The sequence below is a fragment of the Sminthopsis crassicaudata genome, chromosome 5 (assembly GCF_048593235.1).
Source record: "Sminthopsis crassicaudata isolate SCR6 chromosome 5, ASM4859323v1, whole genome shotgun sequence".
Taxonomy (NCBI): Eukaryota; Metazoa; Chordata; class Mammalia; order Dasyuromorphia; family Dasyuridae; genus Sminthopsis; species Sminthopsis crassicaudata.
The window spans coordinates 299445589-299512938 of NC_133621.1; the positions used below are offsets into that span (position 1 = coordinate 299445589).

A 67350-nucleotide genomic window follows, 5' to 3' on the forward strand; every position below is an offset into this window, starting at 1 on the left:
GGAAGGAATGGGGGGGGGGGAGAGAGAGAGAGAGAGAGAGAGAGAGAGAGAGAGAGAGAGAGAGAGAGAGAGAGAGAGAGAGAGAGAGAGAGAGAAAGAAAGAAAGAAAGAAAGAAAGAAAGAAAGAAAGAAAGAAAGAAAGAAAGAAAGAAAGAAAGAAAGAAAGAAAGAAAGAAAGAAAGAAAGAAAGAAAGAAAAGAAAGGAAGGAAGGAAGGAAGGAAGGAAGGAAGGAAGGAAAGAAAGAAAGAGGAAAAAGAAAATCAAGGAAGATGTGTTCTGTATTGGAGTTCAGAACAAACACTGACTACTGAATTCAGAATTTCTTGTCTTTCAATGTTGGTATTATTGTAAAATGGGTCAGAAACTGACATGATTTTTATTGGTGGCAAGGACTTGAAAGGAAGAGCCCGAACCGTTTGTTTTGCCACCACCCCCAAGGACCATGATATGTGTTGGTCAGACTTGCCAGCTGAAACGGCTGAAAGTTCCTTCGGTGTGCTTTCCCCTATTAGAATATAAGCTCCTCCAGAGCAGGGACTGATTTTTTCTATTTATGCATAGTGCTTTGCACCCAGTAAGTGCTTATTAAATGTTTTATTTATTCATTCATTTCTAACCTTATGTAAGCTGTTTTTATAAAAATTTCCCATCCTCCCTTTGCATCGGTTTATACGTGTCTTCCAGCCTTGTCCAGGGTCCCGTAGCTACTAACTATCTGAGTTTGGAATGGCAAACTAATACGCTTTGCCCTCTCAGAATATAATAAATTATATTCAGAAGCTGTAATCCTGTTCCCCAATCTTGCGATGCATCTTATTTTTGTTATCACCAATAATGCTGCGGTGAACATTTTTATCCCCGTGGGTCTTAACTTGCAGTCAACAATCTCCTGGCATATTGTCCCAGTAGCGGGGTGGAATGGCATGACTAATTTAGTCACGGGTTGTACAGAATTCCAAATTGTTTTGCATCAAATTCCCACATACTTACTGAATACCCTGATGACCCTAGACTAGAGGGGTAGGGAAGGAGGGGGGGCTAGCTAATAGATTAAATTACAGGATCCCACAATGCTTGACTGGCATTTAATAAATGCCCATTGACTTGACTCAGAAAAATCTGTTGCCCACTGACAATTTGATGGGAATAAATGTCAAGTTTTAGTTGGGTTCAAAAAGTCAGCAAGATGAGTAGAAGATAAGGTCATATGGTCTAGATGTATGAAAAACGAGACTTGGTTTTAGTTGACAGTGGGCTTGATCATGGTAATAATAGTATTGGTTCCCTTTATCTATTTATGTTTTCCCTTGTATCCACCCTCTGGCAGCCCTGTGAGGTGGGTAGTATGGACAACTATTACCCTCATTTTATAGATCGGGATAATAAACTCTAGAGAAGAGACTTGAGGGTCATTCTTCTCCCCTTCCATTTTCTAGAGCCTCCAAATCATCTCTTATTTACTTAGTAGATATTTCTTTTTGCTTTCATGGGCTATCATTGTTTCCCCCAGTAGAATACAAACAGGCGGGGACTTTTATGTTGGTCACACAACTACCAAGTAGCATGGCTGGAATTTGAACTCATGTCTCCCCGAGCCAAAATCCATTACCTGTCCACCACATCGAACCGTCATTGGTTCATGGGCTTTGTACTTCTCTTACCGCTGCCCAGACTGGCCAGTTCTTGCCGGTCCGGATCACAAACTCTTCCTTTTGTGGCCTTTTTGTGCTTTTCCATAAATTCACCATCGACTATTCACCCAACGGGTTGGGGGCCTTCCCCTGGGTCTTTCATTGTCTTGTGTACACCAGTCTCCCATCCACTACAGCATGGAGCAAAGGAGAATTTGGGGGCCATGACCAAATACCTTCAAGTATTTGAAGGAGTATCTTGTGAAAGCAGAGCCGGATTCACCGACTTGACCCTCCTTGACCCCCCTTGACCCCAAAGAGCAGAACTAGAAGCTTGGTATGAAGAACCACCAGAAATTAGATCTCCCGGCTACGGAGCAGGCCGCCTTTGAGGTAGTGAGCTCCTCATCAGGGGAAGGATCCGGGGAGATACGTCTGGGTTTTAGCTAAAGGAATTCCTGCCCTGATGCGAGGTTGGCCCCAAAGATTCTAACCGACATTTCTGTGCCATCTACTACGTTCCAGGGGCTGTGCAGTGAAATGTCAAAGTCCACTCCAAACCAGTGATCCAAAGGCGGGGTGTCTCAGGCTCGCTTTGCTCACCTGGGAGATGAGGCGGAGGTGGAGTCAATGACTGAGGGTCCCTTGGAGCTCTGAGACTGTTCCCGGGATTCTAGGAGTCAGTTTGTGAATTGGGACATTTGTCCTCCAATCTTGGGTTTCCCATTCCTGTTAATAGCACTAACAATGGCTAGTAATCGCATCTTCTGTTTCCTCCATGACCTGAGGATGTCATTCATCCCGGCCAGGTGGTTTGTAGTCATGGCTGCCGGGTTTCGGAGGGCCTAGTCGGATGAATTCTACCCCAGGTCTCTGTGAATAGATTCGGAGACTTCCGGACCTTTTGAATCTCCAGCCCCTCGCCTCCCACATACCTCTGGTCCTGATAGGCCCTCCCACCTCGGGCTGTCTCTCCTAGGGTGTGGAAGTGGGAATGGGGTCCTCCCGACTCTGGGGTGGCATAAAGGGGGGGTGGGTGGAGTGGAGACCGTGGAACATCCCGTCTCCCATGGCAGGAGCCAATATGTGGGTTTGTGTGGGAGCGTGTGAGTCCTGTGTGGGCAAATGTGCACATGTGCAAGTCTGTGTGGGAGCGTGTGGGAGCGTACGTGTGCACCCACCCCATAGGAAAAGGAGCCCCACTTTGGTCCCCAAGCCCCTCCCTTGGGGCTCCGGGAAGACCTCCGAGCTCCCTTCGGAGCTGCCGTTCTGAGGGCCGCCTGGTATCCCACCCTCTTCCCAACAGACAGACTAAGGCCAGGCCCAGGAGGCCAGTAACTGAAACCTTTAATTTTATTATTCTGGATTGCTTAATGCAGAGTTAATAGGGAGTCTGGGCAAGGGGCTACTGAGATAAATAGGGGGAAAGGGGCAATAATGCGTTATATGTGGACTGCGGGGCTGGGGGCTGGGAAACGGGGGCAGACGCAGCTACATATTTTATTTAAACACCAGGGGTTGGGGTGGGGGCTGGGGGGTGGGTGGATAGGGCCGATGACCCGGGGCAGGACAATGTACACAGTGATATTTTGGTGTCTTCAGGGAGGCCCTTGCTCCCAGACAATGGGGTCTGACTGCCTTCCCCTGGGACTGGGAGCCCAAACTCTGGGGGCAGATTGACCTCTCCAGCCTTGGAGTCCAGGGGCCTGGGACACGGTCAGGGAAGTGGGGACTATTGTGGGGGAAAAGGGGGGAACGTGGGATGGGCGGCATGGTGGGAGGCAACACCTCCCCCCGTTAGCTGTTTCTAAATCCTCTCTCCACCTCCCTTCCCCATCACTGCCTGGGGTGAAGCCCCCAGTTCATTTAGCAAAGAAAACAGGAGGGAGGAGGATGGGAGTCTCTGGTCCTTGCAGAGCAGGCAGTGAGGGTGTCGGTACTGTCCTTGGGGGGGCCTTCTCTGCTGCCTCCTCCATGGATCCTCAGCTTGGGGGGGAGGCCCCACGAACCTTCCCTCCTTCCCCTTGCACACATGGCTGCCCCGCATGGTCCTTAGAAGGTCTCTGCCTCCCCCGTTGCTATGCCAGTCAGGGGGTCCCTTCTCAGGGCTTTAGCCGGCCCTGAAGACTGGGCCGGCACCTCAGGGCTGTGCAGGATCCAGGACAGGCGTCCTCCCTCCCTGACGGAGATAAACAAAGTCTGTAGGTAGGCCCAAAGGGAGGGCTGCCTTCAAGGAGTCGTACCAGACTGGGAGAAGAGCACCCCACTGAGGTCCCGAGTGGACAAGGCCTCCTCTAGCCCAGGGGAGGCGAGTGGGGGCAGAAGGCTGGGGAGAGCCTCCCTTAGAAGGAAGGAGACTTGGCAGTCCTTGGCCTCCACAGCCCCCGCCAGTTCTGTGGCAGAGAGGGGAGAGGGCTGAGGAGGGGGGCGCGGCCTCCTGAAGGGCCCCCCTCTAGGGTCTGGAGAGCGTCGTGTACACAGGCTGCTCCCAGTGGGTGGGGCTGTGGGACTGCGGCCCTGAGGGGCTGGGGTCAGAGATGGCCGTGTAGAGGGGCCGCTGAGAGGGCCCCATGTAGGAGAAGGCTGAGTAGAGGCCGGAGGCCTGGCCCGAGTGGCCGTAGTAGGGTCCGGAGGGCTGGTGGTCGGAGTAGTCGAACTGCGGGCGAGAGATGGATGGGAAAGCGGAGCCATAGTGGGGCAGGCTGAGGGAGGTGTAAGCGATCTGGGAGGTGGACGGCTGGTCGGCATAGTGGGGGGGCCCGGGAGGGCCCGAGGCCTCCGTTTTCACCTGGGCCTTGGCATCCACGCCGGGCGGCGAGGCAGCCGGCAGGGCCACGCCGGGTGGCTTGGAGATCCAGGCCGAGTGTCCGCTGGCCACGGCCAGGGCGCTGCCCAGCCCGTAGCCGGCCGCGGCGTAGCCCCCCACGTGGCCGGGGTGGCCGGCGTGTCCGTTGGGGGGCAGGTACTGGTCAAACTCGGCCACATCGAAGGTCTCCATGTTGGACATCACCTCGTGGCTGATCTCACCAATGTCCATGGTTCCGAAGTCGATGTGGGGCTTCCCGCTCTCCCCCAGCGAGCGCCCGTCCCGCTTTGACTCTGCCTTGCTTGATTGCAGCTCTGTCTTTGGGGTGGTGGGAGGGGTGGGGGGGCCATGGCTCTGGCCTAGGGATGGGCGGAGAGAGAAACAGGGACACTGAGTCACGGTGTTAGGGGTGACCCCGGGCAGACTCCTCAGAGCAGCAACAGAGCCCCCAGCTGCGCTCCTCACCACACATCCCTCCCTCTCCATGCACACGCACCGTGGGCCAGCAAACCTGCCTTCTTCCTCTTCTCATCTACCACTTCCGTGTCCTTGCCCTCGCTGTGCCCCGGGCCTGCAATGCCCTCCTTCCTCAGCTTGACTTCAGGGAAGCGGCTCTTCCCCCTCCCCCCCAAGCCTTGCCAGATCCTCCGCCTAAAGTCACCTTGTATTTATTTGGCTTCTGTTTTGTGTGGGATGATGTGCGCCATCTTCCTGGGCTAGCAGTAAGAGGGCAGGGATGTCTTTTTTGGGTCTTAGTCTCTGTGATACCAATGCCTGTCACACAGTAGGTGATTCATAAATGCTTACTGAAGGACTGGCGTCAGAAAGCATGTATTGGATACCTTCAGATTACTTTTCTGTGAGCCTCAGTTTCCTCATCAGTCAAATCCTTGACAGGATAGTCACTATGTCCTCTCCTAATGGGAGAAGACAGTGGCCTCTTCCCCTCCTGTCCCTCCACATTAAAAAGGTCACATCCTTGAATGAAGGGATTTTTGTCTGTGTAATACAGTAGGTATTTAATAAGTGCTTCTTGACTGACTAACTCCAGGAGCCACTCAGGGCTCTGTTTCTATTGCTGAATAGAATTCTTTCTGCTGAACTATGGAAGCTTCCATTTGTACTGAGACTTCTGAGACATCAGGACAAGGACTATATGATTTGTCTTCATGTCCTGGTGCTTGTGACTGCCTAATAAACAGTTGGTGTTTAATAAAAGCTTGTTTCATTCCACTGAATTAATTGAATCGAATTTAAATCTGATGGTTTATTTTCTTGGTAGGAAAAAGGACACTGCAATGAGTGTCAGGCACTTTTGCTCACTATAGGAACTTCCAGGGGATCTGGAGGGACTTGGAAGCCCTCTGTCTGGCCCCTCTCAATGTACAGATGGGGAAACTGAGACCTAGTGACTTGCCTCTAGTTGGTAACAGGCAGAGTCATGATTTGTTCACTTTCCAGTATAGTACACTGCTTACTCCCCGCCTGGGCTGTTTCCATCGCCTCTGGGCCTCAGTTTCCACACTTTAACTCTAAGCAGTGATTCCTTGGATTCAAGGACTGTTCTTATCTAAGTTTTGTTTGCTTTGAAGGTCCCAAACACAGCCTAGATGCTCAATAAATGCTTATTGATTATTCTAGGACCTTTCTAATCTAAGTTTTGTTTCCCCTGAGGGACCTGCACACAGTGGGTGCTTATAAAATGTTTATTGATTGGTCTGTAAAATAAGTTGAACTAAATAGCCTCAAAATCCCTCTATGGTCACTAGTGACTAGGTACTCACTATCAGGATTGGGCAGGAGTCAGTTTAAACTTCAAGCTGATTGTTAAATTTTTCAAAGGGAACGTTAACATCGGAAATCCACAAATGCTACAGATTAGGGCTCGATTTATTGCTCTGTGGATTGTCTTGTGATGGAGAAAATGTTAATTTTGCAGACTAAACTTAAATGTATGCCCTTGAGTTTATTTTCCCTGGAAGAGAGCTGGTTGTTAAACATTTACCAGAGTGGCTTGCTTGCCTGATTGTAACTTCCTTGTCCAGAGAGTGTGGTGTCTTTCTTCTGTTTTTCTAGAGCATTTTGTCTGGATCTCTCTTTTATTGCACCCTACCTCAAATTAGGTAGATTCGAGATCCACCTAGGAGATCAAGTAGATTGAAAACTTCCTGAGGGCCAGCGCCCTATTTATTTTGAATCCCTAGTAGGGAGCAAAGAGCCCTGCACACAGTCGGTGTTCAATAAATGCTTACTGAATTCTACCCACTGATTCCTTATGTCTTTCTAGTTTTAGTCCCCTAGCCTGACCCCTGTGCACTTGTTTTATCTCTTCTGAGATATTCTTCCACTCTCCAGGCCCTCCCTCCATTCAGGTGGCTCTGCTCCTGCCAGGCTACATCCTGGTACTTACCTTTGCTCAAATGCCCTCCCTCTCCTTTTCTGCCTCCCTCCTCCCTTGCTCTTTGCCCCAAGAGCTCTTGTCCTTCCAGTCGGAGCTTAAGTACTGCCTCCTCCAGGAAGTCTGCCGACCTCACAGAGTGCCTAAGGTACTTGGGAGAGTCTGCCCCCAAACAGCCAGATGTTTGCATGTAGACTGTCTCCAGCTGTTTCATGGGCTTGAAGGCTGGAAGCAGCCTCTTCTGTCCTCCCTGTCTCCTCTCTCTGTCTCTGTTTTACCTCTCTGTGTGTCTCTGTCTCTCTCAATCTTTCTTTCTCTTGCTCTCTGTCTCTCCTTTACTCCCTCTCCCTCTCCTTTTTTCCTTCTCCTTCTCCCTCTTCCTCTACTTCTCTCTCTGTTTTTTCTCATTCCCTCCCTTCTCTCTTTCTCTGTTTCTCTCTTTTTTTCTGTGTATTCCTCTCTGTTTCTCTATTTCTATCTCTCTCTTTCCTCTCTGTTTCTCTCTTTCCTCTCTGTTTCTCTCTGTCTCTCTGTCTCTGTCTCTGCCTTTCTCTGCAGCACAGACTGGGAAGGAAGGACACTGGCTAAACAAATTCACTGCTGTTTTTTCTCCTTGACCCCAGGTCTACCTTTTGTCAGCACAGCCTTTTTGACGCTCCTACAGCCGCCGTGACCCCCTCTCCTAATAGTGGTTAGGAATATTCCCAAGCCAGCTTCAGAGAAGATCCTTTTAAGGACCTTGAGTACATTGTTTCCCGGGTTTGGGGATCAGTTTTCTCATCTGTAAAATGGGTTGGAAGTCGGTGCCCCCCCCCCCCCCCCAAGGAACTAGCTCTCAGTTGCAGACACACGGGCGCGGGTGAATTCCAAGTGGCTCTTTAAAGCCGGGAGCATCCGGGCCTCCTTTACTGGGACGGGCTGTCCCCCGAGGCAGCCGGGGAACTCCCGGCGGGGCTCCCTCAGGGGCCACGCTGGCCGCCCTATTATAGGACTGCAGGGCTCCCCTCGTCTCGGGTCCCTCCCGCTCAGGAGGAGGGGCCGGCACACAGATGACTCCCTAAGGGGCAAGTTTCCCCTCAGATCCGGGGTTCCTCCGGCTCCGAGACGACGGCCTCCGGCCCCGTCCCAGCCTCGGGCCCCTCCAAGTCCGCGGGAGACTCGGGCGCCGCCGCGCTCCCCAAAGGGAAGCCGGGCTCTAGCTCCTCCTCCCCCTCCCCTCCCCCGGGCAAGGCCAATCAGGGCGCGTCCTCGGGCTCGTGGGCCGGCCCCCGCCCCCCGCTCTCACCCGAGGAGTGCTCCGGGTTGCCGTCGGACATGGGCGAGCCCTCGCCGGGGTGCCTGTGGTCCAGGTGCGAGTTCTTGTAGTGCGCCTGGATGGCGGCCGCCCCTCCGGGCTCTCCGTCGCCCGCAGCCTCCCCCTCCCCCGACGCCGCCTTCCCGTTCTTCCTGCGCCGGGGCTGGTACTTGTAGTCGGGGTGGTCCTTCTTGTGCTGCATCCGCAGGCGCTCGGCCTCCTCGATGAAGGGCCTCTTGTCGCTCTCGTTCAGCAGCCTGGGCGCCCCGAGGGGGAGGAGGAAGAGGAGGGGGGGAGGATGAAGGCAGGAGGAAGAGGAGGGGAGGACGGGATGAAGACAGGAGGAAGAGGAGGAGGGAGGAAGAAGAGGGGAGGAGGTGGGAGAATAATGTCAATGTCGCATCTCGGAGGCCCGGCCTCAAAGCGCTGTCGCGCGCCAGCAGAAACCTCGTGGCGGGAGCGCGGGTAACCGCTGAGACATCCCGCCCGGGCCCCGCGAGCTGTGGGGTCCCGGCAAGGCTCCGGGCCTCTTCCCTCGGTCTCCCCATCCTCAGGGCTGGGCAGGCTGCGGCCCGCGGAGATGCCCGTCCGCGCCCTAGTTTATTCTCACTACTCTCTCTGCCGCTGCGAAGGCCCGGCCCGTTCTGCGCTTTGGGATGGGGGGTGGGGGTGGGTCAGGCTTCCAGGTGTCACTGAGGCTGCCCCTTCCCCTCCCCCGCGCGCACCTGAGCATCCAGGACAGGGAGCTCGCCACCCGCCTCCCCGTGGGTTTCGCGGAGGAGACCCGACTTTCTGCACCTCCCCCTCCGTGGCTCCTTGCTCCGCCCCGACGGCAACCCCCTTCTCCCAGCCCGGCCCTCCCTCACAGATCATCCGTTATGGCCCCCAGGGCTTTTCTTCTCCCCCCCCAGCGGGGGACGTTGGGAGGATGGGACAGAGAGGACTGTGGGAAGCAGCGGCCCTGAGCCCTCAGCTCCCGGGAGGACCACGCGTCAGAGAGGGGAGCACCACGCGTCAGAGAGGGGAGCACCACGCGTCAGAGAGGGGAGCACCACTCGTCAGAGAGGGGAGCACCACTCGTCAGAGAGGGGAGCACCGGCTGCGTCGGGACAGAACGCGTCCCTTCCCGGCTCCCAGAGCCTGGGCTCAGTGTCTCCGAGGAAGCCCTAGCAGACAGAAGGGCATGCCCCGGGGACCAGGGCAGGGGTTCTCGGGGTCCCTGTCGCTCTCGATGACCCCCTTCTCCCAGCCGTTCTCAAGCCCGGGTCCTTCTCCCCACCCGCTCCCGTCCCGCTCTCCGGCGCGGAGGCTCTGGCTGCTAGTTCTAGACCGCAGCGTCTGGGCAGGGCCCCGCCCCCTTTCCCTCCGAGGACGCGTCTGAGGTTCCCAGAACCCCCCCACCTCCAGGGACCCCCAAGATCTTTCAGCTCCTCTCTCGCTGCCAGGAACGCACGAGGGCGGCCCGAGATTTTGTTCCATCCCCGAGAGACCCTGTCAGCGCCACCCAGTGTCTGGGGTGTTGGCCTCCACAATGGAGGCCAGTGTTTGCCCGCGCGGGACTCCCCCGGGTCTGGAGTCAAAAGACCCGGGTTCAAGGAGCTGGCTCTGCTACTTGATTACCCCGGCTCCGTCATTTCCTGCCTCAGTTTTCTCATCTGTGAAACGGGGACCTGACTAGATGATGTCTGAGCTCTCTCTAGCTCTAGGAAGGAGGGGAGGGGGAGACAGACTAGGGAGAGAAACTTGTCATGGGAGGGGACTGGGTGCAGAGAGCTGAAAACTGGGTTGTCCCAGACCATCCAGGGGAATAAGGAACAGTACCCTGGCGCTCCAACCACTGCACTACCCTGCCCCCAACCACTGTCCTACCCTGCCCCCCAACCACTGTCCTACCCTGCCCCCTAACCACTGTCCTACCCTGCCCCCAACCACTGTCCTACCCTGCCCCCAACCACTGTCCTACCCTGCCTCCCAACCACTGTCCTACCCTGCCCCCAACCACTGTCCTACCCTGCCCCCAACCACTGTCCTACCCTGCCCCCAACCACTGTCCTACCCTGCCTCCCAACCACTGTCCTACCCTGCCCCCAACCACTGTCCTACCCTGCCCCCAACCACTGTCCTACCCTGCCTCCCAACCACTGTCCTACCCTGCCCCCAACCACTGTCCTACCCTGCCTCCACTGTGACTGGGAGACAGAGAGAGCCAAAGGAAACTCACTAGAGTTTTCCTCTCTTTCCCAAAGCCTTCAGAGGAGGGGCAGGGAGGGGTCTTTATGTGGAAGTGACCCACTTCTAATTCTGTGGGCAGAGACGAGGGGCTGGGGGCACCCTAAGTATGGAGGATACTAGCTAGCAGAGAAAATGCCAGGCATGTTCATTGATGTGCCAGTGTCTCCGGGAAGAGACAGCTGTCCACCTACAGCTTTGTGCTTCCCCCTCCTCTACCAGCTTTGGGCCCCCCCCTCCCCCACTAACTTCGTGCTTCTTCTCCTCCCCCACTGGCTGGATGCCTCCCTCCCCCTCCCTGGGTGTGAGGGCGTGGCCTGCCAGGCGTCCCCGCCTGCCCAGCATTCCTAGGGCCAGCATTCCTGGGAGACTTTCATTCCTGAGCCTTAAACCTCTGAGCTGCCAGGCTCTGGCCCGGGCCCGCACACCAGCTGCTCCTCCCCTCTGCCAGCTTCTCCAGCCCTGCCCTTAGCCCAGTGGCTCAAGGCCTGGATTCGAGCCCCCTCGTGCCATTTGCTACTCGTGTGAGCCAGGATAAATCACCTCTCTCCCGGCCTCGGATTCCCCACCTCCATCCTCTCGCCCCCTATCCCTGGCCGCCCATAGGAGCTGGGGACTTTGCCACTCTCTTCTGGGCCCAGAGCTAGGTGCCGTTAGGGAGACAGAGTTTGAATCCTGCCTCAGACCCTCCCTGGCACTCTAGCTGCATGATCCTGGTCAAGCAACTTTACTGTTTGAGCCTCAGTTTCCCCATGTGTAAAATGGGAATGACCGAACTGTCAAGAGGAAACACGAGGTCGTGTGTGTAAAGCCCTTTGCAAATACTTGAAGTGTCCTGGAAAGTGAGGTATTCTTATTTTTACCCAAGAGTCTGTAACCTCCAGGGTCACGTTGTGACCCCGTACCATTACAGGGGAAGATAAAACAAGAACAACAGCAGCAACGATAATAATGGTGCTGACAGAGCATTTACATGACGCTGAGGTTTACATTAGCTCATTTGATCCTCACCCTGGGAAGTAGGGGCTGTTATTATCCATATTTTACAGATGGGGAAACTGAGGCAGACAGGGGTTAAAGGACTTTCTCAGTCACAGAGCTAGTCAGTGTCTAAGGCAGAATTTTAACTCAGATCTCCAGCACTGTATCCTCTACATCTCCCAGCTACAGAATTGGGGGGTGTTTGGTCTAGAATGTCCCAGTTCCGCATGGAGAGAAGAACCCACCTCTCACCAGAGAACTAAAGCTTGGATTCCTTGGGCAGGAATAAAGGGGGAAAGGAGGCCCCCTGACCCTTCCTTAGTTCTGGGATCTGAGTTCGAGGCCATGCGAATGGACTGGAGCTCAGGGATTGGGAGTGAAGAAATAATGGGAGCTTTGTGCTCACCCCCTGCTCCCTGACCCCAACTCTGCCCCTTAAACATACCCCGAAGCTCAGCCTCAGCACGAGCCAGCACAGGGTCTGCCCGGGGATTCCAGCCCCTGGCCCCCTTACAGCTGCAGAAGGGACTTGCCGGGATATTTAGTCTTAACTGTGCTCCCCTTGAGGGAGGACACTGGGACTCCTGGGCAGTGACTTGCCCAAGCTGGCCCAGTAGCCAGTACCAGGGCTGGGGATCTCTGGTCAGGACCAGGCTCCTGTGGACTGACCCACTCTGCCCTGGGCGGGGGGGGGGGCATACAGAAAAGGTCTGACTCTGTGCACTGTTCCTGAGTAGCTCACGGAAGGGACTCCGTTCATGAACACAGGGGACTGGGCTACGGTTCTCCCAGCCCTGGTTCCCTGGGCCCACGGCCTGGGCCCACTCCTCGGGCTGTCGGCCTCAGCTTCTGGGCAGCTGGGATCTCAGGGAACTTCAGATTGAGAGGCTACCGGGACCTTCAAGGCCACCCCAAGGAGGAACTAAACGCCCAGAGTCACACAGGTAGCAAGAGGCTGAGGCAGATTTGAGATGCCCTGGTGGGATCCTGGACCCTCCCCAGCTCCCGACGGTGGGCACCCAGAGCTCTCACCCTCTCCTGATCTCGTCCTTCGGAACAAGGACAGGAAGTGGCCTAGAGAAGGGCTTCGGGGGCCATCTGGGAGGTCGGGGACTCTCCCCTTCCTCCCACCCAACCCCCACTTCTGGAAAACTCCAGGAAGGAAGTCTGTGTGGGGCAATAGAGGCAACCCCGGCTGCTTCTTTCCCTCCCTGGGCACCTTCCGTCAGACTGAGGACTGCTCGCCCTTTCTGGGTATCTTTCCAGAAGGCCGCTCGCCCAGCAGTGGGAAAGGGGAGGAGTTCCTGGGGTCTCAGCCCTGTCTCTCTGGGGGTCCCGTTCCCCTGGGGTCCTGAGCCGGCAAGCGTCTCGGAAGACTCTAGGGGGCTCCCAAGAGCCTCTGGGGAGCTGGCCAGCTTGGCTTTCCGACCTCCCCCAAGCCCTGGACATTTGGGGGGGCCTCTGGCTCCCAGCCTAGTAATCTCGGGCACTGAATGTGTCTGCCAACTGAGTTGCCTGGCAGTTGCCCCCCCCCCCAGGCCCTGCCCCGGGGAACGCAGTCACACCTAGAACTCTCTCCTTCCTCATTCCCGTCCTCCATTACCACGGCCCAGGCAGGAGCACACCTTGTGACCAAACAGGGCCTAGGACTTGCCCATCGGTCAGGTCCTGGATGGGAGAATCTAGGGTGGGAATGGTGGGGAGGGTCGAGACTTGGACGTTGGGATTGAGGGGGCAAATCCTTGGCCTGCAAGGCCCTGGAAGCTCCCCTGATCCCTTGGCTGCCAGGGCTTCCTTCCCCCTATCCCCAGCATCTGTTATTTAGAGAGTATCTTTCCCAGTTATACCATCAGCTTTTCAAGGGGCAGCGATTGGTATGCCTACTTTTGTAACCAAGCTTGGCACACAGAAGGCACTTAATAAAAGTTTGCTGATTTTGTTAATTGTATCCTCAGTGTCTAGCATATGGTAGGCACTTAATAAATATTTGCTGTTGTATAGGCAGGGCCTGGTACACAGTAGGTGTTTGACAAATATTTGTTAATTGTATGCTCAGTGTCTTGCATACAGTAGGTGCTTAATGTTTGAGGTTTTGTCTGTAGTGCCTGGTACCTATTAGGTATTTGATTTTGTTGTATCCTCAGTGTCTAGTATACAGTAAGTGCTCAATAAATGTTAGTTGATTATTTGCAGTGCCTGGTATAGGGTAAGTGCTTAATAAATCCTTGTTGATTCTATCTTTGGTGTCTAGCACATACTGGGTGCTTAATAAAAATAGAGTAAATGCTTAATAAAAGCGTGTTGATTGTATCTTTGGTGTCTAGCATACACTGAGTGCTTAATAAATGTTTTTTTTAGTGATTATCTGCAGTGCCTGGTGTAGAGTAAGTGCTCAATAAACACTTGGTATCTAGCATGCACTAGGTGCTTAATAAATGTTTGTTGATTGATAAAGTAAGCTGCAGGTCCCAGTGGTTTTCAAAAGCATTTTCCTTCCAACCATTGGTACAAGCCGGGGAGTTACTGGGACCTTCAAGGCCACCCCAAGGAGGAACTAAACGACCTGCCCCAAGTCACACAGGTAGCAAGAGGCTGAGGCAGGATTTGAATCCAAGCCCTCTGACTCCAGAGCTGCCTTGCTGAGATGTTTCCCCACAGGGCCTGAGGGCCGGCGTTGCTTAAGTGACTTTTTTAGGGCCCCTTCCCAGCTCCCACCCACTCGCCAGCCCCAGGGAGGGGTCCCCCCAGTGTGGGTCAGAATCAGTCCCAGGAGGAGGGCTGAGGACCCATCTCCCCAGGCAGGCTTTCCCGCTCATCCCCAGTGGTTCCACAGGGGCCAGCGGCTCTGTGGGGGCTCTGGGCTCCCCTCCTGCCTTACCCCCTGAGCCTTGGGAATGCTGTGGAGGGCAGCTCCCCGACCTGGGACAGGATTCTCGGCAAACCGCCCTGCAGAAGGGGGCCCAGAGAGCGTTGCAGTTGACCGCTAGCTCAGCCATCATGCCCCCTAGTACTTGGGCCTGCCCCCGGGGAGTGGGTGCTATGTGGGGGGGGGCAGCGAGTAGCCCTTCCAGTAAAACTGCTCCTCACCCTCTCACCGTGGGTACCCCAGGGGCAAAGCAGATGGAGGTGGGTCCTGGGAGGCCTAGTTCGGGCCCCATTAGGAAATCTAGAACCCGCATGGTCACAGCCTTAGAATACCAAGAACCTAAAACACGCACTATGAGCAGGAGGAACCTTAGGAGAGGGAAAGTCAGAGCTGGGTCTAGAACTTTGGCGGCCAGGAAGGCTGGGCCCGAGGGCCCCTGAGTGGCTCTCTCCTCCCCGGGGGGCTGGGGAATTAGGACCCCGATTTCAGCTCGCCTCCTTGCTCCCCACTACGGTTCGGGAGGCCGCGATTTCAGGCTGGAATGGAGGGAGCAGAGGAGGGGAATTGTGGGGCAGGGCAGAGCGCCAGCAGGGACCCGCCCAGGTCCCCTGATCTAAAGACCTGCCCTTTTCCAGATACAGGCTGGGGGAGGGGGCGGCGGGGAAGGAGGGTGAGGAGGTAGGCTGTCCCTGGCCCATGGGCGGGGGACAGGGAGTCTGCCAGGGATAGAGGGGGCAATGGTAGGATCCTGAGAGGAAAGATGGCGCCAGGGGGAATGAGCTGGCAGGGTCCCGCCTGGCCAGCAGGAGGGCGGTGAGCAGGGCGGGGGCGGGGAAGAGGGGGGGAAGAACTCAGCCTGGGTCAGGAGACAGTCCCCGAATGTAGGGTTCGGTGCCCGGCTCTTCCTTCTTAAAGGAAGAAAGGGAGCTCTGGGAGCCGGCCGCGGCACATGACGGGGGATCAGGAAGGCGGGCCGGGGAGCCTGTGCCAACTGGTGCCACGAAGGCCTTGGGGCTGGCCGCTCAGAGGCCGAACGTGGCCCGTGTGCCCAGGGACGGCGGCCATGGCGGGACTGCTGCTTCTCACCGATTCCCGGCCCCCAGGACTGTGTCTGGCCTAGCATTGAGTTGGGAGGAAAGTTTCTGCCTTCCTTCCCTTTATCCATTGCCCCTCATACACACGTCCCCTACCCTTAGTCAGTCATCAATCGCGGCCCCTCAAACCCGGGGGGGCCCCCAGCTAATCCTGCCCCCCCACAGGAGAGGAGGGGAAGCTCCTTGCCCGGCATCATCCAGTAGGGATCGGCGGGGCTGAGCCCAGACCCAGCTCCCCTGAGCTTCCGCCCAGTTGTTGGGCTTCTTGTCCACCTCGGCCCTGTTCTGCCTCAGCTTGGGAAGCAGGGGGACTCTGCCATGGGAGAAGGCTGCCCGGGGCCGGGGACATCTGGGGGAAGGACTGTTTCCTCATGTGTAAGATGGGATGGTGGGATGGGAGGGTCCTTTCCCAAGGGCTCTCTGAGGGTTCGGGGACCCGGCCATCCTGCCCAGCCAGCCATGGTCCCCAACCCAACCCAACCCAAGCTCCTCGCCCCCTCCTCCGGCCCCAGCGGAATACCAGCCACTAGAGGGCACTGAGGGGACTCTGGCCTTGGGGAGAGGCTCCTGGGGGCTTGGGTTCGAATATTGGGGGGCAGGCAGACTTCTGGGGTACATGTGAGAATGAGGCAAAGAAGGCCCTGAGTGGGGAGATCAGAAGTCCCAGGCCCCGGCTTCAGATTTGGGCTCTGCCCGCTCAGGGCCACGCCGATCTCGGATGGCCGACCCTTCTGGGCCTCAGTTTCCCTCACTTTTCCAGAGTCCCCTCCCCGGCTGCTCCCCCCCTCCCCCCGGCTGGCGGCCCCCGGTCCGAGCCCCTCCGCCGGCGAGCCACTCACCTCCACAGCTTCCCCAGGGTCTTGCTGAGCTCGGCGTTGTGGAGGTGCGGGTACTGGTCGGCCAGCTTGCGGCGGGCGGCCTGCGCCCACACCATGAAGGCGTTCATGGGCCGCTTCACGTGCGGCTTGCTCTTGCTGCTGCCGTTGACCCGGACGGGCATGGGCACCAGCGTCCAGTCGTAGCCGCTGAGCACCTGGCTGACGGCCTCCCGGATGCACACGGGGAACTTGTCGTCGTCCACCTCGGGCTCCTGCTGCTCCTTCTTCACCTTGCCCAGCTCCCCGGGCCCGGGGCTGGCGTGGAGGGCCGCGCCGTCCGGCCCCAGGGAGGGGCCCCCGGGGGACAGGCAGCGGGGGTCCTCGGAGCCCACCGGGCTCAGCTCCACCTCGGACAGGTCCTGCTCCTCGCTCATGGCGCCGCCTTCCTCCCGGGGCCTCTGCCGGGGAAACCTCTCGCCTCTGCACCGGGAGAAGGGACAGAGAGATGGAGCGAACGTCCTCCCGCTCCCGGGAGCACGCGCAGGCCTCCCTGCCCCGGCCCTGGCTTCCGCCCAACTGGGAGGGAGACGGGGCCAGAGCCGGCCGGCCCCCGTCCCACCTCGGCGGAGACTGAGCCGGGCGGCCCAGGGGACGTGCCGCAAGTCCCTCCCAGCCGGGGGAGGAGGCCCCCCCTCCCCTCGCCCCGTCCCAACCGTCTCTGGTGTGGGTGGGTTTGAGGAGGTTTGTTTGTTTCTGCTTTCAGGTGGCGCTTTGTGGGGGGAGAGGGACAAAACGGCTCCCCGAGGAACAGAGGCTCCCGGGAAATTCCCGCGTTCCCCCTTGTCCCCGTCTGGCCGGGCCGAGCTCCGTTAGGCTGCCCTCGTCCCCCGCCCAGGAGCGGGGCGGGCGCCAGGCAGGTGCCCCGAGGGGGCCGGGGAGGCTGCCTCCGTGCGCCCCCCCTCGCAGCCGCTGCCCGCCGCCCCGGCAGCCCCGCGGCGCCCCTCCGGCAGCCCCCACGGGCTCCCCTCGCCGTCTGCGCCCCGGCAGCCCGCCGCTCCCCTCGCCGTCTGCGCCCGTCAGTCCGCCGCTCCCCTCGCCGTCTGCGCCCCGGCAGAAGGGGGAGCGGCTGCGAGGGGCGTCGGAGAGCCCCAGGGCCGGGGCGGGAGCTCACCTCGCTCGGCCTCCGGGCCGGTGTGGAGCAGCGGGTCCCAGGGGGGGCTCCCGGGCCGGGGTCTCTGGGCGGGTAGGGAGGGGCCGGGGGGCCCGGGGGGCCTCAGGCTGCTGCCATGCCGCAGAGCAGCCAGCTCGCAGTGCTCACCACCTCTCGGCCGGACGCCACTGACTGACTGTGCGGCTGCTGAGGGCTGGGGAAGGAGGGAGGGGGAGGGAGGGAAGGAAGGGCAGAAGGTGGAGTCAGGCTCTTTTGCTGTCCCCGACCCGTGGGGTTCCTCCAATCCCCCCGGGCGCCCCACTCCCTCCTCCGCCCTCCCCCTGCCCTTCCCCACTCGGGGGACACCGTAGCGGGGGGCCGGGGCTGCAGGCGGCCTGTGGCCTGCGGAAGAAGCCCCGCCGTCGGGAGCGGGCCCTGGGGCTCAGGGGGTTCTGAGGACCTTCCTGGGCCCCCGTCACCCCTCCCCCCCAGCCGCCTTTTTCAAGTGAAGGCCGCTTGCGGATGGGAGGGGGCAAGCCCTTCCTGGGTTCAGACCCAGGCCCCTTGGGCCACGGGTCACCCACCTAAGGGGTGTGGAGCTGGAAAGGACTTGGGATGTTCCAGTGCAGATTGTCAGTGCTGGGAGAGCCCCTACAACGTGGCCTGGGAGGGCTGGGAGAGGCCTTAGAACAGGGACGTGAGGGCCGGGAGGGAGCTTAGAACAGGGGATGTCAGGGCCAGGAGGGAGCTTAGAACAGGGACGTGAGGGCCAGGAGGGAGCTTAGAACAGGGGATGTCAGGGCCAGGAGGGAGCTTAGAATAGGGGATGTCAGGGCAGGGAGGGGGCTTAGAACAGGGGATGTCAGGGCTGGGAGGGGGCTTAGAGATAGACCATCCTATCCAAGTCCTCATTTAACAGAAAAGGAAACTGAGGCCCCCAGACAAAAGATCATGGACTCTTGCTCTGCATGGGGACATCAGCCATGTTTTAAGGACCAGGGCAGCTGAAGTTAAGAGCAGGAAGCAGCTGACCACCTTCCCTTTAGGTGAGATGTAATGTGGAGCGAGGGAGACTACAACAGAGAGTTTTGGCTGCCGGAGTCCCTTCATGTGTGGGAGTGTCTAGGAGGAACCCATGAGAGAAGGGGCTGGGAGATGGGGAGGAAGGAGAAAAAGAAGGGAAAGACCACTGAGGTACAATGTAGTGTAATGAGCAGTTCTGGATCAGAGGGTAGAGGACCTGAGGTCATCTTGGACAGTTCTGCAACAAATCTTCCTCTCAAGCTCTAATGTTCTTTGTTCTAAGGTTCTTCTCAGCTTTAAAAGTCCATGTTCTAAAGGTCTGACAAGTTCTAAGCTTTCTCTGATGCCCTCCAGCTCTGACATCCCCTGTTCTAAGCTCCCTCCCAGCCCTGACATCCCCTGTTCTAAGCTCCCTCCCGGCTCTGACAGTCCAAGGGTCTATGTCTCCCCTGTGCTCCTGCCCTGGGCCGGAGGCGTGGAGGTGACCTGGGATGGGGAGCCCGTTTCCCAGCCCTTGGGGAGGTGGTCCCGGCGGGGAACACTGGGTTGATTGTCTCTTCTCCCTCCCCCTCCATCCCTCCCTCGGGTTTGCCAGCAGAGCTAACCTGGGGCAAGGGGGAAGGGATGAGCAGGATGAGGTTGGGGAGAGGGTGTGGCCAGCGTGTCACTGTCACGTGCCTCCTCCCTGGTCCAGCTAGGGAATTAAGGTTGGGGGGAGGGAGGGCTGCTTACGGGAGAGAATTGGAGGCAGGGGAGTAGGATTTTCTCCCCCTGAAGTCAGGAGTCTCCCCTCCCCACCCCCAACAGAATTTCCTGTGTCTAAACCTTGAAGAAAAGGCAGGCTCTGGGGGGAGCAGCCCCCACCCCAATCCCTGATTCTAAGGACCCCAGCCTTGGCTCCCCACGGGGGCAACGACTGCAAGAAGGATTGTGGGTGCAGACTGAGGGAGACTTAGATAACTTAGTGACCCTCAAGCCCACTAGAATTTCCCCTCGGTGCCTCATGGGACATTGGGACAGCCCGACCCCGTGTGACCCTGTGTAACCTTGGACGATCCAAATTCGGAGTCCATTTGATGGGGATGGGGGGATGGGAGGGTTAGGGTCCCCCTAGCCCCTAGTGGCTCCGCCCCCAGGCCATCGTCCCTGCCGCCTCTTCCTACTCCCAAGAGAGTCTCCTGTTTCCGTTTTCCTCCATCCTCACCTCTCTTTATGATGTCTCCATTGCCCTTCCTCATTATGTCCCCCCCCTTCCCTGCGCCCTACAAAAAACAGGATGCCAGCAACCCGGAAGGGATCGTTTAGTCCAAAGTCAGTTGAGAAACTGAGCCCCAGAGAGGGAGGGCTGCTTAGGGTCACCCAGCTGGTGTCAGAGAAAGATTTGAATCCAGGTCCTGGACACCCCCCCCCAGCAGCCCACCCTCTCCTCTCCTCTTGTCCATATGGTCTCTTCTGGGCTTCCGAGAGTGGGCTTCGGGACCTGGCCCGCTCTTGAATGGCCTCCCCAGTGGACCTCAGGCTTAGGGGGGAGGAGAGGCGGGGAGAGTCTGGACACCTGAGAGCCCCACCCGCAGCTGGGTGAGCCCGGATGGCCAGCTCTGTGTCGGGGGTCCCGTGGGGGGGTGAGGGCCGCAGGCCGGCCCCTGGCCGGGGGGAAGGCCAGATTCAGGGGGCCGGATCACAGTGAAAGAGTCACACACAGCGGAGGCCAGGGGGTGTGCAGGGGGTGGACACTGTAAAACCCCCCACATGGACACACACACACACCCCAGACAATCGCACCAGTGTGTCGGGACTCGGAGCCCGATGAATTAGGAGTTTGATAAGGGTTTTCTCTTTCTCTCCCTCGCCGGACTCTGACAATCCCCCCCCAGTTTTCCCCGACGCCACCCCCAGTGTGGCCAGCCCCCACCCCTCCCACCCGCCCTTCTTCCCTGTGCCCGGCCTCGGGTTTGGGGCCTTGAAACAGTGAGCCGTCTTTGTTCGGAATACAGGTGAACGGCAATCATGTGATGTGCACCACACACACTCACACACACACTCTCTCACATAAAAAGCTTTTTGAGAGCAGCCGGCGGGCCAGCCTCAGAACCGATGGGACGGGCGCCCCAGCCAGAGGCAGCCTCCGGGCCCGGCCTCCCGGCCTCCTCCTTCCGCCCCTCTGCCGCTGACGGCCTCCAGCCCCGGCTCCTTGCTCCCGGTGGGTCCCCCTTTCCATTTCTTTTTCCCCTTAGCTCCCGGGCCCTCAGACTAAGGGCCTCAGGGGCAGAGCAGGAACTGAGAGATCCCTGTTTTTTGGGGGGGGGCTGAGGAAGGAGGGCGCATCTGACCTCTCCCTCTCTGGGGCACCCCCCCACTCTAGAGGGAGGGTGGACGGTGGATATGTTGGCTTAGGAGGGTCCGGAGCTGAGGGAGCCCGGACCCCTGGCCACCAGAAGGAGGCCACGGACCGCCAAAGTTGGGCTTTCTGTTCCCTGAAGTCATTGGTGGACATGGTGTGTGTTTGGGGGGATAGGGAGAAATCTCACTGGAATGACTGAGGTGGAGAGGGAGGCTTCTTCCTCACCCGCCCCCAGCCCCCCGTTCCCAGGCTGCTTTCTCTGACTCCACATAGTTTGTCTCTGGAGCTGGAAGACCGGGGTTCAAATTTTACCTCTAGGTATAATTTTAACTTTCCTGGCCTCAGTTTCCCTATCTGTAAAATGAGGGAATTGAATTAGACGGCCTCAGAGGTTTCTTCTAAGATTCTATGATTCTGAAGTTGTCTGTAGCCCCCCCCCCCCAAATATCAAGGGCCAATCGGTCTTTTCCAGGGAGAAAAAAGGATGGAAACTCTTGTTTCTTTTAGAGGGTGAGTTTAAAGATTGGCCCTGTTGTTGGGGGGGGGGTAGGGTTAAATCAAGCATCTGTCCCTAGAGAGATTTGGGGTATAGAGGGAAGTGTAGATCCCCCCCAAGTCTTTCCAGCGATGACTGAAAAACAAATCATAACCTTCCCCTATCCTAGGTCCCCAGACCCTCTGCCATCAGTGGTCCAGGAGAGCCCAATGCTCACTTCCCTGCCATCTTTCATTTTAACAGAGCACAGACTCTGAAACCAAAGGGATCCGTCTTTAAGGATGGGCTTTTGGTCATCAGGAGGTGATGAGATATCCCCTGTCATCACATGGGGCAGTTATAGGGGATGGAGATGAAAGGACCCTTGAAGAAGGCCTCGCCCCCAGCTGGCCATTGATTCCTTCCAGAGGATGGCACTCCCACTTTCAGAACCGGTAAACAGAGACTAGCTGACTTTTACTGTCCCTTGATCCAACAGTTACTGTTCTATGGCATTTCCAGGCTCTGACATCTGTGTCCTCAGTCTCTTCCTAACTCTGTTCTGCTTTTTAAGGTCTCTTCTAGCTCTTCTATTCCCTGTTCCAAGACCCTTTCCCACTCTGCCATTCCCTGTTCCAAGCTTTCTCTCAGCTCTGCCATTTCATGTTCAAAGTCCTTCCCAATTTTGACACCCTCTGTTCTAAGCCCCCTCCCAGCTCTGACATTCCTTGTTCTAAGCTCCCTCCCAGCTCTGACATCCCCTGTTCTAAGCTCCCTCCCAGCTCTGACATCCCCTGTTCTAAGCTCCCTCCCAGCTCTGACATCCCCTGTTCTAAGCTCCCTCCCAGCTCTGACATCCCCTGTTCTAAGCTCCCTCCCAGCTCTGACATCCCTGTTCTAAGCTCCCTCCCAGCTCTGACATCCCTTGTTCTAAGCCCCCTCCCAGCTCTGACATCCCCTGTTCTAAGCTCCCTCCCAGCTCTGACATCCCCTGTTCTAAGCTCCCTCCCAGCCCTGACATCCCCTGTTCTAGGCTCCCTCCCAGCTCTGACATCCCCTGTTCTAAGCTCCCTCCCAGCCCTGACATCCCCTGGTCTGTGTTTTTAGTGTTTCTGTGATTCTTCTCCATTTACTCATAAGGCTGGCTCTAGAAGCCCACACTGGCCGACTACACCCTTGAGAGACTGTAGGTAAATCAGAAGTCCACAAATTGCCTCTGAACCAACATGGCCAATCCCGGGCTGCTTTTTGTGCTCATTCCTCCAGGGTCCTTGACTCTTAACCTTTTAGTTCCCAGCACCTTCTTCCTCCTTCTCCTCCTCCTCCTCCCCTCCCCTCTGTCTTTCCTGGCCGGTGAAGGAGCCTTTTGTAAATGGAGGATTAGCAAGCAGTGGGTCCCCTCCCCTCTAATTTGTTTCTGCTGGGCTTGGCTTGTTTAAAGGGAACCCCACCCTGATCCCCATGGGCTCCCGAGGGTGTGCCTGGAGGCTGGCCACCCCTCCCGTCTCTCACCCCCCAGAGCATGAGCACACACATCCCCAATCTGGCCCAACTCGGGCTGTTTCAGGCTAGAGACATAGAGTCAGAGTGGACTCCCTGGGGGCTGGGGGCTCCAAGACCGAGTCAGAGAATGGGAGATTTTCCCAGAAGTCAGAGGGAAAGAGTCTTCTGGGGATTATGGCTGTTGCGGGGGTAAATCCTGCCAATTTGGACCTGATGGCTTAATAGCCTCGGAGATATTGAATTTGGCAATCTCAGTGCTGTGTGTTGTTAACCCAAGAGTTGTCCAGAAGAGAAGTGTATCGTGGGTTCTGTGGCAAGTCCTGGGGTTCATCCCTGAGACAACCAAGTGACACAGGAACGGTTTCTTGGAGTGAGAAAGGCTTTGGAGCCAAAAAGGCACATCCTACCTTAGGCACCAGCTTTGTGGCTCTGGGCAAGTCCGGGAAGCTCTCTCAGCCTCAGTTTCCTCATCTGTAAAATGGGGATAATAATAATAGCATCTATTGTGAGCATCAAATGAAATGTCATACTATAGAGCTACACAAATGCTAGCTGTTATTGTTGTTATTACTTGTTGGTTTGGGTCAGGGTTTGTGAGGAGCATTAGAGCTTGGGGACTTTAGTACTGGATTCCCCTCCACCCCAATCCCATGCACATGAGATTTCTGCCAAGGTGATGGCAGAGACAAGAAGAGCCTTGAATGACACTTTTTTTAAAGGAGGAAGTTGCAATGAGGGGCCCCTCCCATTGTACCCAAGAACCCCCTTTTACAGAGGGGTCACACCACTAATCAGTAGCTGAGCTGGGACTTGAACTATGGTCTCCAAATCTGGGCGGATGAATCCTACAGAGACTCAGAGGGGCCACAGGGTTTTAGATTTAGAGCTGAAAGGGACCTGAGGCTTCGCTGAGACTACAGAGAAGGCCTGTAAGAGGCAGGTGACTTGCTCAGGGTCACTCAGCTAGGAAGTGCCCGAGACGGGATTCACATTGCCAAGACTAGCATGGGTTCCTTATGGGAACAAGGGCAAACAATAATCTGTGGTTCTCTCCGCAAAGATCAACCAAGGGAGGCTTCCTGGAGGAAGGTCCTGGAAGGCTGCTCATGGAAGAAGAGGCTGTTTTCCCCTCTCTCCATAGCCCTCTGCCCTACCAGTCAAACCCCCTGCGGGTCTGCATCGCTGCACCCAAAATCTGCTGGGGGATCCCACAGAACCAGAGAAGGCCGGCGCCTCTGGGTGTCCTAGGACCGGCATTCACGCCTCCTGGCTGGGCAGTGGGAGGAAGGGGGAGGAGGCCTGACGTCTCCTTGCTTCTCGGAAATCTGAGAACACATTGCCACCTTCCTGGATCACACAGCCCTCTCTGTCTTACCTTCCTGCTGTCCCAGCCCAATCCCCTTCACCATGATGTTAGGCTGTGCCTCCATGTGCTTGGGTATTTCTTGAGGATGGGGGAAGGGATGGAAAACTGGCTCCTTCTATCGCTTGTAACTCGACTCGGAGCCAGAAAACCCTAATCCCAGTCTCAGCCCTGCACTTAGCCAGGCACTCATGGACCAGTCGTTCTTTCTCTGAGCTTCCCTTCCTTCTCCTGAACTCATCCCATCAGTCAACTCACAAACATTCATTAAGGGCCTATTCTTGATGATAGAAAATAGGGAACTCCATTTTAAATTCAATTATCTAACTTTTTTTCCCCTCCCTCTTACCCCATCACTTCTAAACTGGGATTAAAGAACAAAACTTTTTGAACAAGCACAGTTAAGCCATACAAACTCCCACATTGGTCACTTCCCAAAATGTGTGTCTCATTCTGCATCTTAATCCAGCTCCTCTCTGTCAGGAGGTGATTTCCCGTTCATTAGGATTGACCAGAGCTCATAATTCTTTCAAAGTTGTTTGTTTTTCTCATTTTTTTTTTCGTTTTTCGTTTTTCTTTTTTTTTTTCCTTTTTTTTTTTTTTTTTTGTATAAAGTGTTTTCTTGGTTCTTCTCACTTCACTTTTTATCTGTTGATACAAGTCTTCTCAGGATTCTCTGAAAGTTTCTTCATTTCCTATAGCCCAGAAGCATTCTATTACATGTCCCTAGTAGATGGCAGCCCTTTAATTTCCAATCCTTGATCATCACAAAAAAAGCTGCTTTATGTTCTATTAGTATCTTCTATAGGAAGCTATACATATAGCCATATGCTATATGTTCTTTGGTATCTTCATCTTTGATCTCTTGGCACAGTACCTGACACATAGTACCAATTAATTTTTATTGACTTGAATTAAATCGGGGTACAGTTCTGTTAATGATATTGCTGGGAAAATAGGGATACGAATGAAAGGAAAAAAACCACAAGCCAGTCTCTACCTGCTTTATGTGTGAACGACATGAGATCATAGATCTAGATATCATCTTGTCTGGAGGCTCCTCAACTTTTTCTGTGACCCGGATCCTTTTGTCAGTCAGTCTGGAAAAGCTTATGGACCTCTTTTCGAAATCATTTTTTTTCCTTTTATCTTTTTTTAGCTTTTTATTTTCAAAATACACCATTCACCCTTGTGAGATCTTGTGTTCCAATTTTTTTTCTCCCTCCCTTCTCCCCACCCCCTTTCTTAGACAGCAAGTAATCCAATATATGTTAGAGCATGTGTAATTTTTCTATACATATTTCCACAGTTATCATGCTCATATCAGATCAAAAAAGGAAAAAATGAGAGAAAACAAAAAGCAAGCACACAACAAAAATGTGAAAATGCCATGTTGTGATCCACACTCAGTTCCCACAGTCCTCTCTCTGGGTGCAGATGGCTCTCTCCATCACAAGATCATTGGAACTGCTCTGAATCACCTCTCTGTTGAAAAGAGCCATATCCATCAGAATTGATCATCACATAATCTTGTTGCCGTGAATAATGACCTCCTGGTCCTGCTTGTTTCACTCAGCATCAGTTCCTGTCAGTCTCTCCAGGTCTCTCTGAAATCATCCTGCTGATGGTTTCTTATAGAACAATAATATTCCATAACATTCATATATCATAATTTATTCAGCCATTCTCCAACTGATGGACACTTATTCAGTTCTAAATCATTTAAATGCATAAAATAAAATGCATAGGATTACAAAGGAAACCACTTATATTAAAATTATAATATATAATTATATGTAAATATATATAAAATTCTAATATATATCATATATAATAAAATTAAATTAAAATACAACAATCAAAATATTTTTGAAAATAAAGTCACAGACACTATAGTGAGCCCCTGATTGAATACAACCCCTTTATTTTACAGATAAGGTAACAGGTCCAGAGAGTGATTTGTTCAGAATCATAGAAGTTCGAGTGGGTCGAGCTGAGATTTGAATCCAGGCCCAGTGATGTCTTCCTTTTCCTGCTGCATTACACTGCCTCTCCATGTACACACATGTGCAAGATATATGCAAGGTAAGTATAAAGTATTTTTTTTTTTAAGGGAAGACATGGACAGATAGAAGGGATGGAGCAGGAAAGGTCTCATATAGAAGATGGCACTGGAGCTGAGCTTTGAAGGAAAGTAGGGCACGTAAGCTATGGAGATGAGGAGGAATGGCATTCCAGGCCCGGAAGACTGCCAGTGCAAAGGCAGGGAGGCAGGAGATGGAATGTTACCTTCAAAGAATGACAGATTACTCAGTTTGGTTGTGGAGAAGATGGAAGAACAAGGCTGGAAAGAAGTGGTGAAGAGTTTTCAATCCCAAACAGACTTTCTATATTCAAGGTTTTTGGAACAGGGGAGTGACATGTCCTTTGTGAATCTCCCTTTTTAGGACTTCCAGGATTGCTGATTTCCTTCCCATCCAGAACCCAACAGTCTTCTTACTTCAGTGGATGGTAGCCGCCATGTTTAACCCAACACAGAGCTCAGTGGTAGTGAGTCTCTCCAACTGGGCCAGGCTGGGCTTGTCTTAGGCTCCCACAATGGGACCTGTCAACCTGAAGAACTGCCAGCTTGGGCAGGAGTGACCACCATTTGTGCTCCCTTGGCCTTTGAGAGCCTCCGTGTCCTGGAGACGGACTTAGATGGAGATTCTCATCAGTCAGTGAGGTCGGTGCATGGCTCACAATTTTTCTCTCCTCTCCAACTTCTGTCCTTATTCCAGGAGATATCAATATACATATTGCCTCTCCCTCAAACACTTTGACCACTCATTCCCTCAATCTATTCACTTCCCCTGAGCTATAACTCATCCTCCCCCTCAGTGTTCTTTGCTGGATCCTCTTCCACTCTCTCTGACTTTCTCTTCTCCCTCTATATTATTACTTCAGGTGGTGACCTAATCAGCTTAATCATCAGCTTGATGCTGATGATTCTCCAATCTACCCATCCTGCCTCAAATTCACATCTCCAGTGGTCTTTGAGACATCTCGAACTGGATGTCCAGTAGGCGCCTAAAACAAAGCTCATTATCTGGCCCCCTAAACCACCCTTTTCTCCCTCGTCCCCACCTCCACATTTCCTATTACTGGCCTTCGACATCCTCCTCCCAGTCACTTGGACTCAAAACCCAGGTATTATGCCAGATTCCTCCCTCTGTCACCTCCCACATCGAAGCTGTTGCCAAGGACTGCTGATTTCACCTTTGCAACATCTTCAACATGTGCCATTTTCTTCTCTGACACCGTCCCCACTTTGGTGCAGACCCTCCACACCTGGACCACTGCAAAACACTCCTGGGAGGCCTGAATGCCCCCTCTCTCCCCATTCCACTAACCACTAACGTGATTTTCATAAAACACAGGGCCACCTATGTCGTCCCCATACTCAGTGAACTCCAGTGGCTCCTTATTCCCTCCAGGAACAAAAACAAAAATCCTCTAATTGGCACTCAAAGCCCTCCATAAGCCAGTTCCTTCCTACCTTTCCACCCTATCTTAGTCCCCATAACATACTCTCCAATCCAGCGACACGGCCTTCTGGCTGGCCCAGAAATAAGCCCGTCCACCTCCCACCAATGACTGTCCTGTATTCCTGGCGTGTTTTGTCCTTATCTCTCCCTACTGCCTCTCTTGGCTCCCTTTAAGTCTCAGCAAAAATCTCCTCTTGTACAGGAATCTTTTCTTCAGTCTATTGCCTTCCCTCTCTTGAGCATTTCTTATTAATCCAGTATATATTTATTTTCTTGTTGTCCCCATCAGACTGTAAGCTTCTCGAGACCACACTCTGTCTTTTGGCTCTTGTTTGCTTGTTTTCCCAGGGTTTAGCACGATCCTGGGCACACAGTAGATGTTTAATAAATGCTGATTGACTGATTCAAGTGGAAGGAACGATAGCTGTGTACCTTGGCTGCAGGCACAAACGAGAGCATATATTTCACACCACTACCGAAAAACGGTTAATCCCGCACTTGGGTCCTTCCCCTGATGCCTCAGTATATCATGGAGCTAAAGCTGAGTTCATACAATTATAGTTCTAAAGATGGAAGAGACAGACAGTATTGGATAATTAGCCCAACCTTGTTTTACAGACTAGGAAACTGAGGCTCAGGGAATTATGAAAGGACTTACCCAAGGTCACAAAACTGAAAGTTGCCAGGGCTGGTGGCCAGGTTTTCCCAACTCCAAATCTACAACTCTGCCTGCCTTCTTGTACCAGCAGAGCCCAAGTTTGGCAGGGCCTACCAAGCTGGAAAGACTCCCACCAGGAGACTGTGTGTCCATCATCTCAGGACCATGTTCTGAGAGCCTCATAACCACGAACATTAGTCCCCAGGTAGCAGCCAGGGGCTGGCGGGGGGGGGAGCAGTGGCTCCCCAAGACTTTGTCACTATCAAAAACATACCCTTACACAGCACAGATCCTCCGTGTATTACAATTTAGTACTTCTTAATGAGATTTTCCTGATTGCTTTTGTTTTGAGGAGACTCAGATTCTCTCCTTGTGTCCTTCCACCTTTTTCTCAGAGATTAATCAATCCCTTATACAAAAAAAATATTTTTTTTCAGCACAAGAGAACTTCATTCTCACTTATTTTTATTTAAATTTTTTATAATTGATCTTGCACTTAGCTCTAAATAACAAGAACAAGAAGAACAAAACAAATAAGCATCCATTTTCAAGTATTTACCTTTTAAAATAAATTTCTTCCTAAGAAGAAGCTTTTTAGTTACTCTCTCTGAGCTTCATCAGCTCTCCAAGTCCCCATTGATATTTTTCTCTATTTTTGTTCACATTTTTTCTTTCATATAATCCTGGTCAGTGTTTCTATTCTTCTAACTCTGCTTTCTTTTTATATAAAAATACTTTTTCTTTTTTTGCTGAGGCAATTGGAGTTAAATGACTTGCCCAGGGTCACACAGGTAGGACATGTTAAGTGTCTGAGAACACGTTTGAACTCAGGTCCTCCTGACTTCAGAGCTGATGCTCTATCTACCCTATCTCTGCAATAAAGACTTTTAAAAAATAAAAGAAAAAAAATCTGCAAAACTGATCAGCATATTGAGAAAAAAAAACCTGACATTATATATGTGTCCTATACCTGTGGATCCCTACTTCTATAAAGGAGCTGGAAAAGGTCTAATTTCCTATTCTTTTCTTTGGGATTTTTGTAGTATAGTCGAACTGTATGCACCAGGGAACATGGTTCTGGCTTCAGTGGTGTCCATGCTGGAGAAAGCCCTGAGCAGGGAGACCCAGAATCCGGACCCCAGTCCCAACTCTGCCATTCGCCGTGAGATTCTGGCCAAGTCATTTCCCCCTTAGCTTTTTCCTATGTGAAACGAGGTCTCAATGATCCCAAAGGTTCTTTGCACCCACCTCCTGTATGATTATGTGAATCCCCACTGTCTGTATTTTTCTAACTGTTAATGTTAACAGCAGGTTAATGTCTGTCTTTAGCCAAGGGGGTTGGCCACCATTCAAAAGTCAATGTAAATGCAAATGGAAGAAAAGCTTTCCCCTTTTAAGTGTGAGAAGTTAAATGCAAAGACTCAAAAATGTAAATACAAAATTGGAATTGGGCTCAGGGCTCAGGCCTTGATCTTGATCGCTGGAGGAGCCTTGGAAGCATTCCCCTTCTTGTGTCCTGGACACCTCCACAGTCAGTCTGGTGAACTGGGTCCTTCTCACAATCCTGTTTTTAGAAGCAAAAACTAAGATAAACAATGACAAAGAAAACCAATTCTATTGAAAAAATGGGGGGCGGGAAGAAAAGGAAAAAATGTGTCATTATTTGCCCATTCACACTCATGGATCCCCTCGTTCAGTGGCTCCTGGGTATTATTCCGATTTATTTTCCAACTTTATTTATTCATTCATTCATTCATTCATTTATTTATTTGTTTGTTTGTTTATTGAGACAATTGGGGTTAAATGAGTTGCCCAAGATCCCACAACTAGTAAGTGTTTGAGGCTAGTTTTGAAGTCAGGCTCTCTTATGGCAGGACTAATATTCCGTGGTCTGTCTATCTATCTATCTATCTATCTATCTATCTATCTATCTATCTATCTATCTATCTATCCATCCATCCATCCATCCATCTATCCATCTATCCATTTATCTACCTACCTATCTATCCATCCATCTATCCATCCATCCATATATCTATCTATCTATCTCTATCTATCTATCTATCTATCTATCTATCTATCTATCTATCTATCTATCCATCCATCCATCCATCCATCCATATATCTATATCTATCTATATCTATCTATATCTATCTATCTATCTATCTATCTATCTATCCATCCATCCATCCATCCATCCATCCATCTATCCATCCATCCATCCATTTATCTCTCTCTCTCTCTCTCTCTCTCTCTCTCTCTCTCTCTCTCTCTCTCTCTCTCTCTCTCTCTCTCTCTCTCTCTCTCTCTCTCTCTCTCTCTCTCTTTTGCTGAGACAATCAGGGTTAAGTGCCCAGGGTCACACAGCCAGAAAGTGTTTAAGTGTTTGAGATCAAATTTGAACTCAGGTCCTCTTAACTTCAGGTGTTCTATCCACTGAGCCACCTAGCTGCCCCCCCCACCCCGATTTCTTTTCAATAGAGCTTGTGGGCTTGCAGTTATCCGGAATTCATGCCTCACAGATGTTCACCTTCATTGTTAAATGATGCAGAAATTGGGGGCAGCTAGGTGGTGCAGTGGATAGAGCACCAGCCTTGAAGTCAGGAGGACCCGAGTTCAAATCTGGTCTCAGACACTTAACACTTCCTAGCTGTGTGACCCTGGGCAAGTCACTTAACTCCAGCCTGGGGTGGGGGGGGGAATTTTTTTTTAAATGATGCAGAAATGGGTTAGAAGACAGAGTTCTGGACTGAGAATCGGGAAAGCTGGTTTGGAGTCCCAGCTTTGCTACTAATTTGCTCTGATGTCAGGCAAGCTCTGTTCCCTGTGCGTGTGTGCCTCAGTTTCTCATATTGAAGATAAGAGTGGGGATTGGATGATTTCCGACATTCTCAATGGGGGCAGAGGGTGCTCTGGGCCGGAGGATGCTCAATCCAAGCGGCCTGGCTCACTGATTGCCTCCAGGGGCCCTGAGAGTATACACCTGCTATAGACATGATGCTTTACAGGGGCTGAGTCTGGCAGGCAGATGGGAGAAACCCCCTAGAAAAGGGAGAATCTGGGACGGGAAATGGAACTATGGAAACAGGAGCAGGGAGAACCGAGCAGCCAGGTGTTGGGGGACAAGGGAGAAGGGGGCCTTCATTGAGTGGTTTAATCAGGAGGGCTTCTTGAAGGAGGCAATGGGGAATGCTCTCCAGAAGTGGAACCGAATCCTGCTTTTACAACAGAGCAAGGAAGAGGGGAAACAGAAGCGAGGGTGCAGAAGGGTTAGACCAGGAACCCTCAGGGTGTGGGAGCTACGTTCTCTCTGTCCAAATCTAGGGAGCCTCCCCTCCTAGCACATGGAGTCAATGGAGAATCAGGGCCACGAGTACTCAGGGGATGTTAGAGCTAGGAGGGAGTTTAGAATAGGCAGTGTCCATCTGGGAGGGAGCTTAGAACAGAGGATGTCAGAGCTGGGAGAGAGCCTAGAACAGGGAATGTCAAGGCTGGGAGGCAGCTTAGAACAGGGGATGTCAGAGCTGGGAGGGAGCTTAAAACAGGGGATGTCAGAGCTGGGAGGGAGCCTAGAACAGGGGATGTCAGGGCTGGGAGGGAGCCTAGAACAGGGGGTGTCAGAGCGGGAAGAGAGCTTAGAACAGGAGATGTCAGGGCTGGGAGGGAGCTTAGAACAAGGGATGGCCAACTAAGAGGAGCTTAGAACAGGGGGTATCCACATAGGAAGGACTTTAGAACAGGGAATGTTCCTCTAGGGAGGAGCTTAGAACAGGGAATGTACATCTGGGAAGAAGCTCAGAATGGAGAATGTCCGGCTGGGAAGGAGCTTAGAACAGGGAATGTCCAGCTAGGAGGAGTTGCAGAACAAGATGTGTCCAGCTGAGAGGGAGCTTAGAATAGGGAATGTCAGAGCCGGGACAGCAGAACAGAGAAGGTTACAAGCTCCTAGCGAATTTAGAGATGGGGGCATCTGGCCTTTTATTTTACATGGGAGGGAACAGGGCTCTGTCCGTGGCGGAGGTGGACCTGGAGCTCAGTTCCCCTGCACGTGTGTGGGGGGTTCCCGAGCCCCAGGACTGCAGGAGGTGAACGTTCGAGCCGACCCGAGGACGGAGAGGGACGGTGTCCACGGCCTGTCCCGATCCGACTCTCCCCACCTGGAGCGCACAGCCGTTTCTGCTTCAGACACTAGGGCCCAGGGGCCCAGCCCCGAGCCCCAGTGGGCCCTGGCAGACAGGAAGCAGCCGCCCCTCCTCCCTCCCTGCTGCCCCACCCTCCACCCCCACCTCTGGCTCCCAACGTGAAGCCCCGGGGCCTTGGCTCGGCCTTCTCCCCATCAGCCGGAAGGTTAGAGAAGAACATGGGGTGGGGGAGTGGGGGAAGGGCAGGAGACAGAAATCGCGCCCCTGGGGCCTGATCTGGGCTGGGGTGCAGCTGAGTGTCAAGCCCCACTGCAGCTACCGCTCAAGCAGCCCCTGAAACTCGGGGGCACCCGGTTCAAGGCCCCCCAAATCAAAAGATCTAGATCGCTTGAGCTGAATCCCAGTGTCACAGCATTGTCAGAGTGAAGTCTGCCAGAAGCCTTCGTGAAAGGCTGCAGAAACTGAAGGGCTCTTCAGGACCTGCTCCTGTGCCCCCCATTACAGCTTTAGAACCGGAAGGGGTCTTGGGGATCATCCATTCCTCATTTAACAGACGGGGAAATTGAGGCACAGAGAGCCATGACCTACCTAAAGTCACCCAGGAAGGATCTGAGTTAGAATTTGACCTTTCACTGTCACCCATCCATTATTTTCTCCGAAGCACTATCCTTTTTTTCTTTCTTCTCAACCGTTTCATACAATATTCATCAGATTAGTGTTGAGAAAATTATCTCCCCCTATGTACAAAAATACAAATTTTACCACGATGAAATGAACAAGACAAGGACACTTGTGAAATTCAGCATCTTGATATATCAAAAAGGAAGAGTAAAAATGTGAGTGGGGAGAGACCATATTCTTTTTTTTTTTTTTTTCCAATCTGGGGCAATTGGGGTTAAGTGACTTGCTCAGGGTCACACAGCTAGGAGACCATATTCTTTTTTGTTTTTTAACTTTTAAAATAATTTTTTAAACTTAAAATTTTGAATACATGTAAAGATAGTTTTCAACATTCATTTTGTAAGACTGTGTGGTAAAATTTTCTCCCTCCCTCCATTTACTCCCCTTTCCTCAAGTCATCTGATATAGGTTAAATATGCCCTGAACCATCTTCTTTACCTGTTATTCTCTTCATTTTTCAGTCTCTCTATCAGCCCGTCTCTCCTTAAATTAAAGAAGATAATATTTGTAAAGCGCTTTGGCGCCTGGATCCTTTAGATATTGAGAGTTTACTGAAAGAGGTTGCAATCATATTCGAAATCCCCAGCATCCTCCAAGCTAGCACAGTGTCCCATTTTCTCTATAGGTTGGACTTCAGCTACTCAGACTGGCCTGGAGTGGGGAGAGCTGCCTGGGGGCCTGAGTTCACCCAAGGGAAAGTGTCAAAGGGCAAATGAAAGGCTGGGGAGAGTGCTGGGGCCAAGCACCTCCTCATTCTCCCACTCTGGCCAGACAATGGGCTCCCAGGAGCCCTTGCGCTGTCCCATGAGGCAGGAGGACTTCTGGCTCCTCAGTGGAGAAGAGATTGGGGACCTTCCTGGACATGAACTGGGGATCCCAAGGATTAATTTCAACCACTTCTCATAGACATTTTCTTTGATCAGTCAATCAAGAAGCTTTCTTTAGAGATCACTGTAAGCAGAATGCTGGGGTCACAGAGAAAAAGTAAAAGCTGTCCCTGCCCTCAAGGAGCTTACATTTTAATGGGAGAAATCGTAAATAGCAGGCATCTGGCTGGCGCAGTGGCTAGAGCACCAGCATGAAGTCAGGAGGACCTGAGTTCAATTCTGATCTTAGATACCTAACCATCCCCGCTGTGTGAGACCCTGGGCAAGTCAAATTGTGGAGAGTACTGAGTGAACCTTTATTGAAAGATTTGATCTTTAGGACAGTTTTGAGAGTCTAGAATGGTGACTTACATTTTATAAAGAAAAGGATCAGAAGAGGATCCTTAGAACAGTGCTGTCAGAGCTGGGAGGAAGCTTAGAACAGGGGATGTCAGAGGTGGGAGGGAGCTTAGAACAGGGGATGTCAGAGCTGTGAGGGAGCATAGAACAGGGGGTGTCAGAGCTGGGAGGGAGCTTAGAACAGGGGGTGTCAGAGCTGGGAGGGAGCTTAGAACAGGGGAGGTCAGAGCTGGGAGGGAGCTTAGAACAGGGGATGTCAGGGCTGGGAGGGAGCTTAGAACAGGGGATGTCAGAGGTGGGAGGGAGCTTAGAACAGGGGATGTCAGAGCTGTGAGGGAGCTTAGAACAGGGGGTGTCAGAGCTGGGAGGGAGCTTAGAACAGGAGGTGTCAGGGCTGGGAGGGAGCTTAGAACAGGGGGTGTCAGGGCTGGGAGGGAGCTTAGAACAGGGGGTGTCAGGGCTGGGAGGGAGCTTAGAACAGGGGGTGTCAGGGCTGGGAGGGAGCTTAGAACAGGGGAGGTCAGAGCTGGGAGGGAGCTTAGAACAGGGGATGTCAGGGCTGGGAGGGAGCTTAGAACAGGGGATGTCAGAGCTGGGAGGGAGTTTAGAACAGGGGATGTCAGGGCTGGGAGGGAGCTTAGAACAGGGGTTGTTAGAGCTAGGAGGGAGCTTAGAACAGGGGATGTCAGAGCTGGGAGGGAGCTTAGAATGGGGGATGTCAGGGCTAGGAGGGAGCTTAGAATAGGGGATGTCAGAGCTGGGAGGGAGCTTAGAACAGCGGGTGTCAGAGCTGGGAGGGGTCACAGTGAACATCTAGTCTCAGCATCCAGTAACTAAGAAAGCTGAATGTTAAAAGATTTAATAAGCAGCCTAAGGTTTCTGAAGTGCCTCTTCTAAGGAAACGTCACACCCAGTTCTCCCCTGCTCCTAGCCCAGACTTATTGGCCATGGGACAGCGCTGCCCAATGGAGCCCAAGTGCCCATGGACTGAGCCAGGCAAAGGCGGAAGTGGGCAGGGCAGGGGCCGTTCCCCTGAACCAAGTCCAGTTCCAGTCACATGGTTTGGCCAGTCCCCACGGCACTGTCCTCCAGGTCTCTGGGAGATGGTAGAAGGTCAGGGGAAGGAGGGCAGAGGCCGTCCTGGGCAGACTCCTCTCCTCTCCGGTGAGCCTGTGGAGGGTCCCAGGCCGCCTACTTCAAGGACAGAAGGAGTCAGCGTTGGCTAGAATGCCTGGAGAGCTAGGCCTGGGCCCAGCTGGGCTCTGGGTGGCGAGTGGGGGTAGGGGAAAGGGTTCCCTTATAAGGGAGCTAATACAAGTCTTAGGAAAAAAACAAGACTGCATGGTGAGCCAGGTAGCTCCGAATCCAGTACAGGGCGGTCTTGGGAAAGTCATTTCTCTTCCTCTGGGCCTCAGTTGCCACATTTGTGAAATGGGTGGGCTCCCACTCACACTGGCCCGGGTCTGGCTGTGCAGACTGCGCGGTTCGGGCCTCTCTGGGGAAGGCAGACTGAGGAGGTGATGGGGTGGGGCGGCTTGCAGAATTGAAAAGAAGGTTTTTTCTTTGTTTTTTTTTTTTTTTTTTCCCTAAATTGAGCAATTTCTCCCGTCTTGTTGGGGGCCTCGGAGGATCCAGAGGAGCCTCCTCAGCTACCTGCCCTGGCAGGCGGTGTCCTGCCTCGGAGTTTTAACCCCCTCGGGTAGCAGGGCAGGAAGGGAGGGCTGAGTTCAGGGGACACCGGCCCCCACCCCCACCCTCTCATCCGGGGCACACGCAGTGGCCGGAGAGACGCGGGAGGCTAGTCCGGGGCCCTGCCTCCCAGCAGACCACGGGGCCCCCTCAGCGGGCTGCTCCTGCTCCTTTTCTCTGTGGGACGGGGCGGCTCCGGTTGGCGAGATCCCCCCACGTCACCCCAAAGTCTCTAACGCTCTGCCCCTCCCCGGGGCTCCTCCTGGCGTCGGCGAGGGCTCGGGGAAGCCGGGAGAAGGGTTAACTCTCGGGGCGGCGCTGCCCATTCTTCCCCGAGTGGAGGAACTGGAGAACAAGGGGCCCATTCTGTCTGTGGGAATTCATAGCGAAGACTCATCTGGGGTGTCATTCAAGCCCCGAGCGGCTCCCGGAGGAATGTGAGGGAGGGGGAGGGAGACGGACCGGGGTGGGCAAGAAAGAGGGGGGAGGCCCAGAGGCCGGCCCGTAACCGGAGCCTTCCGCGGCCGGGCTCGAGAAAGGCCAGGCGGGGCTCGGCCCTCCCCCCCCTCCCCCTTCCCTCACCTCCCCCTCCGTACCCGGTCCTCGCCCCCCGGGCCCCAACTCTGAGTCTCATCTCTCTGCCGATCCCCCAGCCATCAAGGATGAATCAGCAATTATTAAGCACCTAATGAGAGTAAAACCCGGTTTTAGCCACTGATTCTCTCCTCAACTAAGCCTTGGAGTACCTGTTAATTATCCCCAGAGGGTTTCCTGCGAACTCGCAGATTCCCTTCTCAATCCACATTTATTAAGCACCTGTTGTATGCAGAGCACGGCCATCTTGCACTTTCCCTTTCTGCAATGACTTCCATCTGAGCCGCCCTTGTGGGCTCGTCTTTTGCTCCGGCAATTAATCGGCAAACATCTGTGCTGCTACAATGGGCGCCCTATCTGCTCCTTCCCCCCTCAGCTGATATCTCCTTCCCCCCTACACACAGTCCCTGGGGCTCAGACTTCGATCCCCGAAAGGAACTGCTGGGAAAACTTAGATCTGGCTCTCCGGGCTCGGAGGGAGCTGGGCTGCTGTTCGCTCACCTTCTGAGAGCCTTCTGGGTAGTTAGAAACTCTCTCCTGCGCCCCTAGCACGGAAAACTGGGGGGGGGGGCAGAGGAGAAATTAGTATTGTTTTTATTAAAGCTTTTTATTTGTCAAAACACATTCGTGGCCATTTCTTCGACATTAGCCCTTGCAAAACCCTGTGGTCCAATTTCCCCCTTCCCCCACCCCCTCTCCTAGATGGCTAGTAGTCCAATATATGTTAAACATGTTAAAATATCTGTTAAATCCAGTATATGCATACATAGTTATACAATGCTCGTGCCGCAAAGAAAAATCCAATCAAACCAGTTAAAAAAAAAAAAAAAAAGAGAAGCAAAATAAAATGCCAACGAACAACGACAAAAAGAGTGAGAACGCTATGTTGTGGTCCACACTCGGTTCTCACAATCCAGAAGCTAATAAATCAGCGAATCTGAACCAACGTGTGAGATGTTAGGGAAAAGAAACACAACTACTGTTATTTTAGGGTTTTTAATATCTAAAGCCTCGGGATTTATGTAATTTTATTTTATTTATAAATAAAATATTTATTTTTAGTAATGACTCCTTTTGTTCTAGTTGGATGATTTCTGGTGGACTTGTTATTTTGAGGTTTGTTAAAGGGTTTTGACATCTAAACCTTCGGGATTTATATACTTTTATTTTGTTTTTTAAAATTTATTTATAAATAAAATATTTATCTTAGCAGTGACTCCTGTTCTGGCTGGATGACTTCTGGTGTTATTTTAGGGTTTGTTAAGAAAGGGTTTTTTAACATGTAAAGCTTCAAGATCTATGTAATTTTATTTTATTTCATTTATTTATTTATATATTTGTTTTAGCAGTGACTCCTGTTCTGGTTGGATGACTTCTGGTGGACTGCATTCATCTCCAGCCAGCTCATTTTAGGAAGGCTATTACTAAACTGGATTGTGGCTAGCTGACCAGGATAATGAAACAATCAGCTGAAAAGAATTAAGGATTTCAGTCTATAGAAGAGAAAGCCAGGGAGACATGATACCTGTCCTAGAATTGGAAGGGCTGGCTGTCCCATGGAATAGAATTCAATTCAATGAAAATTACTTATAACCAAATAGGATAAAAAAGGGGGAAAAATAACTCACGTCCTCAAGGAGGGCTGAAGGACTGGCTTTGTCCAGGGCAGGACTAAGAGCTGGGGAGCATTTGCTGAGAAGCAGATTTAATCTTGAGGTTCTAAGTAGGAGCTGTCCCAAAGCAGAAAGGGCTGCCTAGGGAAAGTAGTGAGCTCAGCATCCCTGGAGGTAAGATAGCGGCTGAATGACCAAGGATTGAGGAAGTTATGGAAAAGACACCTGTTCAAGTATGGATTGGGACCAAGAAGTGGCAAAACCAAGACTCTTTCTTGAGGCAATTGGGGTTAAGTGACTTGCCCAGGGTCTCACAGCTAGGAAGTGTTAAGTGTCTGAGGTCACATTTGAATTCAGGTCCTCCTGACTTCCGGGCTGGTGGTCTATCCACTGCACTACCTACGCTCTATTCTTTCTTTTAAAAATTTTATCGATTCTTTTAAAAATCACCTCAATTTTCTTCCATTCCATAATTGTTGTGATTGTTGTTCAGTCATTTCAGTCATGTCCAATTCTTTGTGATCCCATTTGTTTTTCATTTTTAATAACTTTATTTTACCAAATACTTGCAAACATTGTTTTCAACATTCCACTTTGCAAAATATTGCGTCCAATTTTTGCTCTTCCCTTCCCATAGACAGAAAGCAATTCAATATAGGTTAAACATATGCAATCATTGGGGTTTTCTTGATAAAAATACTAGAGTGATTTGCCATTTCCTTCTCCAAGTCATTTTGAAGTTCAATTTGAACTTGATTTCAGACAGACCCTGGACAAGTCACTTAACCCTGCTTGCCTCAGTTTCCTCTCTGCAAAATGAGTTGGAAAGGAAATAGCAAAGAGGAGCCTTCCTGACTCCAGGTCCAGAGGCACTTTATCCACTGTGCTAAACCCCAAAGGTGAAAAATATGGGGACAAGCAGTTCATTCGGCCAAATTAACCAGCACATCATCAAAATTTAAGAGAATAAGCAAGATTCTTTGTCCATCATCCTTCATCTCCAGGAAGAACAAAGGATATGCACTCAGCCCTATTCTGGGATTCCCTGTGAATCCCTCTCACTTCAAATGAAAACTCACTCCTTTCTGTCTTCCCTTGGCAACAGGGGCTATTCCTTTCTCCTCTCCTGTCCTTTTCCTCAATCCTCCTTTACCCCAGGGGTGAAAGGTCATACCGAAGGCTTCCCCGGGGAGATGACATACTCCTTGGATATCTCTGAGAACAGTATCAATCCCTTTTAGTTTGGAAAAAACTTAGCCTGGCAATTCTCAAGTCTAGTTCAGGGTCACCATGGGGGTTAGGGGGAGGGGGAGGGGGAGATCCTCATAAAATTCTCAAAGGGAAAATAATATACAATGCATTTCCCTTGAAAACAGACAAAGGGCAGACAGTACTTTTAGGTAGCAGGGGTAAGTGAGGCTGGGAATCGAGGCTTGAAAGAAGATTCGCCTAAAGGCAGGGCAAGGGGATGGAAGCCAGGTCAACTCTGAGCTCAGGAGCGACTCCAAACTGCAGGGTGAGGGAGGAAAAATGGAGAGCAAGAGAGATGGAGAGAGATGGAGAACAGGTATATCGATGAGCAAATATGTAGCAGAAGGTCGAGATAGCTCAAGATAATTAAGGGGGGGTGCAGCTAGGTGGCTTAAGGGATAAAGTGCTGGCCCGGAAGTCAGGAGGACCTGAGTATAAATCCAGCCTCAGATACAATACTTCCCAGGTGTGTGACCTTGGGCAAGTCACTTTACCCCAATTGCCTCTGCAAAATAATAATGATAATAATAAAGGTGGGTGATTTCGAGCTGGATGATGAAATCAAAGCTGTGGGCTGTGATTCTGTTTTCAGAAGACAGGTTTAGCTGAGTTGGGAGAGGAAGGATGTGGAAGGTGGGGTAGGGAGAAATGGCCATATTCTTGAAAACCATCTAAGTTACATAGTGGTTGGGGGTGACTAGCTACAACAGCCAAATTACAGAGTCTTGAAATATTAAAGGAGAAAGAGACAAGTACATAGAGACAGAGATTGAGAGACAGGAAGAGAAGAAAAAAAAAGAAAGAAAGAGAGATGAAAGAGAGAAGAGAAGAAGAGTAAGAGACCAAAGTAAAAGGGAGACAGATAGATGAAGAGAGATAGAGGCAGAGAGAGACAGAGAGAGACACGGGAAACAACAGAAGCAGCAGGAGAAAAAGGAGAAGGAAGAAGAGGAGGGAAAGGAAGAACAAGAAGAGGAAGAGAGGGAGGAGAAAGTTGTGGGCAAGGGAGGGAGAAAAGAAAGGGGAGGAAGGGGGAAAGGAAAAGAAAAAGGAGGAGGAGGAGGAAGAAAAGGGGAAGGAAAAATAGTGGGTAAGGGAGGGAGGGGATAGAGGAGGAAGGTGGGGAAGAGATGGAAAAGAAAGAAAAGGAAGGGGAAGAAAACTAGAAGAAAGGAGAGAAGGAGGAAGAAGAAAAGGACAGAAAAAGGGAGGGGGAAGAAAAAGAAAAGGGGGAGGAAGAATTGTGGGTAAGGGAGGGAGAGAGAGGGAGAGGAAAAGGAGAAAAGACCAATGAAGCAGAGGATGAGGGAGACAGAGCAAGTCTGAGAGAGAAAGGATAATGATAATACTTGCGTTTCTCTAGTGCTTTTAGGTGTCAAAGAACTTTATCTACATTGTCTTGTTTGAAGCTCACTACAAAATCCTCGTTATAAAAACGGAAACGCTTTAAGTATAATACTAGCCTATTTTAGGAATATGATAATCCCCATTTTACACATGAGAAAACTGAGGCTTATAGAGGTCAATTTTTAGGGAGCCCAGACCTATGATTTCTTTGGTGTAGGGATCTTCACAGCCAGAAGTCCCTCCCCCTCTTTAAAAAAAAATTCACTAGCATTTTATTTTTCCATTACATGTAAAGATATAGTTTTCAGCATTCATTTTTGTAAGATTCTGAATTCCAATTTTTTTCTCTCTTCTTCCCTTACCTCCAACCTCCCCAAGGCAGCAAGAAATCTGATATAAGTTATACATGTATAGTCATTTAAAATATATTTCCATTTTAGTAGTGTTGTGAAAAAAAATCAGAACAAAAGGGAAAAAACCATGAGAAAGAAAAAGCAAACAAAAAAGAGATGAAAATGCTATTCTTTGAGCTGAGTCAGTTTCCACAGCTCTCTCTCTGGATGAGAATGGCATTTTCTATATCAAGCCTATTGGAATTGTCTTAGATCGATGAGTTGCTGAGAAGAACTGACTTTATCATAGTTGATTATCACATAATTTTACTCTTCCTGTGTACACTGTTCTCTTGGTTCTGCTCACTTCACTCAGCATCAGTTCATATAAGTCTTTCCAGGCTTTTCTGAAATCAGCCTAATCATCATTTCTTATAGAATAATAATATTCCATTACTTTCATATACCATAACTTATCCAGTCATAGATAGGCATCCACTCAGTTCCTTGTCACCACAAAAATAGCTGCTATAAATATTTTTGCATGTGGTGCTTCTCTCTCTCTCTCTCTCTCTCTCTCTCTCTCTCTCTCTCTCTCTCTCTCTCTCTCTCTCTCTCTCCTCCCCCTCCCCCAGACAATTGGGGTTGCCCAGGGTTACACAGCTAGGAAGTGTTAAGTGTCTGAGACCAGATTTGAACTCAGGTTCTGCTGACTTCAGGGCTGGTGCCCTATCCACTTCGTCATCTAGCTGCCCCCCCCATTTCCTCTCTTTTATGATCTCTTTGGGATATAGACCCAGTAGCACCACAAACTAGATCAATTTTTATAGCCTTTTGGATATACTTCCAAATTATTCTCCATAATGGCTATGTCAATTCACAACTCCACCAACAAAACAACAGTGTTCCCATATCCCTTCCAACATTTATCATTATCTCTTTCTGTTGTCTTAATTGAATATGATAGGTATGATTTACCACAGAGTTGTTTTAATTTGTACTTCTTTAATTAATAGTAATTTAGAGCATTTTTTCATATGACTATAGATGACTTTCATTTCTTCATCTAAAAATTGTCTGTTCATATCCTTGACCAACTATCAATTAGGAAATGACTTGGAATATTATAAATTTGACTCAGTTCTCTCTATAATTTAGAAATGAAGCCTTTATCAGAAACACTGTCTATAAAAATTCTTTCTCAACTTTCTGCTTCCTTTCTAATCTTAGTTGCATTAATTTTGTTTGTGCAAAATCTTTTTAATTTAACGTAATTGAAATTATCCATTTTGCTTTTCATAATGTTCTCTATTTCTGGTTTAATCATAAAATCCTCCATTCTCAAAAGGTATGACAGGTAAACTATCCCTTGCTTTCCTAATTTGTTTATAGTAACACTCTGTGTCTAAATCATGAACCTGTTTTGATCTTATCTTAGTATATATAGGGTGAGATGTTGATTAATGCTTAGTTTCTGTTATACCATTTTCCAGTTTTCCCAGTAATTTTTTTTTCAATAGTATTTTCCCCCCAATACATGCAAGGATAGTTTTCAATATTCACTTTTGCAAAACTTTTTGTTCTAAAATTTTCTCCCTCCCTTTCCCTTTTCCCTGTCCCAAAATAGCAAACAATCCGATATAAGTTACTTCTTTTTTTTTTATCATAGCTTTTTATTTACAAAACATTTGCATGAGTAATTTTTCAACATTGACCCTTCTTTTCCAACTTTTGCCCTCCTTCCCCCCACCCTCTTTCCTAGATGGCAGGTAGTCCAATAACATGTTAAATATGTTAAAGTGTATGTTAAATACAATATATGTGTATATATCCATACAGTTATTTTGCTACACAAGAAAAATTGGACTTAAAAATAAGATAAAAATAACCTGAGAAGGAAATCAAAAACACATGCAATTCTTCTAAACATATTTGCATATTTGTCATGCTGTGCAAAAAAATTAGATCAAAAGGGAAAAAAAAAAACATGAGAAAAAAAAGCAAGCAAACAAATAACAACAACAACAAATGATCCAAATTATCTCCATAGTTCTCTCTCTCAATGCAGATGGCATTTTCCATCCCAAGTCTATTGGAATTATCAGTCTCTCTTGTTTCCATGTTCAGTCTTTTTTTTTTTTTTTAACCACCCTCTGCTCACACATACAAGACATGGCCCCCCACCCTCAGGAGGCTTACTTTCTAGTAGGGGACTTGGATAAGGACCCCAAGGATTGCTTATACCACAGGGCAGTCTTTGAAAAGGCCAAAGGATTGGAAAGGACTTTAAAAGCTCTAGGAATTCAGAGAAGGGGAAAGTCCCTGAAGCCTGAGTGGTTGAAGAGAGAGTGGATGGGGACTTGAGCTGAGCCTTGAAGATGTAGCAGGAAATAGAGCATTCTGGGAAGGGACGCATCATGAGCCTTGTGTAGACAATCCAAGATGTATGTAGCATAAAATACATGAAGTAGCAGGAGTGGGATGTTGGGAATATGTCATGAAAGGCCTTGACTGTTGGCCTGAAGAACTGGGATGTTGTAGACACAATATGGAGGTACTGGAGATTACTGAATAGGGAAATAGGGGATTCAGTAGGAAGATCTGTATGGTTGGGTGTGTAGATTGGATGAGAAAAGAGAAAGTAGAAGCAGAGAAACTGATAGGAGTTACTGGATGGATGAATGAATGAATTTGCTCACTCCTTGATGGAGGCCAGGATCCAACCTAAGACCATCCCATCCCATAAGAACTTAACCATTGGCTTTCTTTCTCTATTGCCTAAGTAATCAGAGGGATAGGCTGCTGTGAGGACCTAAGGCAGATCTGCTCTGGGAACCTGTTTGATATAAGTTGGAGCCTAGTTCCCTGGCTATCAGATGTGCTGACTCAGCCTGTCGTTATCTTACCTTTCCAGTCTTATATATCACATTAGGGAGAAAGATGGTGGGGATAGGCATAAGAGACATGGTAAAAGAAAAAAAACACAGCAAGACTTGGTAACTGAGTCAAGAGGTGAGGAAAGAGGATCTGGATTCAGATCTCTCTTCCAAAACTCACTACTTATCTGATCTTGGACAAGTCCCTTCCCATTCCTGGGCCTCAGTTTTCTTACCTGTGAATTAAGGGGATTAGACTAGATGACCCCTGAGACTCCTTTCAAATCCAGTCCCAAAATTCTAAACAGAAAAGGAAGATGACTCAGACTTTGAGCCTGGGTACGGAGAAAGATGGGGATGCTTCCCACGAAGAAGCTATTTCAAATGGTGGGAAGCGATTAGCTAAGCTTTAGACACAGTCAGAGCTGTGAGTGTCCGGATGACTTTTGGTGAAGCTAAAAAGGGCAGATTCTTGGAATAGCAGTGGCTTGAGGTCACCTTCTCCAACATCAGCTCTTCCGAGGTGACCGGAGTGGTCAAGTCTTAACTTGGAAGAAAGAGTCTCTCTATTCTTTGTAATTTATTTCAACTCAGCCAAAGGAGTCATCAGACATCAAAAACTCAGATTTGAAATAGACCTTGTGACTGACTTAGTTCGAGCCACATCAATACCTCTGCAGGATTTCTGATACACAGTCCTCTAGCTTTTGCTTGAAGACCTCCAGTGATGGGGAAACTCATTATCTATTGAAGCCCCCCCTCCCATTCCAACTTTTGGAAAATTCTGTTAGTAAGACAAAAAAGAAGAAAGAAGGAATTGAGGGAGGGAGAAAGGAAGGAAAAGAGGAAAGGAAGGGAAGAAAATGAAGAAAGGAGGATGGAAAAAAGGAAAAAGAAAGGAAAGAAAAGGAAGGAAGAAAGAAAGGAAGAAAAGGGAAGGAAGAAAGAAAGAAAGGTACAAGAAAGGAAGGTGAGTGGGTGAAAGAAAAAGAAAGAAAAAAGAAAAAAATCTCTCTAGTTTAAACTTAAGAACAAATTTTCTAGTAGTAACCTTTCAGAGACAAGGTCACATATACCCCCAAATCTTCTCTTTTCCAGGCTGGAAGTCTCCTCCTGTTCTTTCAACTCATTGATCCTTACCTTGTTCATACTTCTTAAAATTAGAAGGAACTTCAGGGATTATCTGGTCCTCAATTCCTTCAGCATTCTAGTTGCCTTTCTCCTGTTTGTGCCAAACCTGAACACAATCCTCCAAGTGGGACCTAACCTAGGGCAGTTAGACTTTTTGTGGATCCTGCTTTTCTTAATGAGGGCTAGCAGTTTTTGAAACTATTCTGTTGCATTATTTATTCATTTTAAACTTGCAGTCCACTAAGCCCCTCAGATCTTTTAACATACATTATTGTTTAGCCATACCTCTTCTAGCATCCTTCTTTGCTTATGTAATTGATTTTTTGAATTCCAGCACTTGACATTTATCCATCTAAAATATTCTCTTATTAGATTGGGTCCCTCGTTTTTATCCACCAGGCTCCTTTGGGATCCCAGTTTTCTTAGTCAATTCAATCAAATGAAGGTACAAATACAAATTCTTCTGGAGGGAGAGAACAGATCTTTCTTCCCATATAGTCCCAGTCATTCCATCTTTGGCTCAAGGGCTGCTAACAAGATTAAGCCACATTAAGTGGGAAGGAAGTAGAGATCTAGAGTACGGAAGGAGATGGAGGAAGAAAGGAGAGGAAAACAAAGAGAGAAGGAAAAGAGAAAGAGAGAGAGAATGGAAGAAATAAAGAAGAACAAGAGGAAGAGAGTCAGTAAGAATATATTTGGTCCACACATATATTGGGGACCTGAGAGGTCATCTACTCCAGTCCCCCTCATTTTACAAATAAATAAACTGAGGCACAGAGAGGGGTGATTTACTTAAGTTCACAAGATAATTAGTGACAGAGGCTAGATTTGACCTTTGCCTCCAAAACTTTTTCTCTCTTTCCATTGCACCATTATGTCTTCCCTTGATTCTGTCTCTTACTAGAATGTGGAGCCTCAGTTTCTTCCCTCAAAAGAGGGGATTGGACTAAATGATCTCTAAGGCTGTTTCTAGTTCTAGGCCATATGATCCTTACTAGACTATAAGGTCTCTGAGGGCAGAAATCTTGTCTCATTACTCTTATCCCCTCCAGCCCTACAATAGTAAGTGATGGATGAAAAATGAATTTACCCACTAATCCACTAGAGCTAGACTCTAGCCCATGCCTCCCCCCTCCACCATCCTCTGCAAACCAATGGCTGGCTTTCTGTATGTCACCCTTAGCATAAATGGTGGGCTGCCGTGAAGACCTAGAGCAGGGCAGCTTGGGGAACCTTTTGGTTCCCAGTTACTCGGAGATCAAAACATCCTATTTAATTTATTCTGCTCTAACTTTCCAGCTTTATTTTGTCTCACACATTCTATGGTTTAGCCAAACTGGATGACTCTGTCCACAAACTTCTTGTTTTCTCCAGTTCCCACGCGTTATTTATCTTGTACTCTATACCTATATGCCTTCCTTTCCCTCCTTTCCCTACTGAATCCCTACCATTATTTCGAAGCCCAACTCCGATGCCATCTCTTTCAGGAAGTCTTCCCTGATTTCTTTAGTCAGTAGTGAACCTTCTTCTTAAACGTCATACAGAACTCTGTAGCTTTTTACTGTCCTTATTACAGGATCTTACTGTCACAAACATCTCTGTGCATGTCTTTTCTCCCAATCAGATGGATAGCTCCATGAAAGTCAGAATTGCATTTTCTTCACATTTTTTCTCTCTCTCAGCAATGCCCGGAATACATTGGATTCTTTTTTTTTTTTTTCCCCTGAAGCTGGGGTTAAGTGACTTGCCCAGGGTCACACAGCTAGGAAGTGTTAAGTGTCTGAGGCCAGATTTGAACTCGGGTCCTCCTGAATTCAAGGCTGGTGCTCTATCCACTGTGCCACCTAGTTGCCCCAATTAGATTCTTAATAAATGATCAATAAGCGTTTAGTAATATAATAAATATTTAGAAACATTGGACGGTATTGATGAAGCTCCTACTATGTGCAGGACACTAGCACTGGGGACATAAAGACAGCCATTAATCCAACTTGGAGGGCCCTTCTCTCCCCTTCCCTGAATATGGCCACCATGTCTAGGTGCAGAGGAAGTTCTTATCTTCTCAACTTAGTGACTGTTTCCCCAACGTCACCAACCTCTTTTCTGAACACCTGCTGCACCAGCTGTTTGGAGCCCCCCTCTGGCCTTTATCTTCCCATGTCTGGCCTTGCCGTGATAGAACGAAGCTTCTTGAGGGCAGAGAGGGCTTTGTGTCTTTGTATTCCTAGACTAGCACAGTGCCTGGCACACCCGGGCTGCTTAATCAGTGCTTCCAGAGTGCGTCTCCTCAGGAGATCTCTGAATTACCAGGAAGCCAAGGAAGGGATAACCTGCCTAGGATGGGACAGTAGATTAAATGTATCAAATTTTAGAACACCTTATCGAGAGAGAGAGAGAGAGAGAGAGAGAGAGAGAGAGAGAGAGAGAGAGAGAGAGAGACAGAGACAAAGAGAGAGAGACAAAGAGAGAGAGAGACAGAGAGAGAGAGAGACAGAGAGAGAGAGACAGAGACAAAGAGAGAGAGAGAGACAAAGAGAGAGAGAGACAGAGAGAGAGAGAGAGAGAGAGAGAGAGAGAGAGAGAGAGAGAGAGAGAGAGAGAGACGGAGAGAGAGAAACAGAGAGAGACAGAGAGAGAGACAGAGAGAGAGAGAGAGAGAGAGAGAGAGAGAGAGAGAAGAGAGAGAGAGAGGAAGGGAGGGAGGGAGAGAGAAGAGAAAGGAGGGAGGGAGGGAGAGAGAAGAGAAAGGAGGGAGGGAGGGAGAGAGACAGAGAGAGAGAGAGACAGAGACAGAGAGAGGGAGGGAGGGAGGGAGAGAGAGAGAGAAGAGACAGAGACAGAGACAGAGAGAGAGAGAGAGAGAGAGAGAGAGAGAGAGAGAGAGAGAGAGAGAGAGAGAGAGAGAGGAGAGAGAGAGGAGAGAAAGGAGAGAGAGAGAAGAGAAAGGAGAGAGAGAGAAAGAGAGACAGAAGAGAGAGAGAGAGAGAGAGAGAGAGAGAGAGAGAGAGAGAGAGAGAGAGAGAGAGAAGAGAGAGAGAGAGAGAGAAAGAGAGAGAGAGAAAGAGAGAGAGAGAGAGAGAGAGAGAGAGAGAGAGAGAGAGAGAGAGAGAGAAGGAGGAGGAAGAGGAGTAGGAAGAAGAGGAGAAGAAGATAAAAGGAGGGAGGGAGGAAGGGGAGAGAGAGAAAATCATATCAGCAAAACTAACCAACATATCAACCCAGTATGATGGTATGTGCAGTGTTCAGAACCCACGATCCCTCACTTTGACAAGGAAGGAGAGGCTGTGAGTGCTTTGTTCTATTTGTTCTATAGGCCTAGGTCTCTGACAATTGCAGGGCACTCAATAGGGACTTTGTGGATCTGTCTTTCTGTTTCCGTTCTTTTCTCTGGGGTTTTCCTGGCTCTTCGCATCTTCACTTTGCATCATGCACCTTTCTTCATTCACCATGCTCTTTATTTCAGCACCTGCAATATTCCATTCCATTATGTGCATGTTTCACAACTTGTTTAACAACAATAATAAAAACAGCTAATATTTGCATTGCACTTACTGTGTGCCAGGAATTGTGCTAAGCACTTTCCAACCATAATCTCATTTGATCTTCGCAAGCACCCTGGGAGGTGGGTGTTATAATTACCCCCATTTTACAGATGAGGAAACTGAGGCAGTAAAACACTTGCCCAGGGTCACATAATTAACAAGCATTAGAGGCTGGATTTGAAGGGGGGGATCTTTCTGGTTTCAGGTTTGGAGCTCTGTCTACTGATCCTGCTGGGAAGAGATCTAGGAATCTAATCTATCTATCTACACCAATGGGCAGCAGCTCTGCAACTGCTCTTAAATTTTGTGTAGAACTCCGTCAAGTCGGGCGATTTGGCTGGAGCTCCGTGGCTAAGCTGTGCTATAATACACACACACACACACACTCACACATATATAACATGACATAATAGAATACTATATTATATCGAACATGTGCTACAATTCCTTTAGGATGATATTATTTAACAATGTTATGGTACAGTGTGATATATCCAATATGACATAACAGATAATTATATTAAACTATTATAATACAATGTAGCCATGTATAATACAAGATACTCTGCTGTGCTATATAACACATAAATAACATGATATAATAGAATACAATATTATATTGAACATATGCTACAATTGCTTTAGGATGATATTATATAACATGGTTATGATATGGCATAATATACCAAATATGATATGATGTAACATGATATATAATGATGTAATGATAGGATTACTATTTAGTGTACTATATAAGAGAACATAAAATGTAACAATATAAAATATAATATACAATGTAATAGCATAATATGTGTCTTTTCTTTTTTATTTCTTTCTTTTTTTTTCTAAGGTTGGGGTAAGTGACTTGCCCAGGGTCACACAGCTAGGAAGTGTTAAGTGTCTGAGACCAGATTTGAACTCGGATCCTCCTGAATTCAAGGCTGGTGCTCTATCCACTGCACCACCTAGCTGCCCCCCATATGTGTCTTAACAATATAAAATGTTGTTTAAATATCTGACACATAGAATGCTTTAAGTTTGGCAAGACATCTTACCCAGGCAATTTCACTTGAACCTCACAATAGCCCTTTGGGGTTAGTGCTCGGAGGAGAGCCTGATCCCATTTTCCAGATGAAGACACTTAGTTGGAGAGATTTGTTCTAGGGTAACACAGCCAGAATTTGGAGGAAAGATTCGAATTGAGTCCACTCCTAAATTCCCAGCTTGACATTCAATGAACCGTGCTCATACTTGACCTTTCTCAGCCTCAGTGGTGCAATGCAGGCAGAGGGAAAAGTCAAAAAGACAAATTATATCTAATATTTAAATAGACATTTAAGGTTTGCAAAGCACTTCACATATATTAATTTTCTCACTTGACCATCCTTAGTAGAGCTCGGTGATAATCGATGAGGTACATTATCTCCATTTTGCAGATGTGAAAACTGAGGCTGAGAAATTCTGACAAATCAGTGATCAAGGAGTAACATGTGGGAAATGAAATAAAGTATTTCCTGATTGGGTGAGAGTGAGCTCAGGATTCTAGCACAGGGCAGTGTTTGATCTGGGATGTCCAGGGGGTCTGGAGACCAGAATACTCGAAACACACATGGGGAAGCCGTGTTCAAATTCCCCTCTACTCTTTATTACATGTAGTCTCCAGCACCCCCTCTTTAACCTGAACCAGATTAAAATGTAGCTTCTCTCTGATTATAATATGTTGGTGTTTAAATAAAAAAAAAAAAAAACACATAAACACGTGTGGTTTGCTAAGTCAATACGTGTCCCATGGGGATCCTTGTAGGTCTTAGTGGCTCCCGTTTCTATTTAAATGTGATAGCATTGGTCTAAAGCCTCATGGTTTGACATTCAAAGCCTTTTAGGACCTGGTTGCAACCTATCTACCTCTCCAGCTTTATCATACATTACCCAAACATGCATTACGATCCAGCTCAACTATTCTCCTTTACTCAGTCTGCACATCAGCCTTTAGTTATTGGGGAGGACTGGAATGTGTTCCCTCTGCTCCCTTAGCCCTTCAAAGATTGGCTCAAACACTATCTCCTACATGAAGCCTTCCCAGATTTCCCCAACTGTCACTCCCTTCCCCCTCCTCTAATTGCCTAATGCTCTTTTATACATACTTATGTGTTGATTCCTTGTTAGAATGTTGACTCCTTATGAACTGATCCAATCGTTATGGCGAGCAACCTGGAACTCGGCCCAAAGGGCTATAAAACCGTACATGCCCTTTGACCTGTTACTGGGTCTGTATCCCAAGGAAATCATAAAAGAGGGAAAAGAACCCACATGTGCAAAAATGTTTGTAGCAGCATTTTATTTATTTATTTATTTTTTGTGGTGACAAAGAATTGGAAAGGGGATGGCTGCCCATCGGTTGGGGAATGGCTGAACAAGCTGTGGTACATGAAGGTAATGGAATATTATTGTTCTATAAAAATGATAAACAAGATGATTTTAGAAAGGCCTGGAAAGATTTACACAAAGAAATGCTTAGTGAAACAAGCAGAACCAGGAATACTAGAACAGTTAGTGTGATGATCAACTATGAAAAGCTTGGTTCTTAGCGGTTCAGTGATCCAAAGTAATCCCAACAGACTTTGGACAGAAAACGCCTTCTGCATCCACTATCTGCATTAGACTGAATGTAAGTCAACTCAGGCTATGTTCACTTCTTTTTTCTAATTTTTTTTTTAATATCTCCCATGGTTGTTCCCTTTTGCTCTGATTTTTCTCTCCCAACATAATTCATAAAACAATGTGTATTTAAAATAACTAAACTCAAATCTAGCCTCAGACACTTAACGCGTCCTAATTGTGTGACCCTGGACAAGTCACTTAACCCCATTTGTCTCAGAAAAAAAAAAAACTAACCTAAATTAAAACAAAAAGAATATAAACTCCTTGGGGGAAGGAATTGTGTTTTCACCCTCTTTTTGATCTATAGAGTTGAGCACAGTGCCTGGTATACAGTAGGTCCTTAATTTATGCTTGTTGACTGCTTGTTTGTACCACCAGCCTTTCACTATATTAAGTGAGCAGCACGTAGATAGAGGTCCACTTTTGGAGTCAGAAGATCTGAGTGCAAGGTTTGCGTGACCATCTCTGCTGTGTGACATCATCTGGGGAGCTCTCTGAGGCTATAGGTTGAAGCCCAGGCACTCCCTGCTTTGACCAAGGACCTTTCCCCATCTGAACTGTCAGGATAGTCCCCCATTGAATAGTGGGGGCCAGGAATGGGGGAGCAGGAAGGTGGTTAAATTGCTCTTCAGCTAAACACCCACATGCCTTAGTCGTTGTTAGAACAAGTCTCTAAAAACCAAAACAAACAGCATTATCATTCCTGATATTTTCTGGGGTGAGAGGCTGAATCGGGATGGTCTAAGTTGGGCTCTGGAACTGCTAAAAAAAACCCAACCCAACAATTTAGAATGCCTCAGCCTAGGCCTTCACATGGTACCACAAAAAGTTCCCTGGCTCAGGAATCCCAGAACCTGGATTCAAATCCTGGAGGACTCGGGGCCTCAGTTTTTCCATCTGGGAAGGGGGTGGATTGGACTGCCTGGCCTCCGAGGCCCCTTTCATCTCTAGGCCTCTGATTGTTTTACATTTGTCATTCCAAGTCACTTAATTTCTCTGTGTGTCAGTTTTCTCCTCAGTAAAATGAGGAGAACCTCTGAGATTCCTCAGCTCTAGAACTGTGGTTCTAGAGTCCTACCTGTCTAGAGTCCTTCCCTGTGCCTCAGTTTCTCCATCTCTAAAATTAGGGGGGTGGATTCAGATGGCCTCTGGGATCCCTTCCTGTATCCATGTATATCTTTTGAATAATAAAAATAAATAAGTACTTTTTTGAAAAAAAAAATGCTCATTGATTTTCATGGACAGCTAGATAATACAGAGAAGGGGGAGTTGCATTTGGAGTAAAGGAGATTCAAGTTTGAATCTAGCTTCAGACATTAACCCTAATCAAGTCAATTATCCCCTCTTGGCTCCTATTTCTTCATCTGTAAAATGGGGATTATTGCACTGGCACATGCCTTTCAAGGTCATGATAAGAAGCGAATGAGATAAACTAAAAAATAAAATAAAATAAAATAAAGCAAAAATATAAAGATAAAGATATGCAAATATAAAGATAAAGATAAAAATATAAAAGATAAAGATAAAACAAAAATAGGTGACACTTGTCTGGATGAAGCTCGTATGAGAGATTTGAACTGGATTTACAGCTCTGAGTCATTTACATAAAGATGATTATTAAAGCCATGGACACTAATGAGATCACGGAGCATACACCAAGAAGAGAACGTCCTGTCCAAATCCTTGGTCCCACCCAGAGGACCATGATCTGGCTGATGGTTTAGCAAAGGAGAGTAAGAAGGTACAGTCAGTCATATGGGAGGAGAACCAGGAGGGAGTCTGCAAGAAGACTGAAATGGGGAAAGAGTATCCAAGAGGAGATGGCTCTCAAGGGTCTCCAGGGCTGCAGAGAAGTCAAGAAGGATGAGGACTGAGAAAATGGATTCGATGTGACAACAAGGGGTCACTGGTAATTTGGAGAGAGCGGTTCTGGTCATGAAATGAGAAGCAAGATTACAAAGGGTTGGGAAGTGAGTGGGAGTAGAAGTGGAGACCATGGGATTAGATGGCTTTTTTTAGGAGTTTGGCTGAGGAATAGAGAAGAGATATAGAACATAGCTTGAGGGGATGGGAGAGCCTAATAAAGGTTCTTTTTTTTTTAAAGAGTGATTTTTAGGCCTGTCGCCATATTGTCTCTCTGACCCAATCTACAGGCAATGGATGGGGTTTCCTTTTCTGAAATCACCTCTTCCACTGGAAGTTACATTTTCTAGTCCTTGGTTGCTGTTCCCACCATTGGGGGATTTTGCCCAAATACCAGAGTTGTTATCAGATGCACTGCTCTAGACCAAAGCTTCCTAAAACTGTGGGTTTTACCCCCTATGGGGCAATGTCACCACCACGATGAATGGCCTTATTCGGACTCCATTACTATCATCATCTCCATCCCAGGATCCCTTGCACCCACTCCCGGTGGTCACCACCACCAGTGGCCATGTCTGGACCCTCTGTGATATCATCAGCACAGCCATTATTGGCTAACCCGTAATCCTGTGAATGCAGACATCCTTGTCTCTGGGGTCTCCTAGACCGCCATCCCTCGGGGATGTTCAATGGAAGCTCCCTTGGTTCTGGGAGAAGAAGGGACCGGCCCCGGGATGGCCTCCCCTCCCACCTCCTTGGCGATCCCTGAGGCCAGATCCTCTCTTTGGGCTTGGAGTCCCTGCCTCCACGCACCAGTGAGTCCCGTGATCCTCCAGGAAATACTATTCATGTCACCCCTACCTCTTTCCCCATCCCAAAGAAGGAGGCCATTGTCCCAGAAGGGTTAATAAGCAAGGCAAGGAAGGGGCCCCTTAAAATGGGATGCACTCTGACCTTTCGTAAATCACAGTGGCAGGGTTGGAAGCTGGGGGGTTAGAGAGGAGGAGGAGAGATGGGGGAGCCTTTGGGGGGGGCGGTTGGCCCGAAGCAGCTGGGCCGACATTGACATTGTTTCCACCATCTATATGGCCAACAAATCCCTCTATTGTGTTCCCGGTTTATCTGGTTCCTCTTGTTTATTAGCTGAGGTTGTTTGGCAGAGATTTCAGCCCTGGGCGGGTGGAAAAAATTCTGGCACGCACCGTGGGGGGGGGAGGAGGCAGCCGAGCGGGGGGGGCTCCCCCTCATCAATGCCTGTATTGTCCCATCCCTTTCTGTTTCTACTGTAATGATATGCTCCAGGGAAAAAAAGAGGGGGGTGGAATCAAAAGAAAAAGAATGGCGGAGGGGACTCGGTGGGGATTGTTGTCTGGGCCCCGAGCGGATGTGTCCGCAGCTGGGGAAGGACGGGCCTGAACGGAGCTGGGCCAGGGTGCCCCGAGGGACGGGGCAGAGGGAAGCCAGCTCCTTTCCCAGCCTCACCTCCCGATGCCTGGCACCAGGTCCCCCCACCATCCTCCCGCTGAGCCTGGGGATATCCACAAGAGCCCCGGCCCTTCCTCCCCTCCTCATTAAGGCCCGTCCTAAATAAGGATACTACCGAATAAAATTGTGGTTCATTAATGGGGAATTACGGAGCCCTTTTGTCCCCTTCTGCCGGGGAAGATAGATAACTTAGGATTTAGAATGCCCCCTTTTGTAGATGGGGAAACTGAGGCAGGAAATGATGAGTTGGCCAGCACAAAGTCATAGGTAAAGGGCTGAATTTTGGACCCAAAAGATCCCCAAATAGGTCAGGGGCCTGGGTGGTTATGTTGTAAGTGATGGTACCCAACAGACTTCAGTTCTCGCTTCTCTGAAAGCTGACGATTTGGCGTGGGCCAATCAGGAGACCTGCCTTCTCTGAGACTATGGTCAAGCCACATTCTCCCTCCTGCCTCAGTTTCCTCCTTTGTAATGTATGGGGTTTGGGATGAAATGATCTCCCAGACTCCTTCCGGCTCTGATGCCCTATGGGACCAACATCGCTGAAAGGAAAGAACCCTGGGCTTCTTTTAAGAAAACCCAGATTTTCCATCTACTTTCGCCATTCACTTGGTGAGTGACTTTGGGCAACTCACTTGGAACCTCAGGTTCCTCCTCTTAAGTGGGGAGAATCACTGCTTCTCAAAGGAAGAGACCAGATGCAGAAAGGCTCAGAAAAGTTGTAGGTGTCTTAAAAAACAAAGATAGTGGAAAAAAGAGCATTGGATTTAAGAATCAGAGGACTTGGGTTCAACTCTCCCCATTACCTTTAGTCTTCCTTAACCACCTGTGACCTTAGAAAAGTCATTTCATCTCTGGAGGTGGGCCTGTCTGTAAAAAATTAGGCAGATGGGCGAGAGAGCCTCCTAGGTGGGTCCCTTCCAGCTGGGTCTCCTAGGACCAATTCCATGATCCATTTTAAGACTTCCATGACACTTTCCTTCCAACCCAAGGAAACTGTACAGCTATTGCTATCTCCAGGTTGTGAAGGTCACACAGAAGCAGAAACTAGGACCTCTCTAACTTCCCTCTGACTATTGACCTCCCCAGCTTCCTTTAAGTCCCAACTAAAATCCCATGTTCTCCAGGAAGTCTTCTCCAAATCCTCTTGATTCCAGCCTCTGTTAATTATGAGAAAATAATGGGAAATAATGGGAAAAAATAGGAACATTTATCTTATAAAGGGCTAACTTTGTATATATTTATTTGCCTATTGTCTCCCCCTTAGATTGTAAGCTCCTTGAGGGCAAGGATTATATTTTGCCTCTTTTTGTATCCCCGCTGGTATACAGTAGATGCTTAATAAATGTTTATTGAATGTATACATGTATTGTATTTAACATGTATGGGACTGCCTGCCATTTAGGAGAGGGGGTGGAAGGAAGGAGGGGAAAAGTTGGAATAGAAGGTTTTGCAAGGGTCAATGTTGAAAAATTACCCAAGCATATGTTTTGTCAATAAAAAGCTGTAATAAAATAAAAAGAAAAAATGTTTATTGAATTGGATTGGACTGAAATGATTATTGACTTCTTTCTGGGCTCAGGGTCCAGGGAACTTGCTTTTTCTTCCCTCTCCTTGATACCTCTCTGGTTTAATCGGCACTGGTCGGCTCCAACCAGAGGAAGTTGGGTCTTTAACCGGGACTGGGACTGTCATGGGATGACTTGGGTTTTTCTCAAAGAGAAATCCGGGAAGGGTACGTGTGTCCTCCTGCAGCCGTCTTTCCAATTCACGTGTCCTTGGTCCCATCTGTCCACACCCTCACGTGGCCCTGGATTGCTACCAACCGAGTGAAACGAAGTGACGGCTAGCACCAAGTCATAGAGCCGATGTAAAGGCTGAATTTTGGACCCAGATCCCCCTTCTCCCCGGTACCAAACTGTGCAGGGCATGGGCAGATATAATCTCGGTCACCCAGCACCACGGGACGGGTCAGTGATAGGAAGATGTGCACTGGCCTGGGACCTAAGTCTCCCTCCTCCCCCCCTCCCTGAAGATGACGTGGCTGCAGGACAGCCGCCTGGGTCAGGGTCACTCTTTCCAAAAGGATGGCAGGTCTAAATGGCCTTTTCCTGGTCTGGCTCAGGCCTAAATCAGGCTCTTTGGAGGCCCCCAGTGAATGGTACATCTCATGACCTTCGTTCTGCAAAGTAGGGTTTTCTGATATTTTATTAACTAAGATCATATCTGTCAAGCAGGTACATATCTAGTAGACACTTAATAATTGCTTGTTCCCTCCCTCCCCCCATTTTTCCTCTCAAACCCACCCCCCATTTAACAGACTTATCTGGAGTAGCTGGGTGGTGCAGTAGAGAGAGCACCAGGCCTGGAGTCAAGACTTGCGCTCCTAACTGTGTGATTCTGGGTGACTCACTTACCCCTGTTTGCCTCAGTTTCCCCATCTGTAAGGAAATGACAATCCACTCCAGAATCTTTGCCAAGAAAACTCCAAATGGGGTCATGGAGAGGCAGACATGACTGAAATCACTGGACAGCAACAGACATATCTAGTGGGAGGATGGAGCCATCCACAGTCCCCTTGTTTTGGGAGATCATTGGCCAGGATCAGAACACCGTCTGTGGCTGGAGGTCAAGGATGTGCTTTGAGGTTGATGAAATGTGAAGAGCTAGATCTGTGGTTTGGGTGAGGAAGAGGCTTTGACAATGGGTTTTTGGGGGAAGTCTGAGTGATAGCCTTGAATCTAGGGATGACTTTTTTGTATTTGCATCCCTAGTATCAGGCCCTGGCTCAAAGAAGGCTTCTGAAGAAACGCTTATTGATTCCGGAGGTGGGGGGCCAGGGGTGTGAAATGCTGCATACATAACTGGACTCAGGGTATTTCTTTGCTAGGTTTATCAAACTAATTTTTCTTCCCCTCTTTTATTATTTGTTATAATGGAGAACTCTCTGGGAAGAAGAGGATTCTACATTTGGAAATGATAGTGATATTAGCCTAAAAGATCTCAACAAGAACTGTTTACTAAATTAAATTGAATAAAAGAATGGTCTGTGGCCAGCTTTTAGTCAGGATCAGGCATTTAGAGTCATTTGTTGTTCAGTCAAATCTCAATCATGACCCAACTCTTAGTGGCCCCATTTGGGGTTTCTTGGCAAAGATAATGGAATGATTTGCCATTTCCTTCTCTAGGCCATTTTACAGATGGGGAAACTGAGGTAAACTGAACCCAAGAGACTGGCCCAGAGTTACACATTTAGTAAGTGGGGCTGGGTTTGAACTCAGATCTTCCTGGATCTGAGCCTTATGCTCTATCCACTGAATCAGGGATCCCAGGGCCGAAACTTCTGCAGCAGGAAGGAACCTTAGAGGCCATCTCATCTAAACTCCTCATTTTAGAGATGGGGAAACTGAGGCTGATAAAGGTTAAGTGACTGTCTCCGTTCTGTGGCCCAGTTTGGTCCTTCTTTTGGAAGGGGTTGAGTCTGTGCTAGGGGTTGGAAACTAGTCTGTGCTCAATCTGTTTTAGGGATCTGTTTGAGTCTGAGTGTCAGTCTATGGCCAAGGAAAGATCTCAGTTTGTGGCCCTCCATTTGTGAAAGAGCCACAGCTGACTCATTAGGAAGGAGTGACCCCACGGTCATGGATTCTTTGAACTCGAACCACTGAACTCACAATACAGAGATCATTGGTGGGGGGTCCGGAGAATCCCATCCCATGGTAACTCAAGTGGGCAAAGAAAGCTTCCTCCTGGTGGGAGTGTCAATTGCGTAGCAGGGAAAGAGAAAGAAACTCAGAGCTCGGGCATGAAGGACGGTGGGAAATTTAGGGTGGAAAGGTATGTTTGCTGTCTGCTGGAAGGTTTGGGTGGGGGATTTCCAGAGTGAGATCTTGCCCTTGTTGAAAGTCAGGGGAGGAAGGGTTTGGGGATTAGGGATCCTAATTATCGGAGGGGGATGAAGGCCTTTATAGTGGAGGAGAGGAGAAAAGAAAAGGAGAGAAGAAGAGAGGAGAAAAAAGGGAGGGAAGAGGAAGAGAGAAAAACTGGAAAGGTTTTAGAACAGGGGATATCAGAGCTGGAAGGGAGTTTAGATTGTAGAATGTCAGGGCTCTCAAACCAGCACTTTTCCCATGTCACCACTGTTAACTTCTCTGAGTCTCAGGCTCTTCCATTTTCCTATAAAATGGGATAATAATGCTTACCATTACTCAGGGTTGTAACAATCACCCCAGATCTGAATGTAAAGGGCTCTGCCTGCTTTAAAACCCCAAAGAGGTGGACAGCTCTAGATCAGGGCAAAGCCTGCTCTGGAGGCTGAGGAAGGAGGCCTTTATTGACCAAGAGGATCAGAAAAGGAAGATCCAAAAATGTCTGACTGAAAACAGGGGGTGAGCACCCCCAGGTTCCCCGGTCCCTGTGAGCAAGGCTCCGGAGCCGCCATCATCACCTGTGTGGCTGGGTGCCCAGGGCGTGGGTGTGAGGAGGCGTGGTCTCCTGCCCCCATGGAGCCAGCTGCTGGTGGGGGGAGGGCCTCTCTAATATTCATTTCCTGTGGCTTTGATTAATTTTGGGTCGATTTCAGTTGTTGGGCAATGATAGCAGTCCCAGTGTCGACAGGAAACCCCCCCCCCCAAGAACAGACATCATTGTGTACACGTAGCCTGAGCGGTTCCCTCCGCTGGGCCAGTCGCACCCAGCCTGCTGGGAAACTGGCAGATTCTCCAGGGCAGGATCTGCTCGGTGTTCCTGGTGCTCAGCAGTGCCAGGCGTACCGAGGTGCCTAATAAATGCTTATTGACCAACCCTCAGGGTCATTCTTTTCTGTTTTCCTAAATGACCAACCCCTCTTTCAGCTCCATTGAAGGAGCAGTATAGTCTGCATTTGCTTGGAAGGGCAAGAAGGAACTAGCCCAGAGATTCTTAACCTGGGGTCTGTCAATTATGATCTTCCCTCTTCTAAGTCTCCTCTCAGCTCTGACATTTCATGTTCTATAGTCCCTTCCAGTCTTACCATTCCCTGTTCTATACTTTGTTTTTTTCCTGAGGCAATTGGGGTTAAATGACTTGCCCAGGGTCACCCAGCCAGGAAGTGTTTTTTGTTTTTTTTTTTTTCTCTTCCTGAGGCTGGGGTTAAGTGACTTGCCCAGGGTCACACAGCTAGGAAGTGTTAAGTGTCTGAGACCAGATTTAAACTCAGGTCCTCCTGAATTCAAGGCTGGTGCTCTATCCACTGCGCCACCTAGCTGCCCCCTAGCCAGGAAGTGTTAAGTTTCTGAAGCTGGATTTGAACTCAGGCCCTTCTGATTTCTGGGCTACTGCCCCCCTGTTCTATACTTTTAAATAGGAGGGTAGGCCATTGGGTATTGATGTGGGTATGTGTGTTTATTGGCAAGGGGTATTTGTTGGGCCTGAATGGATCGTGTGCACAGGTACATTTGTACGTGTGAATAGGTATACAACCATGTGGATGGGGGAGTAGAGAGGTATATGTGTCCGTGTGGAAGGCTGACTAGATTTATCAGTGTGTGTTTGTGTTAAGTTTATATTAAGACCTCAAGTCAACTCCTATGTCCATGAATTCTCTATGATTCTAAGACCCGTTATCCCAAAACTGGGTAAGGGGGTTTGTAGCCAGGGATCCCTCCTGGCTCCGATGTTCTGGGGACCTGGCCTCTCACATGGTGCAAACCCTGGTGCCGGATGGAGTCTGACCTCCGGGGGATGCTTCATCAGCTGAGAGCCCGTGACCTGCTCCTGCTCAGAGCTGGACGCTGTCCAACAGTCCCCTGGGGAGAAATCACACGCTCTCCCTCCTCACAGGCTGTTGAGAGAGGGCTGGGGTGGGGAAAGGGGACCTCAGGATTTGTCACCAAAGCTGCCCACCGAGCCTCAAAGACTCACAGAATATCAGGACTGGGAGGAACTTTAGGGTATAGAACATCAAAGCTAAGAAGGAAAGGAGAGCCAGTAAGGCCGCTTTCCTCATTTTACAGATAGAGAAACTGAGATAAACAAAGGGGAGGAGGAAAGTTTAGGTCACAAACTGACTTACCAGTCCAGGGCTCATTTCCACTGCTTGGGAAAGACCAATCTCTTCCAATCCAGCTCAGCTCCGGTGATGACTCCCCAGATGGAAAGAGAACAGTCCAACAGGAGTGACTATAACTTTTGGGGAAAGGTAGAGACTGAGGTAGTGAAACCTTCCTCTGGGAAAGGTGATAAAAGAGTCTTGGATGGAGGACAAAGATGGCGCCCATTTCAAGGTGAATGGCAAACTAGCCAGTCCCTGCAGCCGGGTCTTTTCGGTGGTGGTATTTTTAGTTGACCTTACAGAAGAGTATCCTAGATGAATGACTAAGTATTTATTAAGTGCTTTCTGCATGCTGTTTTACGGCACTATTTTAAGTACCTTAAATGGAAAAGTGAAGCTCACATTCTAACTGGGGGACGGAAAGGGCCACAATTCCCATTAAGCAGCGCAGGGGATGGCCAGGCCCACGAGTCCTTAGAATGGGTTTTCTTAACCCAAATTTAACAAGATAATGATGTAAAAGTTGACGTTTGGTGCTTAGACAGTCAGTAAGCATTTATTAAATACATGGTACATGCTAAGTACTGGAGATACAAAAAGATTAAGAAGATAATTTTTGCCCTCAAGAAGTTTGCAATCTTGGTTGTTGGGGGTTGTTGGGGGGAGACAAAGAACAAAAAAACTTGTATTGATGAACATTTATTAACCTGTTAGAGGGCAAGTGCTGTACAAAAGGGGGAGATACAAAAAGAGACAAAAGGTAGCCCCTGTACACACACACACACACACACACACACACACACACACACATACACACACGCACGCACGCTTGCGTCTAACTATATACACAGGATAAATAAGGATTAGTTAACAAAGGGAAGGCACTGGAATTAAAAGGGGTTGGGAAAGTATTTCCTCTAGAAAATGAGGTTTTAGTTGAGACTTAGAGGAAGCGAGGGAAATCAGTAATTGGCGCAGGGGAGGGAGAATGTCCTAGGCAGGGGGAGAGCCGTAGAGAACACCCAGAGCCAAGAAACGGACTGCCTTGTTTGTAGACTAGCCAGGGGGCCAAGGGCACTAGACAAAGGATATGTTTTGGGGAGTGATTGTGAGAAGCCTGAGAAGGCAGGAAGGGGGTTAGGCTGTAAAAGGTCCTGAATGTCAAACAGAGCATTTTGTATTTGCTTTTGGAGGCAATAGGGAACCACTTGAGGTAATTGAATAGAGGTGACATGATCAAGCCTGTTTTTTTTTTGTTGTTTTTTTTTTAATTGTGAAAGTCTTTTTTTTTCCTCATTGTTGGAAAGAACCACGTCCATTGGAATTAACTGTCATAGAGTCTTGTTGAAATGTATAATGATCTCCTGGTCCTGCTCATTTCACTCAGCATCAGTTCATGTCAGTCTCTCCAGTCTCTTTGAAATCTTCTTGTTGCTCATTTCTTACAGAACAATAATATTCCATAGCACTCATATAGCATGACTTATTCAGCCATTCTCCAATGATGGGCATCCATTCAGTTTGCAGTTTCTGGCTACCACAAAGAAGGCTGCCACAAACATTTTTGCACCTGTGGGTCCCTTTCTCTCCTTTAAGATCTCTTTGGGATAAAGCTCAATAATAACACTGCTTTGTTGAAGGGTATGCACAGTTTGAGAGCCCTTTGGGCATAGTTCCAAATTGCTCTCCAGAATGGTTGGATCCATTCACAACTCCACCAACAATGTATCAGTGTCCCAATTTTCCCACATACCTTCCAATATTATCTTTTCCTGACATCCTAACCAATCTAAGAAGTGCATAGTGGTATCTTGAGTTGTCTTAATTTGCATTTCTCTGACCACTAATGATTTGGAGCAAATTTTCATATGACTGGAAATAGTCTTCATTTCTTCATCTGAAAATTGTCTGTTCATATTCTTTGACCATTTATCAAGTGGAAAATGGTCGTCTTTTTTTTTTTTTTTTTTTTTAAGGAAAATCTCTTTAGTGACTGAATGTCACTAAAAGAGTAAGAGTAAGGGTAAGAGCAGAAGGAGAACCCAGCAAAGGACGAGGTCATCAAGGATCTTGAATATTAAACAGGATTGCAATAGGGAACCATTGGAGTTATATCAAGTAGATGGCTATTGACATGGTCAGCTCTTGACTTCTGGGAAAAAAAAATGCTTTATTGAGTAGGGGATGGTGGATTTCAGAGAAACCCATGAGAGAAATTTCAGGGCATTTTCAGCTTCATAAAGATGGGTGTGGCCTTGAAAAAAGAGAAGGATTTTAACCAACAGAGAGGAGAAAGGGAGGGTGCTTTAGGTAGAAGGGACTGGGTGGGCCACTGCTTGAAGGCTGGATTCAGATGTCCAGTTGGGAGCATAGCCAATAGGTGAAATTTGCCTAGAACACAAAGTGAGTGACGGTACTGAGAAGTATCTGCAAAGAGGATGTTGGGAGCCAGATTGAAGAGGACCTTAAATGTCAAAGTGATACATTTTTATTTTATGTCCAAACCACCAAAAGTCTTTGAAGGAGGTAGCTATCTAGTCAGCCATTTTTTAAGAATCTTAACTCTTATGCTTTCAGTGTGGGGCCCTCTAGTCCAGGGGCTTCCAAGATCCCCCAGAGGTCTGTGAATCGATTTTAAGGAACCCATGAATCTGGATAGAAAAAAATCGGATTCTGAATTTTCCTTCACTTTAGGGCTCCTTTGTAACCCTACATACGTTATTCATCTCTGTGTTCTTGGAAATGCCTACAGAGAGCCGAACATACAGTAGGTGCTCAGTTAGAATCCCATGATTTTATCTGATGCATTTCAAGCCACGATACTGAGAGGGTTTTACCAGTCTGGCTGCCAGCCTTGATCCAGTTTAGTCTTTTAAGTTTATTTTACAGAGGGAGAAACCGAGGCCCAGAGAGGGCCCACAAGGGCAATAAGTCAAGGAGGCAAGCTGAGAGGTCGTAGTGCCTTATCTGTGTCCGGGAGATGACCTTGGCTTCTGATGGCCCCGGGAGGTTTTCATTGTGGCCCCGAAAAGGGACTGGAGCCTGTGTGGGGAGGGCCCCTGGCCCTTCAGCTGGGCCATCAGGAGCTGCCTCAATATGGTATTGACTAAGGCCCAGAGAGATGCGATCTGCATCAGAGGGATGCTTTTTCAGATTCTGGTGTAAGGTCAGGGGAGGGAACTGAGGAGAGTCAAGCAGGGTCCTACAAGTACGATGTTGGGGCTGGGACCCAGGCCCTCTGACTAGTACACATCCTGCAGCCTTCACACTGACTTAGCTTTGGACCACCCGGGGCGGGGGGGAGCAGCTTTAGGGCAGGGTGATGGCTAGAGGGCCAGATATTCAGAGTTTAGAACAGGGGATGTCAGAGCTGGGAGGGGGCTTAGAACAGGGGAGGTCAGGGCTAGAGCTGAAATCATAGAAAGTCAAAACTGGAAGTTTGGAACTGAATGCTTGAACTAGATGGAACCTTAGAACAGAGAACATCAGACTTTCAGTGGGACCTCAGACCGTCAATCTCTGCTCTGGGATGGCCCTGTGGGGGTCCTTAAGCCCTTTCCCTCCTAATTAGAATGTCTCCAAGAGCAGCTCAGAGTGGGGGCCCCAGGGATGCCATGAAGGGGTGTGTTTGACCCTAGGTAAGTCCCTTCCCCAGGCCCGGCCTCCCTTTCCCCTCTGTAAAGGGAGGGGGTTGGACCAGGGGCCTCTGAGTCGCTTCCAACTCCTCAATTCTAGAATTGTCTGCCTCCATGAAGGGAGGTGGGAAGATGAAATGGCCCCATTTCCAGCCCCCGGCCCCTGATCACCCCAAAGCCACCCCCTCCCCTCATCTCCCTGGAACTTCCCTGCAGCTGCAGGCTGCTGAGACAATTGGGTGTTTTAGAGAAATCCATTTGGGGGCTAATTTGCCATGCATAAGTGTTTCTCTTACCCTTTAAAGCTGAGGAACAAAGAGGGCATTCTCCAGCAGGGCGGCCCACTGGGGAGCAGGCCTGCAGCTGTACAGCACCAGGGCCGCCCGGCCCCTACCCTCCCTGGATCCCTCCATGCTGGCTGGGGGCAGAGATTTTCCCAGCCCCCGCTCCCCACCCCCACCCCCACCCTCCCTCTCCTCTTCTCTGTCACTCTGTCTGTCCCCTGGCCTGACCACTAGCCCCACCAGCGCCTCCCCCCCTTCTCCAAGTCAGTATCAGTGAGGGCAGGTGAGAGGGAGTCCCAGGGCAGTTGAGACAGGTCATGTGCCCAAAGAGAGCCGCCATCGGGCTTCATATGGGTCATATGAGAAGTGTGTGAACGGAGCGGGCCACAAGAACGCACCAGTCAGTCTTCCATGGGAGCACATAGCTGGGGGCTCGAGCCAGAGCGGTCATGAACCCCCGCCATCGGCCCGTTCAAGCCCCCTGCCCACTTCATTTTACAGAAAAGGAAGATTAGACTTAGAGGAAGATATCTTGCCCAAAGACATCTACTTAGTGGATTGAGCGCCGAAGTCAGGAAATCCCGAGTTCAGATGCGGCCTCAGATGCTTCCTAGCCGTGGGACCCTGGGGAGTCACTTGCCCCTGCTCTGTCTCAGTTTTTCATCTGTAAAAAAAAGGGGTAGTAGTAGCATGTTCCTCCCAAAGTGAGGATCAAAGGAGATAACTTGTCTCCGACTAATTGCAGAACTCTTTCTAGACGACCACAAGGTTTCATAAGGGTTTACAAAATGGATTTTGCTGCACAAAAGTTTTATTTTAGGTTGTGGGGATGAAATATCCATCTCATTTTGGTTCTGTTAGCCCTGCAAAGATTGTAGTATAAATAATATGAAATAAAGGCCAGGGGAGGTGGAGAAGGGGAACTGTGGGGCCAGATTGTGGAGGACCTTGATTTCCAGACGGAGGAGTCAGAATCCTTGGCATTAGTCAACAATGATCACCCACGGTGGGTCGGACCCGGTACTGGGACCTTCGGAGAGGCGACACTGAATGAGTCATAGCTCCCACCCCAGAGGGACGGTAAAGGCTACAGGAATCCAGGGAAGGGAGAAAGACCTCTGTGGGCGGGAGAAGTCAGAGAAGTTCCTCCAGAACCGAACCAGAGTCAGACCATGAAGAGTGGGAAAAAAATTACAGAAGTAAGCAGGAAAATGAGGCTATGTGGCTCTGGGCCAGGGCAAGAAATCAGGAAGATCCAAGTTCAAATACAGTCTCAGACACTCACTGTATGCCTCAGTTTCCTCACCTGTAAATCAGCCAGAGAAGGAAATGCCAAACTATTCCATTGTCTTTGCCAAGAAAACCCTACATCGGGTCCCAAAGAGTTAGCTATGATTGATGAACAATGACAATAAAGAAGAAGTGAAGCTGTTTGGGGGGATCATGTGAGGAAGAGGGAACAAACAAGCCTATTCCGTGTGTGGGAGGTGCTGCCAGTGGGCTCCTCTTAGAGTCCTTTGAGCACAGGCTGGATGACGCCCGGTGGGCTACGTTAGGGGCTCCTGTTGGGTGCCCGTTGGATGAGGAGCCTGTTGAGCCAGCGCTGTGAGATTCGGTGCTTTTGTGAAAGGTAAAAGCGGCATGGCGGCCTCCGAGTGATTACAGAACTGGCTCTGAGTGAGATGGGGAGAAAGAGCAAGGGAGGAGGGAAGGAGGGAAAGAGAGGAAGAGACAGGAAGGGGATTTGGAGAGGGGGTCCTGGTTACCATCCCATAACATCGCTGTTCATCCTAATCCTCTGCGTGGGCCGGGGAGAAGCCAGCCACAATCTCCTCCCCTAGCCACACGGGCACAGACAGCCCTCTTGTGTGGGTGAGGCCATTCCAGGGATAAGGAGGGGATACGGCGGTTTAGCCCTGGGGGTGCTGGGGGAGCAGGGGCGGAGGAAGGATGACTGGTGAAAAGGAGCATCCTTTGTTAAGCACAAAGCGGGGACCAAAGGGTGGGTAGGACGCTTCCCAGGAAATCAGTGGGACCCCCAGCCTCTCTCCAATGTGTCTTCCCTGTGCCCGAGGAGGGGAAATCCAGCAGGAGGGAAAGTCCTGCCCTTGACCTCAAGTCACTCATGGTCCGGAGCGGAGGAAGGGAGGAAGAAACAGATGAAAAGCAGAAAGAAGGTGGTAGGGACCCAATAAATGGGGAGATGCCATAACTAGATTAAGCGGGGTTGAACTGGGGCTGCACAGGAGAAAGATGGGGCTAGGTTGTTGTTAGAACACTGAGTGAGGAGAATGGAGAGGATTCAGGGTGGAAAGAGTGATGGGGGTTGGGGACCACACCTAGAAGCCTGGAATAAATAGAATGTTGGGACCCTCCTACAGCTGAGATCCCATGATCCTACTCCCTTGGCCCATTTAGAGCAAATCTAACTCTAGAATTTCCTTCACCTGCCCTTATAATGGAAGCTCTCAGAGGGCAGGCAGAGCACTTTTGACCTTATACTACCAGCATAATACGGCCCAGAAAAAGTCCGCTCTTTCTTTATGTGGCAGTTCCTCCCTCCCAATACTAGTGCCCTCTGAAACATCCCTTCTTATCCCTTCCCTAAATGGATCCTCAGATTCCCACTCTGCTCAGCATCCTGGTCACTCTCCACTGAATGGGGTCCAGTTTGTGAAGGCCCTTCTTCAAACACCATGCTCAGAACTTGAGTACAGGACTCCAGCTGTGGTCAGATCAGGGCAGCAAGAATTGTAATTCTGTCCTGGAAATCATTCTCACTCTAGAGATTACATTTGTAGCCTTTGTGAT

General features: G+C 49.5%; 1 protein-coding gene across 1 annotated transcript; it reads right to left on the reverse strand.

The window, feature by feature from the left end:
- Nucleotides 1-2977: 2977 nt before the first annotated feature.
- SOX10 (SRY-box transcription factor 10) lies at nt 2978-17450 on the reverse strand. The gene is made up of 4 exons (XM_074271667.1): nt 17290-17450; nt 16140-16598; nt 8122-8387; nt 2978-4797 (listed from the first exon to the last, which is right to left on the reverse strand). The coding sequence occupies exons 2-4, from the start codon at nt 16550-16552 to the stop codon at nt 4085-4087; spliced, it is 1392 nt and encodes a 463-aa protein (XP_074127768.1). The 5' UTR covers nt 16553-16598; nt 17290-17450; the 3' UTR covers nt 2978-4084.
- Between the last annotated feature and the right edge of the window lie 49900 nt (nt 17451-67350).

Bases quoted from the DNA above. Each gene is read 5' to 3' on its own strand.
- SOX10 (XM_074271667.1), bottom strand. From the start codon at position 16,552: ATGAGCGAGGAGCAGGACCTGTCCGAGGTGGAGCTGAGCCCGGTGGGC. The intron at 8,388-16,139 runs GTGAGTGGCTCG...CGGGGCGCCCAG, and splicing joins ACCCTGGGGAAGCTGTGGAG to GCTGCTGAACGAGAGCGACA. The intron at 4,798-8,121 runs GTGAGAGCGGGG...GCCCATCCCTAG, and splicing joins CAACCCGGAGCACTCCTCGG to GCCAGAGCCATGGCCCCCCC.